At 42.8% G+C, this 60,948-nt stretch overlaps 1 protein-coding gene and 1 long non-coding RNA gene across 2 annotated transcripts; one reads left to right on the forward strand and one right to left on the reverse strand.

Annotated features, from left to right (window-relative positions):
* The first annotated feature begins 9,663 nt into the window (after positions 1-9,663).
* Positions 9,664-42,877, forward strand: syndig1l (synapse differentiation inducing 1-like). Its single transcript, XM_058057401.2, has 4 exons — positions 9,664-9,988; positions 15,864-16,517; positions 34,389-34,526; positions 38,846-42,877. Exons 2-4 carry the CDS (start codon positions 15,987-15,989, stop codon positions 39,002-39,004), a joined length of 828 nt encoding a protein of 275 aa, XP_057913384.2. The 5' UTR covers positions 9,664-9,988; positions 15,864-15,986; the 3' UTR covers positions 39,005-42,877.
* LOC144902123 (uncharacterized) lies at positions 38,683-60,257 on the reverse strand. The gene is made up of 3 exons (XR_013630397.1): positions 60,128-60,257; positions 59,415-59,468; positions 38,683-39,080 (listed from the first exon to the last, which is right to left on the reverse strand). It is a non-coding gene; the product is annotated as an uncharacterized LOC144902123 (long non-coding RNA).
* Positions 60,258-60,948: the final 691 nt, after the last annotated feature.

Consider the following 60,948-nt stretch of genomic DNA (forward strand, 5'->3'; position numbering starts at 1 on the left):
TCCCCTCCTCCGCTGCAGTCGCCTGGCGGCCATTCAAATGATCTCCCGCTTCCCTACGGATTGCTCTACATTGCATATCGATACATGCGATCGGTAGAAAGTTGGGGGTACCATTCGTCACTCATACACCTGCACCCTCTAATGAGCCCCAATACAAGTTGGCTTCTTAGTCACCCAACAGCTACACTGTTATTAAACCCCGTATGTTACATTGACTTGTGTAGTTTTACCAAACAGCTACTATAAATAACTTCATGCTAAATTTGAAACACTTCTATGCTAGGACTACGTTATGCTAGCCATAGCATTTCAGTATGTGGAATCAAACTATGGAATGGATTGAGTAAGGAAGTCAAACAATGCACAACGATGAGCCAATTCAAGAAACAATACAAGCAGTTGATGTTTGCTAAATACAAGGATGAAGAGTCTTGAACCAGTCATGATGTGCTATATATATCACTATATTGACACTTACTATGGTACCCATTATGGCATGTTCGTGATAAAATTAAATTAAATTAAATTAAATTAAATTAAATTAAATTAAATTAAATTAAATTAAATTAAATTAAATTAAATTAAATTAAGGAAAGCAGGAAGTGAATCCTACTGTGTTCAGTGTTTACATTTCACTAAATATTTGTTTAAACATGAGACATGTAATATTTGTTATCATGGTCATTTTTTCATGTAAATTGAGGGATGAAAAGCAGTATCGGCCACAAATATCGGCCCAAGCAAAATCGGCCATCGGCTGAGGGTAATGGAAAAAAATCGGTATCGGATCCAAAAAAAACATATCAGTCGATCCCTAGTACCCATTATGTCATTGGATGGTCATATCACCTCGTACTTTGGTATGTGACAAAAATAAAAAAATAAAAAAAAAAACTTAAAAACAAACAAACCTTAAACTATATTAGGAAAGCAGGAAGTGAACAAATGTAACAGTTACTGATTGTAAAAGTACCAGATGGAGGGGTAGGATTTAATAAGCTTTGCTTCTTCCTACTCCTTTCGGACATGTGAACTGATTATGCGATGCATTCAATTGTAGCATGTTCAAATGAAATTAAACCATTACCATTACCATGTTGTTTAGTCAAATGTGTGCAAAATTTTTGTAAGTTTGGTTTAAAAATATGGCCGCCATCCAGCTGTAAATCGATGATGATTTGTCTACATTTCAGGATATGTGTATTACATGTATGTTAGCATTTCCTCCGAAGAATGCTGGGCACACATGTTAAAATTGATCACTAATGAAAACAAAAATCTATAGATGCAAACAAACCAAAAGTAGGAAAAAGCATAAAACCCTAAGAAAAAGTCAACGGGAGGAGAAGGAGGACATCTGCTGCTTTGCTCTGACTCGTTGTTTTACTCATTTAGGTTCAGGTTCTACTACGTAGACGCTGTCCTAGTTGTCCACTGAAGCGTTCATGCTCTGAAGCGTTCCCGGATGGTGTCATTGATGGCGGCAAGAAGGATGGAACCCAGAGAAACCAAATTGATTCTGATTAGAGCCGGCCTCGTGTATCCGCATTAAATATCGATGGTGCCCTTTGACTGGCATTTGGATAGGATACGCTGCTGTACTGATTGCTGAGAGTGCAGAGATGATCTTTCCCGCTAATAAGGCCAAAGTGACACCGGGTTCGTTAGCGGGGGTCGACTAATCAACGGCACACCGGCCCTCATTAAAAACTTGCCAATCACATATCTTGGTGTCTGGAATCAGGAACATTGGTAGTCTGAGCTGAGTGACAGAAGGAGATCATTGCGTTGTTCCACGTCAGTCTGCAGAGGAAAGTAGGTCCACGGCATAAAATCAACACCGCTGAGACTATGTTGGCTCTTCAGCGGCGGTCTTGGGTTCAATCTGGTGCACGCATACCGAGTTCTGACGGCGCTTTGGTGCTTGGGGGGTTAAGGCCGAGTACGCCACAACAAGCGCAGGCAGGTGGTCGAATCAAAGACACAGACTGCCGCTCGGCGGGAGACCCAAAGATGCTGGTAATGAGAAGGGCTCAGTGGGACATTTTTTTAAATTGCATTTTCATGTCTCTGAACACAAGATCAGACTGGACCATTTTGGCACCAGGTTCAAGCGGGATGGTTGGGATGGTTGGGACCGCCACGGTGAGCTCTACGTGCATGCATGTCAACATTCACTGTTTTCTTTTACCTGATGTACTTTCAATATTCACTTTTCGCTCCTTCTCACACCTGCAATATACACCCACTCACTCTCTCCCATACACCCACTCACTCTCTCCCATACACCCACTCACTCACCCACTCACTCTCTCCTCCCCGCATTCGCTGCACAGCAATCGGAGATGGGGGTTGGGGTGGGGTGGAGTTTGCACATTGGGAGGTGTGGGCTGTTTGCATATCTTTAGATTATTATTTTTAACAAGTTAAACCATTTATAACATTTAGTTACATATTTAGGATTTGTATTTAACATTTATATTTAGGATTTGTATTTAACATTTATATTTAATATTTACATTTATGTATATTGAACATTCATATTTATATTTTGGATTTATATTTAAAATTTACATTTATGTCTGTTGAATATTTATATTTTAGATTTTTATTTTACATTTATATTTAATATTTACATTTATGTCTATTGAACATTTATATTATATTTTGGATTTATGTTTAACATTTACATTCATGTCTGTTGAATATTTATATTCTGAATTTATATTTTACATTTATATTTAATATTTACATTTATGTCTGTTGAACATTTATATTATATTTTGGATTTATATTTAACATTCACATTTATGTTTGTTGAATATTTATATTTTGGATTTATATTTTACATTTATATTTACATTTATGTCTATTGAACATTTGTATTATATTTTGGATTTATATTTTACATTTACATTTATGTCTGTTGAATATTTATATTTTGGATTTATATTTACATTTATGACTATTGAACATTTATATTATATTTTGGATTTACATTTATGTAATCTATATTTGCAGTTACTTTTGTATTCAACATTTATATTTTATAGAGCATTTATCTATATTTAACATATAGATTCAATATTTAAATCCCTCCTAAAATGTGAGAAAATAAAATAAAAAATATATTAGCTAAAAGCGTGAGTGAAGTTTGACCTTGGGAAGCCCGTCCACTGTCAGTCACTCACACAAGAGAAGGCCTGAAGGTACGCCTCAAGCTTCTCAAGTTCACGCACAGGCCAAAACCCCAACCCCGGTTTGTCCCATCGCCTCCCGACCGTCCGAGGGAATCCTCCAGAGCAGCTAAATTTATCAGCCTCCTCCTATTCACTACAATTTGATGCTGCCATTCGTCCTTCCCTCACGTGCTGACTTTGATGCTGCTGACAGAACCAAAAGAAGAAAAAAACAACAACGAGAAAGAACTGCGGCTGCAGCTTGTAACCGCCAGTCTGACTGATATTTTGGTGTGTTTTTGTGAAGCCAAAACATTTCCAAATCTGCAGTTAATTGACGGATGAGCTTTAATAGCACATGCAGCAGAAGAGGTTAGAAAGACGCCATTCACAAGGTTGCCAGCCAGCAGTGACGTATTGTCCTGGTCACATTCAGCTTTACACACGCAAAGACGCCGTTTGTCCTTCACGCAGCCAAGGACACGCAGAAGAGCTCTTTTTTTTCCCCATTAAAGAAGGACAAAGATTAAACATGATAAGTTGCAGCTTCCAGCAGTAGCGTAGCAATAAAGCGTGCAGATCTGTCGAGGGAACATTGTCGGATGGCTTCTGCCGGCACTAAGTAGAAATAAGAACGTCAACGTCAACAAAGGCGTGATGATGCAAAAAAGGCTCGGCAGATTCCCTGTGAAGCTTATTAGGCGAAGGCGCCAAACGGAACAGACCGTATGAGGGGAACAACAATTCTTGTTTGACACCGAGGTGGTGGAAAGAGCATCCGAGGCGTGTGATGAAATATGAATCTCACAACTTAAAAGCGAGGAGACGGTAGATTTGTGTTTTTAAAGCCGTCCTATTATGCAAAATGGACTTTTAATGATGCTCTAACAGTAATATGTGTCCTGGGGGCCTGTTTATGAACACCTCCCCTACTTGTTTCCTCCAAATGGAAGAGAAGAGGCTCTCAAATGCTAACTTTTGAAGTTGCCTCAGGCTTTGCTACACATCTTAAAATAAAGCCCGGAGTGCTGCCAACTATTAACTAAATATAGGTTAGCCGCACATGTGGGAGCTGTAAGTCTGACTGTTTTGTTTTTCTTCAGCACACAAGCTAACCTAGCTAAAATGTTACGTGTAGCTCACGTAGCTATGCTAGCGTGTCCTCCTGTTGCATGCGCTACAAGGCCTCTATTACATTGGACAGTTACGATGTCACCTTTAGCTCAGGGCATTTTGGGCATTCAAGGCCTTCTGGATACGCACACTCACATAGCACAATCAGAGTTGCGCAACACTGCACAAACACATTTGCACCACTCCGGTGTCAAAATATGGAGGCGCTGCAGCCATGGACTGTTAATGACACCATTTAGGTAGTAGGCACAATAACAAACATGCCAAAAAATTACCACTTCCACATTTACTGGGAGGTGAACATTTTGCCATGGCTGACATACCAGCAAACATTCATTCATTCATCCATTTTCTACCGCTTTTCCTCACGAGAGTCGTGGGGGGGCTGGAGCCTATCCCAGCTGTCTTCGGGTGAGAGGCGGGGTACACCCTGGACTGGTGGCCAGCCAATCACAGGGCACATATAGACAAACAACCATTCACACTCACAAGCATACCTATGGACAATTTGGAGTGGCTAATTAATCTAGCATAGCCATCATTTATTCATTCAAATACATAGCAAGGAAACGATAATCAAACCGCCATATTGTGAAACACGTCTGTACTTTGTCCTTACTTTTAATACATTCTGAAAAAGTTTTCAATTGTGGGATCATTGACTACTTCTTTGATCGCAGTGTTGGGAAGAAAAGCTTTTACAAGCGTAGAAGTAAATAGTGGATAAAGTACACAATAGCGCTTCTTGGAGACACACACTACAACACAGCATTAGCATTAAAGCTAACAGTGTCTTACCAGTGAGGCTTGACAAAAGCACTTTTAAGCCATCTAAACTCTGACAAATAGAATGTGGGACCTTTTAAGGAAGACATCAAACTAGTTTGCCTCTTGAGGAAGAAAGCGGTACTGCAAGTCAAGTCAGTCCTGAATGGCGTAGAGTAGTAAATGGTACACGTTTGTAGCCACTTCCTGGATAAGCCGGGGTTTTGTTATGAAGATTAGCTCGAAATGTCGAAATGTCAACATCCTGACCCAACGTTTTGTAGAAATCAGTTAGGCATTTTAATATAATCCCGCTCTGCTGCAACGTAGACGAAAACATGACCTAGTGGGCAGAGTAATTAACCCCGACAAAAACAAAAGGCGTGGCCGTCCATGATCACGTTCAGGCTGTTCTCTGAGAGGAGGTCAACCAAGTTCTTCAAAACTTTACTTTCTCACGACGGCTCATTTGTATGTGGTCCCTTCTCGAGGAGTCTAGTGGCTGTTGGAACTCTAAGCACGACAGCAACACAGACACGGCCTCCGCCGTCTAAACTCATTTAGGCGCCGCTTCCTGAAGGCGGCGAGCAGATTAAGCCAGGAGGGGATTGGAAAGTCAAAAGATTGGGGCGAGTGGAGTAGACAAAGATACCTCAGGGGTGGGTAAAGAATTGTCTATTTGCATCCTTCATTATCCTCAGCTGTCTGCTGTCTGGAGGCTGCTGCGGGATATCAGGCTCGTGGTCGTAATGACGCGTGGCCAAGGAATCATCTCAACAACCGTGGCGGAAACGTGGAAGGTGAGCCCGCAGCTCATTGACCACCAAGCAGAGATATTAAGGCGGTATAATGGATGTCGACATGGAAGGGAATAGGGTGGTCTACACTGTCCACCATCACCCCTCCTCAGGGCTGTTTACGTCACACCGTTTCAGCCTGTTTAGATCATGTCCCCGGAATCAAGAGCGAGTGAGATCCACAATAACTATCGGACCAATATGAGGGAAATATGATGTCCTGATAAATCCAATAAGGTTAAAAATAGCTAATAGCTAATAGCCTTCCTGGCGTCATACTGACTGCTCGGAGCGTGTGCCCGAATACAGTACACCCACCTGGGCCACATCAGGTGGCTCCTCCCGTTCTATACTCTGTTTCTCCTGACCTCCGTAGCCGCACACCAGCTGCTCAGAGCGTGTACCCGAATACAGTGCACCTTCCTGGGCCACTCTATTCTCTATACTCTCCTTCTCCTGGTAGTATTCATGTGCTCATAATAATATCATAATTTATATTTCATTCATTCATTTTCTACCGCTTATCCTCACAAGGGTCGTGGATGGTGCTGGAGCCTATCCCAGCTGTCTTCTGGCGAGAGGCGAGGTACACCCTGGACTGGACACCATATAGACAAACAACCATTCACACTCACATTCATACCTATGGACAATTTGGAGAAGCCAATTAACCTAGCATGTTTTTGGAATGGGTGAAAATCCACGTATGCATGGGGAGAACATGCAAACTCCACACAGAGATGGCCGAGGGTGGTATTGAACTCAGGTCTCCTAGCTGTGAGGTCTGCGTGCTAACCACTTGACCACCGTGCAGCTGATTGATATTTCATTAGGACAAATCAACAGGTACAGTTGGTCAAATCCAAATTTGCACCTTCCTACCTACATTACATTTAGAAAAAGGAACTATAAAAAAGGTATTGGTACGATATTGATCTTGTGAAACAGAAAGTCAAAAAAAAAAAAATCTCGATAATTATAATGGCTTCCAATGATAGCAAATACTGGATATAATGAATGGTTCAGGTTCCACTGAGTCAAAATTTCAGTCATATCAGCCACATTAATTACAAATTGGTGCGCCTGCATTCCTTAGACAACAGAAGGTATCATCCACTATTTTCAATCATCCACGTAATACATTGGAATTTCTATTAAAAAGAACAAGCAGCAATAATAGCCTTTTGGTGTGCAGACTGTTGGAGCAAACATCGCCTTTAGGGGCTTCAGTTTCCGTTTGTTTACATGACGTTTTGGGGGAATCTTGCCCAAATCCTGCCCGATATGAGTGAGTCTATTCTCGGTCTGACCCGACATTGTATCCTACTTGAAAAGCGAGGAAACGTCAATACTGCAAAATCCCTGAGCTGCAGACGCTTTAAAGATCACGACAAGAAGATTGTGGTCAGGACTCCACTTACAGCACGTGCTGTTCCGGGAGATGTAGATCCAAGATAATGAGGCGGGATTTTGGCGGGGCCTGCATTTGAAGTCACTTTGAACTTACTGCTGAAGTTGCATTAAACGCTCACAAAGCCTGCATCGCACTCAAAGACATAAAGGCCTTGTTCGTTCCAGTTCTACTCAATCGCAGTCGTACTCATATTGTACTGTCATCAAAATTAGGGGTGCACAATAATTATCAATTGGGCTGAGATGAGGGAATTATGACGTCATACCGACAAATCCGATCACATTAAATATAACATAACTCATCATTTAAATAACAACATTGAGGCAAGGTTACCTGTACTGTTTGGGTGAGTAAATCAAGTGCTCCTTTTTTCTCCTGCCTGTGCTCACTTGTAAACAAGAAAAGAGCCACAAAAACCTTCTCATCCACCTGAAACGCCAGCGCCGCGGGATTTCCACAGTGCAAAAAGGTTTGCCAGAGACCTCCATGGCGTCACACCGGCTGCTTGGAGTGTGTGCCCGAATCCAGTGCACCTGCTGTGCCACGCCAGGTGTCACATTTGAGCAGAATTAGTTGAAAAACATGGCCGCCATTGATCAAATACAGAAGCCTGGGCGGGACTTTGCAACAAAATGCTCCATAAGTTTGTTGATGTTTTGACATGCATGCTAGCATGGCTTAACAAAGCCTTTTGACCACAAGGGGGTGCTACACATATAATTTGTTAAAGTGTTTGCCCACAAAAAAAAGCACCAAAACCTAACCAAGTTTTCTCCAACGTGGAAATGCAAGGTGACACCATTGTTCTCAAGCAAGCAAGCGCCCAAAATGAGCTTCAGCAAAATGCACAACAGCATAATTTAGCTCCCATTGCAAAGCCGGTCATAAAACATGAGTCACATATTTCTGCAAAATTGCTGCAAACAAACAGGCGCTAATGCATCATCAGCATCAGCTCGCCATGCTTTAAGTTGTTGTGCTGGGGAAAAAAAATGACCTTTCATAAATAACAAATCAGCGAAATAATACAGTAGCGAGGAAAGGGGGGGGGCACAATCAGCACACAATTTATGAGCGAAAGAAAGATAAACAACTGGGCGGTAAGAGATGGCGTCATGACCCAACGCTAGCGCCCAATATAATGACTGCTTATTCACCACATACCAGCAAATAAACACACTCAGAGGCTTGCTTCATGAGGGGTCTCAAACCTGCAGCCTGTGGGCCATTTTCGGCCCGTCACATCATATTTTGCAGCACACGGCTTGACATGGAAGAGTACTGCAAATCTGAGCTGCGCTGAGCCGATGTTAAAAACTCATAAAAAGCAAGTACAGTGGTGCCTTGGTTAACATCATGAAGCCATTCCAGAAGGTCAGACTCAAACCAAAACAGACTCTAATCAAAGCAAATATTCCAGTAGAAAATAATCTAAATTAAATGTTTCTGTTTCAGTTTTTGTAAAACTACCGTTTTACAAAATAATGACAAATGAATGGGCAATTGAACATTTATCATCACTTTTATCTACTTTAGCCAAGAGATGGGAGGTATGGGTGGATGGATGGATGAATGGATGGATGGATGGATGATAGATGGGTGGATGGATGGATGGATGGATGGATGAATGGATGATAGATGGATGGATGATGATGGATGGATTATAGATGGATAGATTGATGGATGATAGATGAGTGGATAGATGATAGATGGATGGATGAATGGATGGTAGATGGATGGATGGATGATAGATGGATGGATGATAGATAGATAGACAGATGGATGAATGACAGATGGATGGGACTTTTCTGGAAGATAAAATCCGACTTGATGCTTTCCAATAGGAAGATAAAGACAACTTGCTAAAACATAACAGATCTTTCACATAATGCAAATATGCTGGAGCCTATCCCAGCGGGGGGCACCCTGTACCTAATGTTTTACCTACATAGGGTGGTGCTAAATATTCCAAACACCCCCGTGCGTTACAGTGCAGTATCACACACACTGTTTAGGATTGCCGCGGTGCACTGCAGAGCTGTTTCTAATATTTTGACCTCCTCTTGGGTGATTGAAATATTAGGAACAGCTCCCAATCATAATATGTGACTAATAAGTGACTTAAAAAAACCTGTGACAATGTCCATCCAAAGTGATCATGATTGTGTAAGGTATACCTAGTATTCCTATACACCTATTCCTATATACCTATTCCTATATACCTATTCCTATATACCTATTCCTATATACCTATTCCTATATACCTATTCCAGTCCGCTCACCTGCCGCGGCAACAGTTTCGGTAAAAATATCCAATATATTGCAGTGCAGGAGGAGCATCAGCCAGCCCACTCCCACACATGATTAACCTCGTCCAAGCATCCAAATAGTCCAAGTGAAGGCGCGCACACGCAAAAGGGAGGGGAAGGACGCTGCCTGCACAACAAGGATTCGGGACTCTGCACCCCGTCATCCTATCGCACCTAAACATGATGCTTTCACTTTAAAGACGCCAGGGAGGAGTTGGATGGGGGAAAGGAGCGCTTTTTTGAGAGCTTTACGCGGAGGAGGGAGCGCAGCTTCTCGGCCGAGCGCAGCGCACACCAGCTCGGCCGGAGACCATCGCCTGTTCCCCCCCCGGCATGGGAAAGTCCGCGACATGCCTCCACAGCGTCATGCACAGCCTGCGAACAGGCAAGGTAGGACACCATATTGTTATCTTGATGACATTTAAAGTCACAAAGCCACGCGGACTGTTTTTTTTGTGGGGTGGGGGGACCAGGCACCACGCGTGTGATGGCTGGAATCAGCTTTGTAATGTGTCCGTCATCATCTTCATGAGTGAGGTGGATGGATGCTGGTCCACAACTTCCACCTGCATCCTCTTGTGTGTGTGTGAGTCACGATGGAGATGTTGAGTGGATTTGAACATGAGAAATATGCTTGGAGATATTTGTACTACACGTTGTTTCCATCACTTAGTTTGCAAGATTACACAAAAAAACTACACTGCCTGTTTCTAAAAACTTTGGAGTTGGTGAGGAAGATTTTGGGAAGAATGCAGGAATGGCGTATCATGCAATTCATTCCAGAAGGTCCGACTGGAACCGAATCAATTTCACCTATAGGAAATCATTTAAATCCAATCAATACCTTCCAGAAAGCCAAAAATGTTAACATAAAATGTGCTTTTATCGTTTTACAATAATGGTTTAACATGCGGAAGACAATCTGAGATGCATAAATGATATATGAAAAGGGGTTAGCGAACATTTAAGGTTGCTTCTACCTTCACGGAAGACGTCATTCCTGAAAACATCTCGCTGCCACATCGCATCTTTGGGAACAATCCCGTCTCAGATGAAGGTGACAATCAGCTTCAATGTTCATGTCATCCCTTTCATTTATTTGACGTCTTTTATTCTAACATTTTTCACAATCCACCGCAAACCCAGGCAATAACTTCAATAAAATGCTAACCGGGACGTACGCTAACCAAGGTTCCACTGTATGAATTTCTGCAAAACAGGATTCATTGTCAATAAATGGAATATTTTCATACAGCATAGAAACCGTTCTAAATACAGTTTTTTTTATTAGAGCCCTGTAGTCATGAAATAGCAGCCCTATAGTCACCTTTACACATGTTCACATTTTCATTATCACATGTTGCAACCCTTATGCTGCAAGATGGCCGCTGGCTAGCAGGCTAACGAGCGAATCAGCTAGCCCCGAATTTAAGAAGACAAAAACTTACCACTGCCACACAGGATGGGAGGAGAACTGTTTTTCACTCTATGTTGATGACATGCCACGGCTGACTTCATGCAGTCTCAAGCTAATGTCATGTAAGCTAATTGTCAAGACGTAGACAAACATGCAACAATGCTTCAACCAGCTGAACTAAATGAAAAAAAAATAAATGCAAAAAAATAGGCCAGACAAAAAAGGAAGTACTACAAAATAAGAGCAAAACAACAGAAGCTGAGAAATAAACAAAGCAGGGCATGACGCTATAATCTCTCAATGTTTTGTGGCATTACTGCTCCCTAGTGGCCACAATACTAAATACATGCCACTGATTATTGACTAATAATCCACCATCATTTATTCACACATTCTTTTCTGAGAAAACGCAATATAGCGATGGATGACTGCACAAGAGATTTGTATAAAATTCATATTCATGTATTGTTTATGGCAAATTCTTTTTAAATGTTTTTCCCGGGTACTCGGTTTCCTCCCACATTCCAAAAACATGCATGTTGGCCAATTGTCCATAGGTATGAATGTTTGTCCATATGTCCCCTACCATCAGGGTGCACCCCTCCTCTCGCCCCAAGTCAGCTGGGATAGGCTCCAGCATACCCCCGCCACCCTAATGACGATAAGCGGCATAGAAAATAGACAAATGGGTTATTTTGAGAGCTTTTTTCATAAATGTAATGCTAACATATGCAGTATAATGCCAGGACACTGTATGAAAAGCACTAAACTTTCATTTCCGCTTGACTCTGTGGTTCTTTGCTTTTTAGCACCGGTCCACCACAAGTCTCTGCTTTACTTGAATTGTGTATGGCTGCAAAATAAGCCATCATGGGGCCAAAGAACGTTGAGACACAATTTAAGGCAAAAAATCATGTTAAACATTCATTTATTATTATTATTTTCCTCGTTTCTATTGTTGTCTGCATGTAAACTTAATTTATATCACAGCATCTGAATGCCTCATATTTGTATTTGACTACATTTTGTCATTTTCAGGCTTCCTTTAGGCACAAAATACAGAAATTGGCTTAAATATGCATATTTATGGACTAATATTAAGATGGCGGCTTACGTACACAGAAGCGGAAGGGAGGAGGCCCGGAAAAGCGTAACTGTTGTTGACCCTTTTGTTACGTATTCTTATTTGGCATCGTCACATTGTCCTTACACTGCTGCACGGCCATTATTATCACATGCAAATCATTTGTCAGTATACCACAGTCAGTATTGTTCAGCTTCTGTGAAAGCGTGTCATCAAGCACGGAGGACCCATTCCGACCCTCTCAGAGGCAAAACGGTCCAAGGAGGCCACAATAACACGGTTTTGTTGTTTCTTACATTTCCAATTTCCAAACTGGCCTAAGTGTTGTCATTTTTTGTTGCTCCTGGGAAAAGAAATGAATTAGCCTGCTTGAGAGAAAAAGACAAAAGCAGCAAAGCAAAAAACAAACGGCAGATATAATGGCAGCAGACAAAACAACCTCAATCAATTGGCCGTGAAGACAGGTCGCCCCCCCATCCCCCCCCCCCCCCCCACCGCTGGCAGCAGCCTGTTATATTGACAGCAAGCTCCCAATGAATTATTCATTATTGCAGCACAGGATTTACACATCAAGGAACACTTAAAATCACCCAATGGGGTGTTGGGGTGACATCGAGGAGGGGGGGGTTTGTTTGGGGGGGGGGCATTTTGTTCATTCCAAAAGTGGATTAGGACATTTTATTCTTGCTAATAGTTCCTAAAAAGCTCCATAAGTGACTTATTATTTCCTGATGGCGTTCCCATGATGCATGCGCATTCTCCACTACGTTGGCTCTCGTGCGTGCGTCGAACCCCGGCGCTCATCAATAAGGAGCCAGACGCCGGATTTTATTATGCGTGGCGCATGACGCAGCGCTCCAAATGAAATCACAGAGAGATGAATTTGCTGTTGTCGAAGCGCCCGCAGCAGAGCGGGATGGAGTGGCTTGATAAACATGGCCGACAGATAAGGCGTATTGGTATTCGGGTGCGTCTCGCCACGGCGGATGATAATACGTGCTCTTGGCACTGGGGTCAAAGGTCGGAGAATGATTGGCGGCGGGCTGACACAGGCGGACGGAGCGTCTCGGACGGGACTGAAGTGTGCTGACCAATCGTACTTGGATGCCAACAGGTCGCTCGCTAATCTGCCAGCGTCGTGTCCGACACCTCTAGCTCCACGTGTTCGACCTCGCTGACGCCTTTTTTCTGCTCCCGACACGTCAAAATGCAAGGCAAGCAGAGAATGCCTGCATGTTTACTACAGCCGCAGGCCGGGGAAACACCACAAGCAATGGCGTCTTACAGAAAAGTGTATCATGTTGTGTTGTTCATGTTGTGTATCAACCAGCTTTCCAAGCAAAAAATTGCTGCAAACTAAAAAATAGGATTGTATATAAAAGTGATTATTATTCCTAAAAGATATGCAGTGAAAGTACAACTTTCCATTTCATATTGTTAGAATAACTTAGAATAACGTGCAAAGTTGATAACGCCGGGAGCCTGGATCCCGGGTCAGCAGTCACCAGGGGGAGGGGCCAGGGCGGCATGCTAACTAGACAACAGCAACCGCGGGGATGCCTTTTATTTATAGTTCCTGTGCATAATCACATCCACTTTTACCGAAGAACTGCATGAGTTTTCATCCCCCGAGCTATTTGTGGACCTGTGGGAGAGCGCTGGAACTGCAGTGTCAGAATACTGCAAGGAGGCAAGGAGGAGGTCTGACCGGGAGGCGGGACCGGAACTGTTTTTCTAGGAAAACAGCGAACGTGGGAATTGAATTTTATTCATGAAGGCAGAGAGAGGAAAAATGGAAAAAGTGTACCCTTCAGAAAGCTAAAAAGTTTAATCATTTCTAAATGGATGCATGAATGACGTAATGTATGATGCAATTTCTCATGCAACTTTAAGCTTTCTAAAAAGACGTACTAACGCAGCCATCGAGCGTTTGTTCGAGCCTTGTTTATACTCGTACCTCTTTAAGCACTTTCCATACCACACATCCGCCGCACGATTGGGGTCGGGACCCCCGGAATTCATCTGCATTTGCCATTTCTATTTCCGAAGCACATTAATCAGATGAAGGTCAAGGGGTGGCGTCATAGAAAAAGGAGGCTCCGTGCGCGGAGGGGAAAACAGCTGGAAGGGCGAAGGCGTGGGCGTGATTGTGTTTTGATGTTTTCCTGACGACTAAATGGGATTTTGATGTCTCGTCTGTCGCACGCATTTAAGCGGGGTAAAAAAAACCTGGTGGGGAGAACTTGACCGTCATGGCGACTCGAAAATGACATTGAAGCACACTGATTGATAACGGAGGGCGGCACGGTGGTCTAGTGGTTAGCGCGCAGACTTCACAGCTAGGAGACCAGGGTTCAATTCCACCCTCGGCCATCTCTGTGTGGAGTTTGCATGGAGTTTACTCCCACATTCCAAAAACATGCTAGGTTAATTGGCGACTCCAAATTGTCCATAGGTATGAATGTGAGTGTGAATGGTTGTTTGTCTATATGTGCCCTGTGATTGGCTGGCCACCAGTCCAGGGTGTACCCCGCCTCTCGCCCGAAGACAGCTGGGATAGGCTCTAGCCACCCCGCGTCCCTCGTGAGGAAAAGCGGTAGAAAATGAATGAATGAATGAATAATTGCATATATATATAATTATGGGCTGCTTGGTGGTAGAGTGGTTAGCGCACAGGCCACACAGCTAGGAAACCTGAATTCAATTCCACCCTCGGCCATCTCTGTGTGGAGTTTGCATGTTCTCCCCGTGCATGCGTGGGTTTTCTCCGGGTACTCCGGTTTCCTCCCACATTCCAAAAACATGCTAGGTTAATTGGCCACTCCAAATTGTCCATAGGTATGAATGTGAGTGTGAATGGTTGTTTGTCTATATGTGCCCTGTGATTGGCTGGCGACCAGTCCAGGGTGTACCCCGCCTCTCGCCCAAAGACAACTGGGATAGGCTCCAGCAACCCTTGTGAGGATAAGCAGTAGAAAATGAATGAATGAATGAATATAGAATGTTAGAATGTTACCCACAAAAAAAACAGAAAACTTTGTTGGAGGTGTTTCATTAGCACCTTTGTTGGCGGAATAGGTGTCTCCCATTAATTAATCTTTTTTTTTTTTTACCTGTTTTTATATCTTTAGAACGCTCATGTCTCACAGAAGGATCGTGGACGATGATCAAAATTCCAAAACTATAAAGTTTCACTGTCCTGTTTTTATTTTATTTACTATGCTAGCCAAGCTTTAAAGCACAAACCAAATAATGTAGCTTAAATGTTATAACCTGAAACCAGTATGGCCACTATTTACCAATGTTTTGATCTTTTTAACCAAAATAAACAATCACCACCTAGCTTGTGTAGCGTCTATGACTTACTCGGGGGAAAATACGCCACCAATGTCAAGGCGATTCAGAGATGAGATGGATAGCAGCGTTTCTGAGCCTTTACAGCCTCTGACGTACGTCACCTTACTGCTAGCTAATCTAAAAGGACCCGAGCACTGGAGCGAAAAACAATCACACAAGGGTGAACAAAACAAACACAGCCACCATCCTCGCGGTCTTTGATAGATGGCTGCTGCTATTCTGGGTTGTGCGTCAAGGCGCGTTGGTGTCTCTGAAACAAGCAGCCAAATTGAACCTAATTGAGTCGTCCTGCAAGCTGCGGATCTCGACAACTTTGATGTGTCACGAGTAAACTCTTCAAAATGTCTGCTTGTTACCTCCACTCTAAAGACTCCCCTCCTTTCTATTACTGTCTCCTTTCTCCGCAGATCTCTGAGTGGTGGAGTGCCTTTACAGTCCTCCGTGCGCACTAAGGAAGCACAGATCATTATTCCGATTCTTTGCTAGATAAGAAGTAGTGATTGGCACCTCACCTTTTGACTTTTGTTGCTATGGAGAATCTCAGCGAGCTCCAGAACCCTTTGTTGGACAAAAATAGCAAGCACATGGTCAACGGTTACGGAGGAGACTTCCCTAACAACCAGTACCAGGAAAACATTATTAATTATTTTGCCGGAGGTGGTGGCGAGAGCGGCGGCGGCGGTGGCGGCGGTGGCGGCGGCGGCGGCGGTGGAGGCAAGGCGAGCAATGTCGTGAGCGGAGGTGGTTACAGTAGCAACGCCAAGATCAAGTCGCAGCAGCTCTTGGACGCCACCTCACTGCATTTGGCCGTGGAGGCCTTCTACAGACCCAACTTCATCCTGTACAAGGAGGACAATGGCAGCATCAAGGCCAAGGAATACAAAAGTGAGTGCTGCGAGACCACCTTCACGGAGAAGAAGGCCAAGGAGGCGTCCAACACGGCTGGAGGGGATGGCACCGGCCCTGAGGACCCGCAGGCCAAGATGATGGAGGACGGCGAGCATGTCAAGATCCAGACGGTTTCATACGAGGTGGAGGAGGAAGAGTACGTGGAATATGAGGTAGGATACTGTTTGATGTTATTATTCCATCTTTAGGTTACCCATAGTAGTCTATGTGCTACGTCATCCGGCTCCTCCTGCCAGCATTCCCAGGCCAGTTGAGAGACATAGTCTCGCCCACGTGCCCTGGGTCTTCCCCGAGGCCCCCTACCAGCACTAAGCACCTCCCCAAGGAGTCATCCCGAATGTAAACTCAACATGTAAAATCCCATTGATCATTGAACGAATTGGGGCTGCATGGCAGACAAGTGGTTAGCGCATTGACCTCACAGCTAGGAGACCCGGGTTCAATCCCACCCTCGGCCATCTCAGTGTGGAGTTTGCATGCGTGGGCTTTCTCCGGGTACTCCGGTTTCCTCCCACATTCCAAAAAAAAAACATGCTAGGTTAATTAGCGACTCCAAATTGTCCATAGGTATGAATGTGAGTGTGAATGGTTGTTTGTCTATATGTGCCCTGTGATTGGCTGGCCACCAGTCCAGCCCGAAGACAGCTGGGATAGGCTCCAGCACCCCTCGTGAGGATAAGCGGTAGAAATGGAATGGCCTTTATTGTCATTATACAAGATGTACAACGAGATCGGAGAGCTTCTCCTTTCAGTGCAGTAGTCAAGTTAAAAAAAAAGCATACAAAAGTAGAGTAAAAAAAGACAATTTAACAAGATATATACAAGATATCCAAAATATACACATAGTATTGCACAGGAGCATATGCAGGAGCAGACATATTAATTTTAGTGCAATGATAAATGGGCCATAGTGCAAATAATGGTGCAAGGTGGAAACAGTCATTATTGGAAAATGAATGAATGAATATATAATTGTTATAATTGCAAATTTCCCCACAAAACTACAAAAACCATAAAATGAATGAATGAATGAACGAACAAATTGGGCACAAACTACCACCAAAGATGCTCAGATCTTGCGTAAAGATCTCTCACCCCTACAAAGAAACAATGTGCGGGTTTGACAGACGACTCCATCATCTGTGAAGAGCATATTCAGTGATATTGTTTGTCAGCTCCATCCATCTCACACCAGCTGCTCTGTGTTGATACTGACAGACACCGACGTGCCTCAGGTTTGTATTCCTGCAGAGGGGCACGCTTGTAGGAAAAAAAAAAATAATAAAATCACACCAAAAGGATCGGGTGTCTTACCAGCCCACAAATCCCACTCCATCCACTGACCCTTGTCATCAATTTCCCACTGCAGTAAATTCCCATCACGATACAGTAAGTCCCCGATGCCGGCTCTACCCTGGGATATTAAGCAAAAATGCTGCATTAGCCGCACTATTTTGGCTCTCAACTGGCACGGCCAACAGTGCAAAATACTCCAAAGGATTTAGGGGGGATTGCCAAAGCAGGACTAGGGCATCCAACTTTGACCGGTTGCCCTGCACCGCTGCCACACACGGCTGTAAGTCGGCTAGATTTACGCTGCATTCCGCTGATAAACAAGCTGGAAATGCAACGTGACAGGCAGGAAAGACCATTAAAATGAAAAAAAAAAGGGAAATATAACATGCGTTGTTTTGCTTGCAAATGCATTCCAAAGAAAGTTGACCGGAGACTCCTCCCAGGTGATCAAACAAATTAGCCTCTTGCTCATGATTTCTTAACACGCCTGCCTTTTACAAATGAATAAGCACATCAAAATATTATCAACGGGGCTCCACAAGACAGTTTTCCGGATATAAAGAGAGAGGAAAGATACACAGTGGGACTCATTATGTAGCCTGCTGCTCGGAGTCGACTACTGACTCCGCCGACCACACCAGCCTCCAGTCTGACATGAAATCCCACAAATACTTAACAACATTCTTCTTTACAGTTTGGAAAAATATCCGTATTTAGCAGGGCTTGTTTTATTCTTATTTTGACCTGATGCCGACAATGTTTCTCACTCAGCCGCCCTCCGAGAAAACTCACTTGTACCTGCGCTTTTGTCCCGTCGGCCATTATTCAAAGTTCACGACTATAGGTGACGGTTGTAACATAGATTCGCCGATAAGTTGAGAGCTTTGCATTTTGGTTCAGCTCGCTCTTCAACACAACGGGCCGATGCAGCGTCTGCGTCAGTGCAGATGCCGCACCAATCTGCCTGTCCACAAATATGATGATAACAAAAATAGTGTCATTTAAGAGATGACATCCAGCAGCTTCTATGGTTTTATTGATAACCAAAATCCAATTGAGTTCTTACATGAATAATTATATCATTGTACTGCCAAAAAAGTACAAAAAAAATTACAAAAAACTACTTTGTTGTCATGAGCTGCAAACCTCATATTACAAATATACAACATAAGGTGAACAAATATTGAACAAAGCAAATTTTGTTCTCAATCAGAAATCACTCCACACTCTTTATTGCTCTCTGGTTCTACCATATCTTACTTATTGTGTGGAAATATGGGCTAATAACTATAAAAGCAATTTTCACTCGCTAAATGTACTGCAAAAAAGGTCAGTAAGGATAATTCATCATGCCGCCTACAGAGAACATACTAACTCCTTATTTCTAAAATGACAAATACTTCAACTTGCTGATATAGTTCATCTTCAAACAGCTAAAATAATGCATAAGGCTAAAAATAACCAATTAGCTAAAAATGTCATCCAATACTTCTCTACAAGAGAGGAGAAATATGATCTCAGGGAAGAAGTACATTTGAAACACTTATATGCTAGGACTATGTTAAAAAGCCATAGCATTTCAAACTTACACTATATTAGGAAAGCAGGAAGTGAACAAATGTAACAGTTACTGATTGTAAAAGTACCATCACAAAAACGGTTCCAACAATCCTGCACCATAACCGGCCAAAAACTGTGCAATAAACCATGCAATAAACCTGTGGCATGATCAACATGTCCATACCTGTAAAAAATGTATCGAACTTATTGATTTATGCTTATTGATTGTTTAAATACAAGGATGAAGAGTCTTGAACCAGTCATGATGTGCTATATATATCACTATATTGACACTTACTATGGTACCCATTATGTCATTGGAGGCTCATATCACCTCCTACTTTGGTACATGACAAAAAAAATTAATTTAAATTAAAATAAATTAAATAATTATTTATTATTATTACATATTATTTTATTTTTTTTACTTATAATAAAATAAATAAATAAACTATATTAGGGAAGCAGGAAGTGAACAAATGTAAGAGTTAGTGATTGTAAAAGTACCAGATGGAGGAGTAGGATTTAATAAGCTTTGCTTCTTCCTACTCCTTTTGGGCATGTGGAACTGTGAACTGATTACGTGATGCATTCAATTGTAATCTGATGCATGTTCAAATGAAATAAAACCATTACCATTACCATTATATTTATGCAAACAAAGGTTTACAAAACCATTAGTTGTACCAGGCATTAAAACGAAGAAGAAACTGAAGAAACAAGGCTAGTCTAATCATTTTTCCATGACATCCCTAAAATATAATGACAAAACTAAGCAACGACTCGTTCCATCTGATCCAAACAACAGCAATCAACTGCAGTTTGGACAGGCCGAGTAAAAGAGACTCCAGTCGAAGTGACGTTGAACAGCAGTAGGTCTTCAAGGCCGATGCCTCCAGCACTATTACATAATACGGCTATCATACTCACAATGAAATAATTCCACTATTACAACCCAACCCACGGGCCGCTTCAATTAAGGCCGCCAACTAATGTGAGGAAAAGCATTTAACGTGAAGAACAGGCTATACGATCAGGTTATGACGGCTGCGTTTGTTACACGCTTGTTAGACATTCCACCTTCCCGGTCGATGTGCACCTCACCTGTGATCAACCGGCCAGCCTGTTTGATCCCCCATTAAAATGTTCCGCTGTTTTCGCCTGAATATAAAACAGCACTCGCGCAAAAGCAAGAAGCACCCGTTTCTATTTGTCCGCCATCTGTTCCGCCACCTCTGTTGCATGAAATTTGCATTTATCTTCACATTTTATATGCACGTGATGCCACGAGCATGTGGTCGGATCGCCCCTGCGTAATTTCAATGAAAAACGCTTGTCTCGGATTTGACGAGCGTGGTGTTCACAGAGAGAAACGTGTCAATCAATAGTGATCCGTTTTTAGAATAAATGTATTTCCAAGCGCAGCACCTCTTCAGCGCCGGGGATAATGGTGGGTCTGATTGGAAGGGCTATCCATATTCACTGGGGGAGAAAAGCGCTTATACCGTCATTAAATCGAAAATGTGGTCACGTCTCAGTTCAGCGCACACATATTGAAGGGCCAAGCAGCAGCAGCCTGAGTCATAAATTCTTCCACAGGTATCCATTCTCTCATTTGGTAGTAAACGACAATAACGATTGGATCCTTTCCAATGCGGCAGTAAGCGAGTCTTACGCCATTGATTTGAGCACCGGCTGTCCACCGCGAACGGACGATATTTATCCCGCCGGGTTGCGTGTCTCCCCCGCCTATAAAAACCATAAGCGGCCCTCTGTGAATATGGGAATGTAATGGCCTCGTGTCAAAATATATGGCTGAAAAAAGGTCCTTATAATCAGCCAGCACACACTTGCAGTGGCGGTTCCGGCTTGGATGACACCGATTTAAAACAACAGTTGAAGGACAAGCAACTCCAGAGGAATTGACACTCGCTATTCTGTGTTGTAAGGCCGACCAATCTTCATCTCCATGTCTTAAGGCTTAAGTTCTCCATTTCTGAAACAGTGCTCAAATGGCTAGAACCACCATGAACATCCTGCATCTCGTACACGCTGTGTGGCTAGCTCAGTCATAGCACTCCGATACCGGTACTTCGGGAAATGAGACTGAACAGCAAGAGCTAGCTCGTCGAATATAACTACAAAGAATCTATAACATATTTAAGCAAAGCGGAGAAGACATGTCAGTTACCTTGAGGGGGGGCAGATCTGCCACATCCAAACGTATCGCTGCAACGGGAGGCACTAGTTGGAGGCCCCCGCCTTGATATGAAAGTTTAATGTTAGTTTATATGGATGCTGTATGGTATCATGTACCCGGAAAAAATTATTACGTTTGATTAATGTTCATGTTAAAAGTTAAATAACTGTTAATAGTTATCCTCCTTATCCGTGTGGAAGTGGTATGTTTTTGGCTATTTAAGTTGAAAGGAAATAACTTGAAGGCTACCGTTGAGGTCGCTAGCTCTCTAGTTTGCGAGTTAGCATGTGTCTCAAGACCCTGCTGTTGCGCAATATGTTGTAAATAAAAACAGTATAAATGTGACTATAGTCGTGTTTTGTCATGTCTACAGGGCTCTAATAATGCTTTGTTCATTTTAATCTGACAACCATCACCTCTATGAGGTGTTTACATCCGTATCTATGGGTGTCTCCGCATTAGGTTTTTTTATGACACCCGACTATGACCCAGAAAAACCACAGTCTGTAAAAGGAATCAAGTTGCATATCACAAGTATACTATAATAGCAATCTTCACTCGCTAAATGTACTGCAAAAAAGGTCAGTAAGGATAATTCATAATGCCGCCTACAGAGAACATACTAACTCCTTATTTCTAAAATCACAAATACTTCAACTTGCTGATATAGTTCATCTTCAAACAGCTAAAATAATGCATAAGGCTAAAAATAACCAATTAGCTAAAAATGTCATCCAATACTTCTCTACAAGAGAGGAGAAATATGATCTCAGGGAAGAAGTACATTTGAAACACTTCTATGCTAGGACTACGTTATGCTAGCCATAGCATTTCAGTATGTGGAATCAAACTATGGAATGGATTGAGTAAGGAAGTCAAACAATGCACAACGATGAGCCAATTCAAGAAACAATACAAGCAGTTGATGTTTGCTAAATACAAGGATGAAGAGTCTTGAACCAGTCATGATGTGCTATATATATCACTATATTGACACTTACTATGGTACCCATTATGGCATTGGATGCTCATATCACCTCCTACTTCGGTACATGACAAAAATTAAAAAAATAAAAACTTAATCTATATTAGGAAAGCAGGAAGTGAACAAATGTAACAGTTACTGATTGTAAAAGTACCAGATGGAGGGGTAGGATTTAATAAGCTTTGCTTCTTCCTACACCTTTTGGACACATGGAACTCTGAACTGATTATGTGATGCATTCAATTGTAATCTGATGCATGTTCAAATGAAATAAAACCATTACCATGACAAGTAAGTATGTCAAAGTATACCACATAATGTGATCCCAGCCATGAATAGTATGTTTTCCTCCACCTTCTGGGTGTGTTTTTCCAAATATGTTCAGTGATTGCCAATGTCCAGTGCTAGGAAGGAAGATCTAGGCAGGGGAAGTAACTCTTATGACATGGTTTCTTCCTGCCATAGAGCCCTTCTAAAGAGGGCCATTCAGGCTGATGTAGCACAGCTCAATAATCATTAGCCGTGCCCTCTTCACTTCCCCTTGGCACGTGGCATCACATGGCCGCATACGTCACACAAATGGTTTCCCGGGGAGGGGGAAAAAAAGCATGAGTTCAAGGGAAGGAGAAAATGAAAAGACGTGCCCTTGAGGAGGTCTGATTATGGAGAATGAATGAATGCTGATTAAAACGTGCGGAATTTGTTACAGCAGATCTCTGGAAGATTCTTGAAGGCACCCGAAATAACAGCAGACACATCATGTGATGACATCTCGGAGTTCAAAAACAAGGCTAGTGGAGGGGTCGTCAACAAACCCGACATGACAAAGCGCTTTCTCGGGCAACTTAACCGCTTTGCTGTCCAAAGAAGGAAAACACGGCGGCAGGAAGTTGAGCTACAGACACACAGACATCCATTTTGGGCTCTGTGTTGATGTTTGCGATATTCAACCACGTCATTCAAGAGATAAACTCATTTGACTTAATTCCCCTAATAGTAAAAATGTGTAGTGTCTTGTGCTCTTCTTTCCCATAAACCAGGGGTCTCAAACTCAATTTACCTGGGGGCCAAAAGAACTAGGTTCTGGGTGAAGCCGGGCCGCATCAGGTTTTCAAAAAAAAAAAAACCCAAAACGCATTTATTAAAAACTGGAAAAAAAATCAATAAAAATCTTCAATGCTTTTGCTTCTGCTTTACCCTACACTTTTTCAGTACTTTGGTTCCGGTTTTCCACACCAAAATATCTGATAAAACATTCCACTGTTCTCAAATATCTTAATTTTTATTTTTCTATACACAAAATAAGATAAAAAATAAACAAATTAAGAATAAAAACAATCAATCAATCAATCAGTAATAAATAAGTAAAATAATAAAACAGCAAATAAGAAAAACGTAAGAAACCACATACAGTTGGTAGAGAAATTATTTTTTTCAGATTAAAATGTACAGTATTAACAGTTATTTAACCTTTAACATGAACATTAATGAAACTTAATAATTTTATCCAATTAGCAATTTTTTGCAGGGCTCTAATAATGCTTTGTTAATTTTAATCTGAAAAACATAATTTGTTAAAACTATATGTGGTTTCTTAAGTTTTTATTATTTGCCGTTTTATTGTTATTATTATATTTATTTATTTATTTATTACTGATTGATTGATTTTCTTTATTCTTGATTTGTTTATTTATTTTTCATCTTATTTTGTGTAGAAAAATAAAAAGTAAGATATTTGAGAACAGTGGAATGTTTTATCAGAGCTTTTCTTGTAGAAAATCGAAACCAAAGCAAAGTTTATTCATTTTTCTGTTTTTAATAAATGCGTTTTTTTGTTTGTTTTTTTTGGAAAACCTGATGCGGCCCAGTCTCGCCCAGACCCTAGCTCCAGTGGCCCCCAAGTAAATTGAGTTTGAGACCCCTGGTCTAAATGGTTTGATTAAATCAACAATAAAAAGGTTCAAACTGGAGAGTTTTAATCAACGCGTCAATTAGGTCCACTGTCGGATGCAATCAGTCAATATTAGGTGCTAAAAATCTCCACCTTAATGAGACAGATATGGCGTGAAATAGCAATCTGTTGGTAAATTTATGATCATTCTTTGAGCGGATGTGAACGAATGTGAATCACCTCTAATCTCGCCTTTTCTAAACAGGAACTATCAGCATTGGTGAAACAAATCATCCACAGTGTCAGGTTGGCAAGCTGCTACATTTTTCATTTACCGGCTGATACAGCTGAGGTTTTTTTTTTTTTTTTTTGCAATTAGCCAACAGCAAATCCCCACCCCCTCGGGGCCTTGGGTCTTTTACGCCTTCAATGTAGCTAATTATATCCCTTATTACGGCCGATAGGCAGCATCTAATCACATTTTTCTTACAAATTACAGAAGCTTCACTCTCCGTCATCCAGGCGGCCACAATCACTGAGCTCTGATCTCCCAACAAGAAAAGCGAGTGGATTGTTTTTTTGTTTTTGATTGTGCCGCTTGGGGGTATGATTGCATGATGAAAATGATGTCAACACTGCAGATTACTTCCACTTTCTGACTACTACTACTACTACACGAGCACTATAGGTCGTTTTATGGGGCATGTTACTTGATGCTTTGTTGTTATCGTTATCACCGTTTTTTTGCCTAGTCAGCAGTCTTTTCGTTTATCAGTTAGCAGAATCAGAGTCAAAAGGCCTTTCTTATTGTCATCCGTTAAGCAGAGTCACTCAATTTAAACATTAAGAACAGATCCCTGTCAATAAATACCGTGACAGTAGTGACATAGTGCAATAATAGAGTATAACACTAGCTCCTTTTATATGAACATCCAGCAAAACCCCTCCACCCCAAGGTGGAAGAAGTGTCGGTTACTGCACTGCTACCACAACCAAAGGTGGAACATTTGTCCCTCCATTTCATGTTGGTGTCGTTTATACAGAACCGGGATTGGGGGGAAAAATGCCAGCTTTTACAGGCAGTCTAAAGGAGGCTATTACAGTCGGGGCACTTTATGGCGGCTCACTGGTTCCAGATCCCCCCCTGCCATAAATACATTTCCACTATATAGGATTCAATAAAGTTGTTTATGATTTTCTAAATATGGTTTTTAACATTATTAGAGCCCCGCAGACATGAAATAACACCCCTATAGTCATCATTATACTCCGATGAGTCAGTTTGCACCAAATTGAGCAACTCTAATGCCGCAGGGACTTGTAATGGACGCTAGCCGGTGAGCCAGTTAGGCTGGAATTTATTTCTTATAAAGTTAAGAAGCCAAAAACTTCCACATGGAATAGAAGAACTTGTTTTCCGTCCCATCATGTGGGACATGCCGTGTATGACTTCATGCAGTGTTAAGGTAATGTCATGTAAGGCAATTTTATCACTTGTATGCAACAGCCATCATTTATTCATGATCTCATTTGTGAAAGTCTGGAGCAATTTCACCTTTTTGCTTATAGTGTAGCCTTGGCAGAGGTCATGGCTTCACTGAGTGACATTCCAGTTCTACTGTACCTGGCAACACATCTAAGACTTCTTCTCGAGAAGAGGAAAGTGCCTCAGAAGGAAACCTATACAGTAGCTATGGCAGTAATGAATGCCTCCAAGTGTCTGTGTAATGCAATCGACAGTGACCTCTCGGCGTGCACATCTCAAGGACCGATTAGCGTCCCAACAAAACCCCTCCCCCTTTCGGAAGCGGGCCTGTCACTGTACCTTAGAATGATTAAGTCTTAAGACAACAGCCTGCCCGCCTCTGGGACCTTGGGCTCCGGCCCCAGCATAACTTAACCTGACCATCTGGAGCAGGAGCTTAGACCAGGTGCACGATGGATGTCGGGACCGGCGATGGCGAAACCCCCCCCCCACCCCGCCCCCGGGAGGGCCGACCGCCCGCCGGCAGCATGTTATGCAAAGTGGAACACACGGCGCCATTTGTTGAGGTGTAATTACTTGACTACATGAATGGTGGACTCCCCGTGTGAAAGCCCCCCCGTCTGACGCGACTGTGGTCATTTTTCAGAAGCCGCAGATAAAGGACGTAATTGTTGTCGCTTCCCGCGAAGACGCATCGCACATCAGGTTTGAGAAATGTGCTTAAATTTTTTACCCTGCTGCATTTTTAATCAATTGCTCATTAATCTTACATGGCAATTTCTCATTAACTTTGCTTTTTCATTCAGCCAAGTAATTGAATTCCTTTTGGCAGAGAGTCCGTTTCTTTCTTTTCTTTTCTTCTTTCTTTCTTTATTCCCTATGCTTCCGCTCGCCACGTGTGAAGCGATTCATTTGTGTCATTTCCAAATGCGGACTTTTGAGTCATGAGACAATTTAAAAGCCTGCGTTGGTTTCTGTTGGAGCTCTAATTGCATTCCGATTTGTCTCCGTCTTTTCGCTATGGTTGTTCCCCCGTGGTTCTGTGTGCCAGATGATGCAGAGCGACAATTTTTTGGGGGTTTTCCTGAATAGCCTAGCTTAGAAACGCGGACAGAGAAGACGGCCCGTTTGTCTCTCATGGCTTGGTTGAAGATTGATGCTGATCGACTTTGACCAATCGTTCTTTGGCACGTGTTTGTAAACCTTCATAGATACCGGATTCTAACCTGCTGCAAAGCGCATTTTGCCTCGGGATTGTCCCACAATTTTCCAAGGCAATAAGTAAAGCGTGAAAATTAGTTTGTTTATTCTCTGTGTGATTTACAGTAACATCCGGACTAGATAGAGTACACCGGTGTATATTTGCCTTCTGTTTACGTATAATCTACGGTAGCTCGCGATCGACATAACGTGATCGATGATCCTGGCACACTTCTTTTCTTAAATCGAGTTCATGCAGGCGGCGGCACGGCAGACGAGTGGTTAGCGCGCAGACCTCACAGCTAGGAGACCAGGGTTCAATTCCACCCTCGGCCATCTCTGTGTGGAGTTTGCATGTTCTCCCCGTGCATGCGTGGGTTTTCTCCGGGTACTCCGGTTTCCTCCCACATTCCAAAAACATGCTAGGTTAATTGGCGACTCCAAATTGTCCATAGGTATGAATGTGAGTGTGAATGGTTGTTTGTCTATATGTGCCCTGTGATTGGCTGGCCACCAGTCCAGGGTGTACCTTGCCTGTCTCGCCCCACGACAGCTGGGATAGACTCCCCCGCGACCGTCGTGAGGAAAAAGCGGTAGAAAATGAATGAATGAATGAATGAATGAAGGTTAGCCACACATGTGGGAGCTGTAAGTCTGACCGTTTTGTTTTTCTTCAGCACACAAGCTAACCTAGCTAAAATTACGTGTAGCTCACGTAGCTATGCTAGTGTGTCCTCCTGTTGCATGCGATACAAGGCCACCATTACATTGGACAGTTACTATGTCACCTTTAGCTCAGGGCATTTTCAGTCGAACAGCTTCCTGTGGAAGGCCTTCTGGATACGCACACTTACATAGCACAATCAGAGTTGCGCAACACCACACAAACACATTTGCACCACTCGGTACGAATGTGAATCTGAATGGTTGTTTGTCTATATGTGCCCTGTGATTGGCTGGCAACCAGTCCAGGGTGTATTCCACCTCTCGCCCGAAGACAGCTGGGATAGGCTCCAGCAACCCCCGTGACCCTCGTGAGGAAAAGTGGTAAAAAATGAATAAATGAATGAATGAGTTCATGCAGGATGGCTACCAAAAACAAACAAAAATCAATTCCAGATCTTGACAGATATTTGACGGGTTCTTTCTTCAATGCACGCCACTAATTATTGCGTAACACGACTGCATAGCTTTAGTTTCATCTTGCTAACTGAGCAATAATTCTTGGAAAAATAATGCTCCCAACTATCCAATTGAAACCTTTGCTCGTTCACACTCCTGACATTGTCACATAATGACCTGCCATGTGCAACTGCCAAGCAATTAAAGCAAAAAGTAAGAAAAAAAATCATGGATATAGACATTGAGCAACAAATAAATCCCGCCAAGCGCCTGCTCTGTAAAAGTGTCTAGGGAGGATTGTGAAATCATCCATTAGCTGGTTGTTACCTGTCAGGACGCCGCCTTGTGTTGACAGGATTTACAGCCCGCGTGATGTATCGGAGCTCAGCCTGCACTGCATGCATGCATGCATACGGCCATTACTTCGGTGACGCCGTGACAACGCATGGTCGCACGCTCGTTAAACATCTGGCCCATGACATTGCGGTTAAAGCCAGAGATCGGAGGGATGTTTTTCTGGAGTGATCACGCTGGTAATTGGCCCATGGGAAGGAGTTTTTTTCCAGGGGGGATTGGATTGGCAGCCTGCTGCGACGTGTTCCATGGGAAAATGAGCATCCGGTTACTTTCTTTGCGTGATGTGTGACTTTTCACACTTCAAACTTCATATCACAACTTTATATCAAATACGTTAAAGCTCCCATTTTAAAAGGTGCTATATTATATCATTATACAACAATGAAAAATAGCTTTGAATAGTGTATTGGAAGTGTGTTAGCAAGTGGGAATGTTGCTCCAGGTGGTAAAGACGGCTTCATGGAGAGCATCCATGGTCCATTTTTAAATGTTCTCCATTGGATTTAGATGAGCGGAAGACACAGGATAGTCCAAAAGAGTCCGCTTATTCCTCTTGAAAGAAGTCCTTTCAGAAGTGCAGCCCGTCATTACCACCCAGACCAGACCCCTGCATAATCTCCACCTAGCTGTTTGACGCCCCTGCACAACCCAGTAACATTGGAAGCCATAATGGCCATCAAGGTGAAACTTTCTTCCACCTTTCAATGTCCCATGTTTGGTGCTCTCTTGCAAATTCAAAATCCCTGATAAACATCAGAACTTTTACAAACAATGGGCACTACTCGGTCTCCTTTGGGCCGAGGATGGTCACATGTCTTGTCAGACAGCCAATGGGACCGCCCGAAGCTCAGGGCTGGTGACATTTTGGTGGGTCTACCACTTGACTTTCTTGTTCCAGATGTTTGGAGAAGTTTGAAATGACTGTCTTCCTGCGTCCAACCTCAGCAGCAATGATGCACTGCGAGAGGCCTTGGATCATGACAACCATGATGTGTCATGTGGAAAACATCTCATGTGGGCTCTCCTTGTCATGCCAGTAATGTTGGAAGCCATCAGGTCCGTCATGGGAAAAATAAAACTTCCTTCCACCTTTCATTGTCCCATGTTTGTCGCTCTCCTGCTAATTCCCAACAGCCAACCTTGTGGCGCTGAAGGAGACACTTTTGAATGTTTTTTTTTATTTATTCTTGTTTGCAATATCCCATTTCTTCTTTGTGCAATTTGAAGCCCAACCTTCAAACCTCCTTAAGATCCAACATGTAATATGTCAATTCTGGACATTTTTCTACTGGTCTTAAAATGTTGATGTCTGCACCAACATAACAGATGTGATATATAGCATGTAGCAACCTAACAGTATGGAGTGGGACAGGAGGACACAAATGTTAGCAACACTAGCCTAACTCTGCAAGCTAAGCTAAGCTACAAGACATTTTAACAGCAACATTATGCTAGATTAGGTGATTGGCTGAGAAAAACAAAATGACCAAACTTACCGCTCCCAGATGACTGACAGACAGTTGGCAGTCCTCCAGGCTGCATTTGAAGACGTGTAGCAAAGCCTGAGAAATATTTTTTTTTTCCCCCTTCAGAACCTCACCAAAAAGCGAGCCTGTGAGTGCTTCTTCTCTCAAAAGTGATGAAAGATGATGGATTTTCTTCATGTTTGGTGCTGGTGAGCAGACCCAGGGGACGCATATTACTGTTAGAACATCATTAAGAAGTACATTTTGCATAACAGGGGACCTTTACACTTATCAAGGTAATTGATGATTTGATGAACTTACCCACAAAATAATCAGAAGCGCAGCAGGGTGTTCCTATTTGCATTTGCTGTTTCTTTTTTCAAATTAACCCCCCCACACACACACACACCTCCTTCTCCTAGGCTCTATTTTAGGAGTCTATTAATACGCTGTTCACGCGAGCATTAAGCGGGCAGGTGGGTAGATCTTGACCACCCACCTGGCTAACTCCAACATCAATCAAGGAAGTTGCAAAGGACATTAGAATGAAACCATTTCACTCCCACAAAGTCTGGCTGGGCGGATACTTTGTTGAGGACAATTAGCTTTGAATACAAAGTGGCTGGCTGGAGGTAATGAGCTTCCTTGAGAACATAGAGCTGCTTATTTTCTTTGATTATTCATGGAAAGTATAACTGCTCTCTCAAGTCATTAGGTACTTTGAAAAGAAATTGGCTGAAAACAGAAACGTCTTGTTGATAAATTGCATGTGGAGGCAAAGTGGAGGCATGCAATACTTGGCTGCAACCAGTAGAGGCGCTGCTGATTCAAGTTTACAAGATAAAGAACTCTCTTATGCAGTAATCCTGCAATAAGTAATTCATTATTTAGAACTGGAATCATTTCATAGTTAGCGCATAGAAAACCTGTTCATGCCCTTCCTAATATGGTTGTTAACATTATTAGAGTCTTCCAGAAATTAAATAACACCCCTATAGTCATTACTAATATCCATCCATTTTCGATACCGCTTATGCTCATTAGGGTCGTGGGGGGATGCTGGAGCCTATCCCAGCTGGGTAGACCCCGGACTGGTGGCCAGCCAATCACAGGGCACATATAGACAAACAACCATTCACACTCACATTCATACCTATGGACAATTTGGTGAAGCTAACATGTTTTTGGAATGGGGGAGGAAAGTGAAGTACCCGGCAAAACCCCACACATGCACGGGGAGAACATGCCTATCGCAGCTGGGTAGACCCCGGACTGGTGGCCAGCCAATCACAGGCACATATAGACAAACAACCATTCACACTCACATTCATACCTATGGACAATTTGGAGAAGCTAACATGTTTTTGGAATGGGGGAGGAAAGCGGAGTACCCGGCAAAAACCCACACATGTACGGGGAGAACATGCAAACCACTTCGAACCCAGGTCTTCCCCAACTCCTGACTGTGTGGCCAACATGCTAACCACTCGACCACCGTGCGGCCTTGTTTCCAAAATGCTAATAAATATTCATTTATTCATTTTCTACCGCTTATCCTCACGAGGGTCGCTCGGGCGAGAGGTGGGGTACACCCTGGACTGGTCGCCAGCCAATCACAGGGCACATATAGACAAACAACCATTCACACTCACATTCATACCTATGGACAATTTGGAGTGGTCAATTAACCTAGCATGTTTTTTTTTGGAATGTGGGAGGAAACCGGAGTACCCGGAGAACATGCAAACTCCACACAGAGATGGCTGAGGGTGGAATTGAACCCTGGTCTCCTAGCTGTGAGGTCTGCGCGCTAACCACTCGACCGCCGTGCCGCCCCAAACAAATATTCTTAAATAAATAAATAATAAAATGGAACATGTGCTCTACAACCAGTGTCCCCAGGGGGACAATAACCTGTGGCACGCCAGAATCATATGTTGTGTTCTGCTTTGGAAAATTCTCGACACGTCTGAGTGAGGGGGTCCTGATGGTATGACAAAGACAAAGACACCGATCGACTAGACATCTATTTTTTAGTGAGCTTGGGTTGTTTTGAGTTGTCTAACCCTTTTTTTTTAGCAGAGAAGGCAAAGACAAATAAGAGTAGGATGTTCTCTCATTGGCTCCAGAAGGTGAAACCAATATTCAAACTCATTAGACACACCGCAAATAACATGTCAGGATTAAAGGTAATAAACCCACGCCCCAAAACCAAGGATTACGTGGATTCATATTACTGCTTGCAATGATGTTCTCGCCACCGCAGCTGAAAATACCATTCTCTTTTAGCATGAAACCATATTGTGAGCCCTGGATTTTTTTTTTTTTGTTGTTGTCATTCATTTCTTACATTGCGGCGTGGTGCTGGATGATCCTTCAAAGGGGATGATGTGTGAAGGATGCAGCTTAATGGCTCGCACACAAAATGTGGCCTTAATCTCCCATGTCTTTTCATTACACAACACGTCTTTGTCCGTCCCTTGGCTGTCTCGAGGGGAAGGTTTTTTGGGTAGTTTCAATGTGTACTTATATATACGTGGAGCATGCTTTAACAATATGCAGAAACACTTCACATCGGACATGAAGCGTACATTCAAGCGTGACTCCCTTTTTTGTGATGTTTGGAGGACATGTTCATCAAAAGACTAATGAAAAACCAATGGACCGTGACAAAAAGCCCATGAATACCAGCCTTGATGATGGCAACAAGCAGTCTGTCTTTTCCCATTGTCTTTTTTCTCACTGAATACATATTATTTCCACACCCACTCAACCTGAAAACCTCCTCTCAGTGTTGCCGCGCTTCCTTTTGACAAGGCTTCAATCAAATCCATGCATAGGGAAAAAAAAAAAAGTCTCACCAGTGATGGATCTCCTACAGAAAGGCGTTAGCTGATGAGCACACTTGTCGACGATCTGCACAAAGGAACGTGTAACAAAAGCCTAAACAAGGAATTGATCAGGCTGGCAGACAAGTAACGGGGGGTTGCAAGAATACGACAATCTAGAAAAGTGTAGGGGGACAACAAGTCTTTTAATCTGCTAATAAAGGCGTATCTTATCCTTGCTTATCTTATTTTAAGCAGTTTCTGCTAAGTAAGGATGCACAATATCTTTTTTTTCAAACCAATGCTTTCTGCTTCAATATGATACTATAACCAAAAAATTTTTTAGATCGACTTTTTTAAAATGAAAACCAGGATTTGACCAACTGTACCTTTCATTCATTCATTCATTCATTTTCTACCGCTTTTCCTCACGATAAGTCACAGAGCTGTCTTTGGGCGAGAGGCGGGGTACACCCTGGACTGGTGGCCAGCCAATCACAGGGCACATATAGACAAACAACCATTCACACTCACATTCACATGCTGCCCCCCTGGACATTTACACTTTTACCACTCCCTGAGGTGTCCACGAACACAACACCGGAGTTGACTTGCTCCAAATAAGGACACAGGGAGTGATTACCATTATTATCTCTATTAGAGACCTCTATACATGAAATAACACCCCTATAGTCACATTTATATTTCCTATTACTCAATATAGTAGACATAATAACAGATAATAACACATATTACACATAGAAAACCTGTTTATGACCTTCTAAATATGGATTTTTAATATTATTAGAGATCTCTAGATATGAAATTACAACCCTATAGTGACTTTTACATTAGTAAACTTTCATTCATTCATTCATTTTTTACCACTTATCCTCACAAGGGTTGCGGGGGGTGCTGGAGCCTATTCCAGCTGTCTTTGGACTGGTGGCCAGCCAATCACAGGGCACATATAGACAAACAACCATTCACACTCACATTCATACCTATGGACAATTTGGAGTGGCCAATTAACCTAGCATGTTTTTGGAATGTGGGAGGAAACCGGAGTACCCGGAGAAAACCCACGCATGCACGGGGAGAACATGCAAACTCCACACAGAGATGGCCGAGGGTGGAATTGAACCCTGGTCTGCGCGCTAACCACTCAACCGCCGTGCAGTCTAACTGTACACGACTACTACAAGAAGTGTAGATCGGGGGGAGCCACTGCTCAACTTCTTCTGACTTTAGAAGGCACATTTTCCCCAAATATTGGTTACGTCTAAAAAAAAAAAAACAAACATTTGACCCCAAGGTCCTGCATAAAGAATCATCTCCTGAGTGTCCTGGTTTTTGAAAATGAAAATTTAATCACACTCAGTTACCACGCCTTAAAATGCAACACCATATGAAGCCTACCGTATTAAAATGAATTCCTTAGATGAATGATGCAGTGCAGCACATACAGGTGCTCCTCGGCTTACCAATGAGTCCCCTTCCGAGACTGTGATGTAAGTAAGAACGTATACCTAAAAAAAAAAAAAACAGGTCAGCATTATGAGTAACATGTTTTCAGACTTTTGTGCCATGTAATAAAATATATATTTGTATATCCATGTGTTTCCTGTGTAGACGGACTGCTCCAGCGACAGCGAGAGCGAGGATAATTTTATTGTGGTGCCTCCGCGGGACCACCTTGGCTTGGCCATCTTCTCCATGCTGTGCTGCTTCTGGCCTCTGGGAATTGCAGCGTTTTACTTCTCGCAAGGGGTGAGAGACTACACACTACATTACACTCCCTTCCTGAAGATGCCTACAAATACTGTATGGACCGAGAACATCACCAGGAACTAGTCTTTCACGTAAAATGCTAACATGCATAACACAACTGGGAGTTACCACACATACGTAAATAATGGCCTTTTTACAGGTCTAAACACACACAAATGAAATATACCGGTGGACCTCAGGTTACGGTACCGTTATGGAGGCACCCTCATGAATTAATTAAAAACGGAGTTTTGGTCCCTAAGCTCGAGACTCGTTTAAAAAACTAGAAACATTATGTGAGGTTCATCCACGGCCACACAAGTAAACAAGTATACGTAAACGGGTTATACCAAACATGACAGCCAGCGGAAACACACCAATTGAAAGACATTGAAAGATTTCTGGGGATCAAAGTAGATGAAAATATGAGCTGGATACCTCATATTACAAACATACAACATAAGGTGGCCAGAAATATATCAATATTAAACAAAGCAAAATTCTTTCTCAATCAGAAATCACTCCACACTCTTTATTGCTCTCTGGTTCTACCATATCTTACTCGTACTGCAAAAAAGGTCAGTAAGGATAATTCATAATGCCGCCTACAGAGAACATACTAACTCCTTATTTCTAAAATCACAAATACTTCAACTTGCTGATATAGTTCATCTTCAAACAGCTAAAATAATGCATAAGGCTAAAAATAACCAATTCCCTAAAAATGACATCCAATACTTCTCTACAAGAGAGGAGAAATATGATCTAGGAGAAATATGAAGAAGTAAATTTGGAACACTTATATGCTAGGACTACGTTAAAAAGCCATAGCATTTCAAACTTAAATTATATTAGGAAAGCAGGAAGTGAACAAATGTAACAGTTACTGATTGTAAAAGTACCAGATGGAGGGGTAGGATTTAATAAGCTTTGCTTCTTCCTACTCCTTTTGGACATGTGGAACTGTGAACTGATTATGTGATGCATTCAATTGTAATCTGATGCATGTTCAAATGAAATTAAACCATTACCATTACCAAACATCAGCAAACTCAACTGTCCTTTCGGGATGCAGCATCTTCAGCCAGAGTACCATGGGGCCTGGCAGGAATGGTGGAGACCTGGCAGCCATATTGAGCTCTTGATTGGTGTTGTGTTTGGAAAATGTAGGACTTAAGCCGACAGTGTCAATCCTGCCAGGAATAGTTTGAACCACGTGTCGCCTCCTGCTTCAGCGCTGATCGATAACCATCACTCCCTTGAAGCGTTGTTGTTTGAAGGCAAAAAGCAAAAAAAAAAGTCTGTAAGAGCACCTAAAGGCATGTAGATTCCCGTTGAAGTGAGCGCTACTGGAGCTAAGATGAAAGCACTCAGTGAATTATCTTGTCAGCAGCTAATTCCATCCTTCTGAGCTAATTATGTGGAAGTGATGGCTGGTCTTTTAGCCACGGTCGCCCTTACTTAAGATTCCAGATTAGCGGGCGTGGGGTGGGCTTTGATTTTATAGCTCAATAACACACCTGGCTGCTCTTCAGACAAAGTAAACTCATTTATTCTGTCGTCGTACTGCGTTTGGGATTAGATGATATGATCTGAAACGATTAGGTGAAAACCCAGATCATTCGAAAAAAGATCCATGATGGCTGAGGTCAAAGCTCAAATTTTTCCAGGTTCTTGAGTTCATGCCGAAATGAGGGCCGGCACATTGACTGCAAAGACAAAAAAAGACAAACAAGTTTGCGGCTGTAACGAGCTTTGCGGATGGCAGATCAATGGCGTCTTTGGAAGGTCACTGCACTGAGAGACACTAGCTAGCTCGCCACTAAATCACTGTCACAAATCCATTCGCTTACTTCCTGGTACATTTTTTTTAATTGTCTGCTCAATTAAGCTGCATGATTCACGGCGAGAACTAAACTACCTGAAGTGTTTTGGGCGATTGCGGAATCAAGTTGCCGCTAATCGCATGACAGCGTGTCGTTTGGAGATGCTGATTAATGTTTCTCGGCGCAAGTCGAGAGAAGCAATGATTGTTTTCATGATTATGCAAATGAGCCACCCTTACTCCCCTTCCTCAAAGTTACGATCATACGGCATGCCGTGGTATCAGGATAATAGATGACAATGAATGAGTTAATTATTATGAAATGGTGTGTGTGTCAGTGTTTACATGATGAAGGGGGTTGTTTATCTGGAGCTGAAGTGTGTTGTGTGTTGACTGTGTATTCATGTTTTATGCTAAGACACGTAGCAATAGCAATATTAGCATTTTCCCATAGTTTATGTTGCGTTCAAAGATAGTAGCCACATTTACATGAGGAGTTTTTCTGTTTTTGAATGACCTTTCCGAAAGCAATGGTATACATGGAAAGGAATATTCCAATGGCGTGTCTACATGCGCCGCTATAATCAACCAGAATAGTCAATGGGGCATGCGCAGTAAAACGTAAACATCAACATCACGTGATACCGACTTCCTCAAGTTTTTCTTTCACTTGTTGGAATAACTCCGTATTGTTAGTTTTTCCTTCGTCCAGTCTTGAAATTTAGTTTGAATCAAAAACAAACTTTCCGCAGCAGTCCAGTGCCGATTGCTCGCCGCCATTTTTTTTTAATCGAAAAACATCTCGAGCTGCGTGTTACGTCATATCTCAGCATTCGCTGAAAGAACGCACCCGGGAACAGGAAAAGATAAAGTTCAATCTTGCTAATATTTTATAATTAAGCTCGGCACATGTTTTATATAGATACGTATTTTCTTTTTTAATAAAACTGGACTTGTGAATGGCGTATAGAAGGGTTTAGATTCTGTTCCACAGATGGCGCTAATGCACACGAAAGCTGCTTGCCAACCGCCAATAAACGACAGAAGAAGAAAAACACCACGAAGAAGAACGCAGTCTGACAACTTTCCGATTGAGCGGGTACAAGATACCTCAATCGGATTGGGGAAAGGAATATTCCACCCCTGTGAATCCGATTATATATTCATTCGGATTGGCACTTGTCTTTCGGAATGAGGTGTATACAAAGGTTAGATTCAAATAACCCGAATGGATTTGGAATATTTGGGTCCATGTAAACGTGGCTAGTGATAATTGGCCCTTTGCTGAGGTCTCCCTTCCGTCTCCTTACTGTGGCTCATCCATCCATCTTCCTTTGCTTATCCGAGATCGGGTCGCAGGGGCAGCAGACGACTTCCCTCTCCTTGGCTACTTTGTCGGTAGATCCCGATCCATTCCCAGGCCAGTTTAGCAACATAGTGTTCTGGGTCTCCTACCGGTCCGACGTCCAGGAGGCATCCTGATCTGAGCCAACTCATCCGACTCCCATCAATGCATTTTTTCCCGGTTGACGTTGCTTCTTACCTTATCTCTAAGGAAACGCCCAGCCACCCTACGGATCTTATCCTTTGGGCCAATACACTCTGGAAGCCGTTTTCAAAAGATACCGTTTCAGGGCAGCCAGAACGTTGTTGCCTAGTGATTGAAAGGCTGAAATGATAAAAAGCATTACCATTTGTACCTGAAAACATTCCCGTGTGGCCAAGCCCTCAGTTTGGCTGCGACAGCACTCGGTTGCTGCTGCCTCTTGAATAAGATGTCTCCTTACTGTGGTTAGTAGTTCAATAAAGAGAAGTAAATACAGGAGACACTTGTCATACTCTATTGCTGCTTTCAGAGGAGCAGACTGGGCCTGAGTCCAGTGCTAGTCCTAAAACACAAACGTTTTGTGGTGGTGAAAATGGTCCTATTTCTAGCTTTTGGTGATGTTGTTGATGAGGATTCTGCATTAAGTGATCCATCCATCCATCCATTTTCCTTCGCTTATCCGGGTCCGGGTCGCGGGGGCAGCAGTCTTAGTAGGGAAGCCCAGACTTCCCGGTCCCCGGCCACCTCCTCCAGCTCCACCAGGAGGACACCAAGGCGTTCCCAGGCCAGCTGTGAGACATAGTCCCTCCAGCGTGTCCTAGGTCTGCGCCGGGGCCTTTTCCCGGCTGGGCATGCCCGGAACACCTCACCAGGGAGGCGTCCGGGAGGCATCCGGACTAGATGCCCGAGCCACCTCAACATTAAGTGATGATGATGAATTTTGTTGTTTGTCAACCGCCGATAGCACAACCTCCGGTCCTTGACATTTTCATACTAATGGTTGCGTCTCTCGGCGGCCGCCATGCGTGAAAGGCTTCTTCTGGCTCATCTGTCAAGAAGCCCGCTCTCCGACTTTCTTCAACCGAGACATTTTGTGTAATTGCAAAGTTGAAAAAATGTAGACACTCAGGCAGATCTCAGAGCTGTGTCTTGACTTTCTTCTTGCAGACCACCAAGGCGGTGCACAAAGGCGACTTCCCGTTGGCCAACATCGCCTCCCGACGCGCTCTCTTCCTGGCCGCTCTGTCCATCACCATCGGCACTGGCGTCTACGTGGGGGTGGTGGTGGCGCTCATCGCCTACCTTTCAAAACCGGGACACATATAGCGGCTGCTCGCATCCACCCTGGGGAGAGCCGCAGAAGGAGAAGAGTCCCCTCGGGGGGAAACCAGCAGTGCTGTTGCTGCAAATTTGGAGAAAAGTTTTTTGAGGGGTGGGTTGGTTCAGTTTTCCTTTCCACCTTCCTTTTTTTCCCTGCAGACTCCCTGTCAGCCAGAATTAGCACAGCGACAGGAAAAGGGGGTCAAGCTGGAAGGATTTGGGCGGCTTTCATGTTGTTGAGGCCAGGAAAAGTTTTGAGGAATGGATGGGAACCCAGTTTGCATTCTATTGACCTCGCCCCCCCTTTGGACTTGACCTCTTGTTGGTTTTTCTAAACTTCCAAGAGGTGAAAGGAGACAAACAAGCCTGTGAGCACCATCACAAGGAGAAGAACCCCAAAAAATCCAACCGCATCTTTGTTGTCTTCAATTGCCACCCGGGATCCTAATGTTAATAAACAGGCAAAGGACTTCTGGAGACACCAGAACTGATAACGGCATTCTTAGCGGAGCTTTTTACTTCACCTTAGGGAAGATGTGACTACCCATCTGTCAAAGTCTTTCTCGAAAATCTAACACCATCCTCTCATGCCAGATGTTGTTTGCTTACAACCCAAGTGTGCTTTCTTTGTGTTCGTCCCCCCCGCAGTCTAATGACACCTCCGTACATCTGCCTTTACCTGAGTTGTAGCGAGCGTTGCCAGGGGACGGGGATGTCAAAAAAATGCCCTCAGCATTCCGTCTATCCGCCCACCTAGTAACCATTCCAAACAATAAACACTGAAGGATTTATTCATACTCTGATTCATATCCACTTTTATCTCATTCTCATCAAAACAAGCCCTACCCTTTACCAGCCACCATTCACCGCCACTCTAAGGACCTTACCGACCCCCATGCAAAGTTCAACAATGACCATAAACGGTCCCATTCGTTTACGCACATTCCTTGGGGTTCTGTGGCCGCTATGAAACTAGGTGTTTTTATTTAGGACCACTACTATTATACTGTATATTTGCCAATTTTTCCAAATTGTGCAAACCCACAAAATTATCCACCACCCCACACTACAGCGCCCTAATGAGCTCCACCCACGGGAGGCCACGTCGCCTCTAGTCCATTCATTTGCAATGGAAGCAGCGCAATTTGTGAAATTTGTGTCAATTTGTGCGCACGCTGGCTTTGCGACACAAACCCAAAAATATGAAAAATGAAAAACTTTTCAACGCTGATACCAAGACGAGGACCAATCCACGATAGTTTCATTAACTGACCAACAAGTGGACGGATGCCAGTCGGTCCTCTCTCGAAGGTAAACATGTCACTATTTCCTGTCACTATTTAACCTTTTTATAAAAGAATATGGAGATTAAAAAATGAGCGGCATGGGAACTTGTTAGCGTCAGAGTAAACATATGAGGTAAGTTTACACCAACATTTATGTAAGTTTATTCTGGATACTAAAAAGATCCTGTACAAGCAAGACTACATGAGCATCATTGGCCGCTTTTCCTCCTCTGAACTACTCCGATACCCCCGAATTCGAGGGTTTGCTACACCTTGGCGATGAGTTTCACCAATCGTGGTCATTTGTCGCCATAACGCCCTACCCCCATGAGAAGGTCAACTTAACACAATTCACCATAATCCACAATACGTTTCTACACAAGGAGGTCCCTTTTGGGGGTGATGAAAGACAAAGGTATCTGTAGTGGGTCATCATCCATTAGTTGGGGTTCCGTGGCAACTAAGAAACTTTTTTCCTTTTAATTATGACTACACATGTTGAATATTTTTCCATCATTTGGACTTGTGGATTTTTTGATCAAAATTTTGTACACCCCGACCCGTCCCCGGCCCCGTCCACACCTCACGCTACATCACAGCCCAGAACGTTCCTTCACTGGCCAGATTGTCTATAAAAAGTTCAGTGGCAACTAAGAAACTTTTTTCCTTTTAATTATGACTACACATGTTGAATATTTTTCCATCATTTGGACTTGTGGATTTTTTTATCAAAATTTTGTACACCCCGACCCGTCCCCGGCCCCGTCCACACCTCACGCTACATCACAGCCCAGAACGTTCCTTCACTGGCCAGATTGTCTATAAAAAGTCCCAAAGTTTGTTGGGAAACAAAGGTCCTAAATCAAATGAATGTTGTCATTAAGAGGCGTGTAGCGGTCTACTCCGACACTGCGTCGGATTTAGCGGCAATAAATTTGGCTTTTTGTCAGGCGTGTTCAATCAACAGCGCGCTGACATGCATGATTGATACATTTTTTGTCCTCGGTTATATGAAACAAAAAAGGTAAATTGAAATTGATTGTGTTTGGAAAGAGAAAATCAACTGAGCGCAAGGATTTGAGCCGTGTTCCAAAACAAGCAACATTGAGTGAGACTTGAATAAATGACACAACTTGGGAACATTCGATATGAAAAGGCTTATTAATTACCGAGGTTATTTTATTTGTGATTATAAGCAGGCGGGGTGCGGGGTTCAAGACGCAAAACCATAAGAAGTAACATTCTACTTAGCTTCCCGGCATCCGTCATACCTGACATTTATGGAGCAAAATTAGCTCAGTGTAATGGCCTCTTTCTTTTTGTTCCGAGGGAATGTGCGTACTCTCTGGAGCGTGGCCCTAAAATAGCACAAGCACATTAATTTCAATAATAGGCATGGCGTCAGTGGCGTGGAGTAAACGATCCACTAAAGAAGTCTCCACGAGGGAACACGCTAATTCCAAGGCGGACATTTTTTTCTTTTTGGGAATTTTGCCCATCATCCACAATCCTTATGTGAGACATGAACATGAACGCTTCTTTGTCTCTTCTGCTAACATTTATGTTCTCCTGTCTACTCCATAATATTGTTGTACAATACAATACGTTATATGTATATCATATATATTACCTTGGACAAGTGCCGAGTGTGCATCCCGATTTTAAGACGAGTTTAAAAATAATTAAAATTTGTTGATCTATCATCCACAACTCTTGTGTGACATGTGACATATCTTTCTATTTTCTGTTTGTTCTACAGATATAAAACTAATTTAAAAAAAAAAGTCGGCTAAGAATGCACATAATGTGACACATCTTTTCCGCCTTTATAGAGTCCTGAAAACACCTCCAGAAACGGCCAACAAGGCTCCATACATATATTAACTGCATATTAACAAAGCTACGTCAACATTGTTATTGTTGTTATTAACGTGGTTACACCCAAGAACTACGTTCCTGGCGTAGTGACACCTTGCCACACCACAGCCAGCTAGCGACTAGCTCCACCACACTGGCTCCCAATGCCTCAAGCCACATTGGAGTGTTTTGTTTTGGAGGCTAGGTGTAGCTACGCTGTCTATGTTGCTATGTGAAAAGTATGATATGTTATCATGAATGTACCTATTACTACATGAAAAACCAGAAAACCATGTTGGAGCCTTTTGGAGGTGTTGTATATGTGGAATAGGTGTGTCCCATTGTGGCCTCTTTTTTATCTGTTTGTGTATCTTTAGAAAACACATGTGTGGTCATGTCCCACAGACTGTAAGGATTAAGGATGATGGGCAAAAATACAAAAAAGTCCACTTTTCCTTTTGTATTGCAAACTTGTGCTCTTTTTTTCAGGATTCAAAATGGAGTTAACGTGTGGTTAACGACCTTTCACCCCATGCTTTATGTTATATTGCGTACAGGCAACCTGCTGTTGTGTTTGTTTTTGTGTGTGATTATGTTTTGATTCTCCTCTGTCACCCTAATAAGCACATGAATGAAAGACGGGGTTTTCTTTGGTTTTCATGTTTTAGGATTCGTGTGTGCCGGCAAGCGTGTACATAGTGGACATTTAATGGCAAATAAATCCAAAAATAAGGGCCTTTCCTTCTTGGAAGCTTGCATCTGTGTTTCTTTGGTGGATCACATTCAAACAAGGCGAGGTGAGAAGTGGCTCGGTCAGTCATTGAGATGCATGTGTTGTCCTTAAAGCAACAGCACACTGACTCACCAGCGGGGGCGGGTTTCGTCGAGCAGGCGGGCGCACTCAGTGTCGCTACTACATCAGGGATGCTCGCATGAAGCTAACAAGCCTACAACAACAACAACTATCCTCAGCGGACGCTCACATGATGGAGACGGGTGTCGGGTGCGCATGCAGTGGGTGGGAGGAGGTCCCATAATGGACTGAAGGGGTGGCTGAGTGGGTGGGGTGGCAGTGAGTCACCCACTGCTGCGTCTGGCGGTGTGCTGCAAATGTAGAAGCAACAGCCTATTCATATAAAGTGTATTTAATTCACTTCATTTTAGGTCTATCGTTTTCTGTGGGTTTTTTACAGTATAATTTAATAATTCATTCTTTCATTTTCTACTGCTTATCCTCACGAGGGTCGTGGGGTGCTGGAGCCTATCCCAGCTGTCTTCGGGCGAGAGGCGGGGTACACCCTGGACTGGTGGCCAGCCAATCACAGGGCACATATAGACAAACAACCATTCACACTCACATTCATACCTATGGACAATTTGGAGTGGCTAATTAACCTAGCATGTTTTTGGAATGTGGGAGGAAGCCGGAGTACCCGGAGAAAACCCACGCATGCATGGGGAGAACATGCAAACTCCACACAGAGATGGCCGAGGGTGGAATTGAAACCTGGTCTCCTAGCTGTGAGGTGCTGCGCGCTAACCACTAGACCACCGTGCTAATTTAATAATATATAATCTAATTATTTGCCCTATTTTTTCCACTTTTGCTGGGATTTTTGTTGATTCTGCAATGAGCCACGTTCCACAAATGCAACACTTTGGACACCCAGCGGGTTTTGCAGGGGGATGACATCGGATTATGTCCAAACTCTACTTTCTTGGCTCAGTTTGTCAGGGATGGGTTGCATTGTGAAGCGTTTTTTACAGCAACAATGTTGCTAGACTGTCTCTTCTATGTATGACGTGCCGCAACCCTGATGAGGATAAGACGTGTAGAAAATGGATGGCTGGATGAATGGATGAGGTGTGTTATGAAACGGAACCTGTGATCCCTGGTGCTTGAAAGTGGGTGCTGAGTCAAATGCTAGTCCCGGTCCACACAGGCCCAAACGTCTACGTGGGTTGATCTGACAAACCTTAACTTAAATGTGATCAAATGTAGAATTACTACAGCTTCCTATTGGACATCAACAAGTAGCAAGCGGCTGTTTTAACTCCAGTGGAAAAGACAGCCAGACGCCACTCGCTGATGCTGTGAACATTGGGGGGGGCAGGTTGGAATGCAAGGTGTACATTAAGAATTCAGTGTGCGCTTCCTATAATGCCTTGCACACTGCCACGGCCATATTACATTTATTATCTTTCATAATAGCAATGCCATAGTTCACAGTCTTAATTGGCTTATGGCTGCCCTCTTCCCGCCCACACGGGAAATCTGGAATTATTTTACTTCTGGTACCATTTTGCAATGTTTTTTTCAACATTGTCTATTTATTATTTTCTGTGAAAATGTAATTCTAATTAGATTTCTATTCATTTATTTGTTTTTAATAAAATACAATAAAATAAATAATAATAATAAATACAAATGGCTGTATAAATATAATAAAAGTAAACAAAGAAAATGTATGAAAATCATTTTTATTTTTCAATAAGTGTATAAGAAATAATCTACAGTATATGTTCACAGTAGCTATCGTCATGGTTTATTTGTTTGGCTTCTACTTTTTTGACATATCTTATTCTGGTTTGTCTGCAAGCCCACAGAAGCGAGAAATGGAAAAGGCGGGAGTGATATAACTGAATTTTATGGATTTGTTGGAGGGGGTTGGGGGTGCCCCGCGGAGCACGCCAGATGCTTGTGTAAAGATTTATCAATTCCAATGCAAGCAGAGTGAGAGACATGAGATGTTTTCATGTACTGATATTTGCACATGGTCGCTGGAGAACGCCGGCTTCCTTCGAGGAAGCGTTCTACATTTTTGGGGGGAGTAAAATAAGCCAGTAGTGTTTTATACATGGTATCTTTTCATCTACAGTAGATCCTAACTAATGTTTGAAAAGGTGGTGGCTAATGTATGAAAACGCAGAGAACATTACATAAAAACTCACTCAGAGACTTACCGACTGTTATGCAGAAACTACATTATTGTTAGCAGGCTAACACTAGCTTAGCCGCTAGGTCACCAATCATGTGCTTAGGCCTGCTCCGTGTCACATTTGGACAATTTGACATTTAAAAAAAAAAACATTTGACATTCTAGGAAGCCTTTGCTTGACACATTTAATGATTTAGACGTGTAAATCGATATCCAGCTGTCATTTTTACAGGAAGCTAGCTAGCGTGACATGGAATAACGGAATTATCGGGCTTAGTTCCATCTAAATAATGACACAAACAGACAAACCACCGCTAAGACTACTTCTAGTTGACACTAGAACTTATAATATTTATCTTTATAATAATGATTGGCTATTACTGTACACAAACTATCACATTAGCCTAACTGCTAGCATAGGGTCAAAAACAGAGCATAAAGTGGAATCAGTTTTATTAATTAATATTTATTATCACCAAAAAAACAACCTTCCAGCTAGCAAACAACGCAAAGTAACACTATTTATTGCACTTTTAACCTTTATGTCCTGAGTATTGGTTAGCATCAACATTCAGCTATGCTACATGAAACACATTCAACTGATTACCATTCTGACAATGTTACACACACACACACAATAGTTTCACTTAGCCTCTGGCAAAAACATTTCATTTGGAAGAAAACTCATTTTGTTGTCTTCCCATTTCATTGTGTGTGTGTGTGTGTGTGTGTGTTCCATTTGCCTAATAACCCTGCTAGAATAGTGCCAAAAACAACAACAAAAAGTTGTGTGGACGTGACCTGCTTCCTATTTTTTTAGACTTACAATGCTTAGCATAGCATCGTATGCAAAGAGGGGTGCTGTGTCACCAATGGGATGAAATTGTTGTTTCATTAGCGCTAACATTAAAAGAGGAAATGCTGAAAAAGTCACCATTGTGACCCTGCAAAGCGACGCCGGCGTCCACTTCTGTGTCTGTACCATTCCCCGAGGTAAACCTCTAACCTCCGCGCCGTCGTTGTCGTCACGGTTGCCTGAGTTAGCGGCGGTGATGCGATGGCACTTTCTCCTAGCGAACATGAAACGGCGAGCGAGAGCGACACTTTGAATAATGCGCCCGCCCTCCCACACGCTGGCTGCCGTCATTATCTTTAACAATGCACCCGGCCCGCTGAGAACATCGCCTGCGGCCGCCATCGTAGACCTTCCTCAGTGTGTATGTGTGTGTGTGTCAGTAAACAGTGAGTCTGCTAGCAGCTTCAGCATTGTGTTCTGTGTTTGTCGCCGCTCATAAACAAGTCATTGTTTCCTCTAGCTAGTTAGCTAATGAGCCCAGAAAGTTGATTCCGCTTTGGAGTCCCGACTAAAAACAACCCCAACCACCTCTCGTCTGCAAAAAAAGAACTTTTGTTGCCTTCTTCAGGGTGTCAAAAAGTTGTGAGTCATGTGACTTCCCAGGCGAAAATCCCTGGAAGCCCAGAAAAGCTTACAAAAGAAACTCTCATTGATTTTAAAGATGCACCATTACACGTAGGAAGCCGGTAATCAGTTACACCCAAATTGATTTAAACAATTTATCTGCTAAACGTGCTGCAGGATCGAGCAGAAGGCTCTGTCACACTCAACATTTTCCAGCAGAATGATGCTTTGACAAAACGTGATGCTGTTTAACTTCACCTTTTTGGAAGTACAATTACTATGTGCCTATGATTGTTTCTTAATGTGCAACACTGAATATAAACATGTTTAGTAACTGTCAGAAGCGTACTGTAGGGTTTAAAGCAGGAGTCTAGAAACCATCTTACCTGGGGGCTGCTGGAGGTAAAGTCTGCTTGAGGTTGATTTGCAGCAAGTATTCCACTGGGAGTGCTTCTGCTATTTATTTGTAACAAGTTACGCATTTAAAGTTAACACAGTTGTTCATTATTCCTCATAGTAGTACTACTTGTCCCATGTGTGTTTACTTTCCTGTTACACCTTGTGCTGTCATTTTTGTGATTGGACCATGGCTATATTTAATGTTTTACCTTGTAAGCCCCCAGTATTATTACTAATGCTGTACAGTACTATTCCTTGCCTAATCACAGAGCTGCTTCCTTTAAATATTCATTCATTTTCTTTCAGAGGCGGGGTACACCCTGGACTGGTGGCCAGCCAATCACAGGGCACATATAGACAAACAACCATTCACACTCACATTCATAACTATGGACAATTTGGAGTTGCTAATTAACCTAGCATGTTTTTGGAATGTGTACCCGGGGAAAACCCACGCATGCACGGGGAGAACATACAAACTCCACACAGAGATGGCTGAGGGTGAAATTGAACCCGGGTTTCCTAGCTGTGAGGTCTGCGCGCTAACCACTCGACCACTGTGCAGCTTCCTTCAAATATCTTATATGTAAAATGACGTTTGTAACCGTTTCGCAGCTTGTGGCGGCATAGCAAGCAATGAACGCAGACAAGAACGCGAGGTGTATTCATGGACATCGGGTCATGGCATTATTATTTTTTTTGCCAGGGCATAGTCATGCGGAAAACGCCTCCACAAACCAACCAGTTGAGAATCCCTGCCCTAGACAATCAAAACCACACATTCCTAATGAATAGTTCCATTATTTGGGGTCTTGGCAAGGATGTACTGTATCCATAAATAATGATTCGGTAAATGATGTACCTTCCAGGACACAGCCAGAGAACTAGACGTGTTAGAGTCCAGGCATATTAACAGCTCCATTTAAATGCCTTTTAAAGCGCGCTGAGTGCATTGTGTTTGCACATACAAAAGCCGGCACTCTCAATTGAGCTCGCCGGGGATAAATGGCGCTCCAACGACGCTCCGACCTTCCGCTTTGCCGCAACAAGATAACGGTCGATGAGTAGAAAGGGTGGAGAATGTCGCGGCGGCTGTTGTCGTGGCCTTTTAATCAAAGGAAGACATGAGCGGCAATGAGCGAGTGGCCTTTAGAGCTCGCCGGGTACCATCGACCTGAATGGTTCTCCTGAATGAAGGAGGAGAGGAGGAGGAGAAGAACGGCCTTGGGAGGGGTCGTAAATACCGCCGCCAAGAGTGACAACAAGAGAAGGAAAGAAAGCGGATTGTTGGTGAGTGAGCTGTCCATAAAGCAGAAAGAGACGGCCATTCGGGCGAGTGGAGCGAATTAAGACAAACCTCTCCTGCAGCCAAGGTCACCTGACTGACTGACTGCCTGGTGTTGTTCCCTCTAATTGACACTTAATTATCTTCTTCCCTGTCCAGTGGCCACCCAGTCTTTGTGGAAGCTCTGTTGACATCCCCGAGGTGAGGCCCATACTGCTGTGAGGGATCGATCATTCTGGTCGGTATGCAAGAAAGACCCATTGTTATGTTCTGTTGTCCCTTTATATTTTGACTTCCCTGTGGCTTCCTTTTAGATTTCCTGGGTAGGAGGTGCCACGACGTGCACCTTCACAATTCGGGGTATTTAGGCTACCTCACTACAGGAAAAGGCGTATTGTGCTGTGTACTGTATTCTATCCATGCGTTTTTCCCAACTCGACACCTGACAGCACTCTTGTCTCTCATTCTGTGGACTTTGCTTCCAGCCCAGGGCGGAACGAGGGGCTGGCCGGATCAGTCAGGTTACATTGATGCCGTGACCCGATAAGAGTGAGGTTTAAGGGTTTGAGAAGTGAGAGTAACAGGTGCCGGCCAATGTGGCCGTGCGGAAGTGCACTGGTAAACCTCACTCCCTGACACTTTAAGAGTCGCACTTGACATCAAGCTGACAGATCGACGGCCTGCACTCTTGTTTCTCATTCTACAGACCTTGGCTCGAACCCAGGGTGAACACAGGGCTGACTGAACCAGGCGGGTAAACATGAGCACGTCTGCAACCCTGCCCCTCATCAACAATGAATGTTGCACTTTAGTGATAGAGTTAAGGAAAAACTCCCTCAAAGGTTCAAACAGAAGCAATGCGATTAATGTAAATGATCATTCTAAAAAAAATAAATACATTTGCATGGAGTGGTCCTGTTGTAGGTACAGGCAGACCTCACAGCTAGGAGACCCGGGTTCAATTCCACCCTCGGCCATCTCTGTGTGGAGTTTCTCCGGTTTACTCCGGTTTCCTCCCACATTCCAAAAACATGCTAGCTTAATAAATTGTCCATAGGATATGAATGTGAGTGTGAATGGTTGTCTATATGAGCCCCGTGATTGGCTGGCCACCAGTCCAGGGTGTACCCCGCCTCTCGCCCGAAGACAGCTGGGATAGGCTCCAGCACCCCCTGCGAGGAAAAAGCAGTAGAAAATGAATGAATGAATGAATCAGGCTGGAGCCTATCAATGAATGAATCATTCATTCATTTTCGACCGCTTATCCTCATGAGGGTCGCGGGTGAATGCAGCACGTTTTTGGAATGTGGGAGTAAACCGCAGTACCCGGAAAAAACCCACGCATGCACGGGGAGAACAGGGTGGAATTGAAGGGTACACAAGTCTCTTCAATATTTACAAAAACACTGATGTTCAAAATAACATATTAAATATATATCTGGTTAGCGTTTGCATGATGTTAGCAACAGTATGAACATGCATTACCCGCTGAATTTATTCTACAACCGATTTGCGGGAATTAGTCGGGTTTAACTACCCGATTACGCAATGATACAATGTGCTTTAGATGTTTTGTAAGACATGCTGGCATACACGTAATACAGATATCCTTTATTTATACTCATGAGACCAATAGTGAATGACCATCGACAATTAATTGGCCAAATTCTCACCCGTGCCCCTGAAAAGATATTGTGCTTGACGGCAGCCATGTTTTGCAACCAACCTTGCTCAGATTTTACCCACATGCGCTTATCAGTCCTCATATGGTGCGTAGCAAATGTCATTATGATTCAGCTAACCACTCTAAAGTTACAGTGGGTGCATTCTGGGAGCGCAATGAGCTGTCGGGGGATATTTCAGTCCCACTTATGGGTTTCATGATAACACCATGATGCGGTGTATTTGTCAGACAAATAATAGCACAGACAAAAGCGTGTTTAGACACCCTTTTGTATGCAGCGGTTCAGGAGTGGGAGAGTTAGCTTCCACAAACAAGATGCACATCCTGTATCTGTAGCTGTAGCACAACATGAAAGTATATCCTGAACACGCAGATAAGGCTGATTGCTGTGTGGGTAATTGCACTCGACGATGTCACTTCACCACGGTGAACAGTAATGGAAAAAATGGAAGCTTTTGCTCATGCTGGTTCCTTCCAAAAACTCTCTGAAATGCGCTACAAAGCACAGTTGGAGTCAAGGCTAAAAAGCTTCCGACTGCCTCGTTTTGAATGAGACTGCCGCTCTGCCGTGAATCAATCCAGAATTATTCTGCGAGTTGAAGCCTCCAGCTGTTTTGGCTGCCGGGGGGAAAAATAACAAAAAAAAACTTGCCACCAGGTCAAAGGGTGTCAGTGAAGCATGGTGGCTGAAGAATCAGTGGATGGCGCAATATGAAGCGGGTGAGATCACAGGCTGCCTATAGCTACAAACAGTTAGCATGGACATCTCCAGGTGTATCTAAGTTTTGGATCATGCACGGGAACATCTTGTTCAGGGTCCGGTGAAAACAATCTGTGTAATCAGAAGCAGCCTGACACGGATCCACGACTGGTGAGTTCACACGGAGACGCCCCATAATTGGCTTGTGTTTGTTTGGGCCCTTATCAGCGTATTACTTTCACGGCTAACTTGGAACTAATTAATCAGGGGAATGGAGGGATGGGATTTGCTTCCCTCTCTCTCTCTCACTCTTTCATTTTCAGTGTACAGGAAGAGGTCAAAGAAACAGCAGGGGGAGGTTCTTTTGAGTATTTCTGGACTTAAGAGGCTCTATCTATCGTACATGCGTAATCTGTTTTGTTTGAATGATTAGGGATGCTCGGCGGGATCTCATTTGAATGCAAAATACCCACATTTCATTTCGGGAAGAAAAAAAAATCTCCCTGTGTTCAAATAATTGCTTTGATGTAATCTGGCCATTTCATCTATGAACCCCCTGCGGGGGTTCTCCGATGGAAACTGCCGCTGTACAATGATCAGACATTTGTTCTTTTCCAACAACTCACATAAGAGAAATGGGGAAGTCATGTGGTATGCCGGCGTTTGAGCCCCTCAATTATCAGCATTTTCAATTATAAATCATTAGGTATTTGCAAATCTACTATGAAATAAAGTGATGGCTAGAGCAATCATTCAGGAGTGAAATGAGGTTTATTGGATTAGCAGAAGATGTGCAATATGCGTCACCGCAGCACTTTATTCCAAAATGAAGCTCGCTTTTGTATGCTTCATTCGACAAACTACAATTTGATGTTCTTTGGATGTGGTCTGTGGGCTGTCTTTGACCATTCTCACCATCCTTCACCTTTGCCTCGGATATTTTTCTGGCTTACCACGTCTGGCCTTAACAGTAATTGTTTTGGTGCTCTTCCATTTCCTCATTATGTTCCACACTTTGGAAAGCTCACAGCTTTTTGCAGCCTTTGGGTAAACTGTGATGTTGAACAATTTTCATTTTCAGGTCATTTGACAGCTCTTTTGTGGACCCCATGTTGCTCGTCTTCATTGGTTATTCAAAGGGAAACGGCAACCTTAAATACCTTTGATTAGATGTGTGGATGTATCTATCTATCTATCTATGCAATTCCAGGCCTAAATAGCTAACAAAGCCAATTTTTTGGAGGATGGAGCTATTCAAATCAACAAAATGACAGGGGTGGCCAGGTTTCTGCACCTGCCTAATTTTGTTTTGATGAATATTATATATGTTGTGTTAATCCAATAAACCTCATTTCATTAAAAAAATAAAAATAAAAAAAACCAAACTGTATTATGGAAAGCAGGAACTGAACAAATGTAACAGTTACTGATTGTAAAAGTACCAGATGGAGGGGTAGGATTTAATAAGCTTTGCTTCTTCCTACTCCTTTTGGACATGTGGAACTGTGAACTGATTATGTGATGCATTCAATGGTAAATGGTAAAACCATTACCATTACTATATATCAGAATTAAATAATAGATCCAAATATCCATTGATTTATTCATAAAAATGATGGAAAACTTTACATACAACTATACACATTGTATAAAACTTGGTCTAGAAATGACTTGAAAATCTGCCTTTCATTTGTATTTCATTTGTAAAGAAGAGCCTTGCTAAATTTCAGAAGTAACACATTCTTCATGCCCCAGCGGGATGTTAAATGGAGCGAAACAGAAGCCTCGCAGGAGAAGATTGACTCCCACCCACGCAAAAAAAAACCCCACCGAGAGGGAGTGTGCGCCCAAAGCTGGGAATTAAGTCACATCACCACCAGAAATAGTCAGACAGACATTTTTGCATATTGGCTGTCATGTGGGTTATACACCAGCGTCCTCTGTGAGAGACCTCTGTTCCAACTCACTGCACACAAACTGGAAATAGAAGGTTTTTTTTTTCCCTGGCAGAGCTCAGTAGATGTTTCCAGTAATAAATACAGAGAATGTGCAATCTCACCGCAACACAATTCTATTAGATTCTACTAGACGAAACATAATGGACCTTCTTATCCAGCACTCTCAAAAGTCCAACATTGTAATTTCGGCCTAGAAAAGGTATGAACAGTTCAATAATTAACCTCAAATGATACATTAGTGTAGGTTGCACTATGGGTGAAAGGAATGTGGGCTTTTTATATGGAGAAAAAAATACTGCTAGATACTATCCACCGTGTTTACTCCCAGTTCTTCTTCCTGCTGAAATAATTTAGTAGCTGAGATAACAAAAGTTCAACACTTCTTCTTTTCCCTTGTTGCTAAGCAGAATTTGCAGGGAATTGAATTGAAAAGATAGGAAGAACCGGCAAGGATGAAGTCAGAAAAGGCGTCAAACATTAATTACAATCAAAAACATCCCCGCATGATTCATGTCATACCTGAATCCCAAGCTGTCTTAAATATTTAAAATATGTACATTAATCTCTGGCAACTTTATTCATCAAATACGGTTTTACAAAAATATAATTAAAATATAATAAATCATGCTTTTCCGTTTCTTTTTGCCTACATTAATTTCCAAACATAAAAATGGCTAAATGAGGTAAAACACAAATATCAGTGACACACAAGCATGTGACAATGACAACAGGCATGTAACGGTGACTGTAGGGGTGCTAGTTCATGTCTAGAGGGCTCTAATAATCTTAAAAAAAACCTTAAGAAGGTTTTTCTTAGCTCTAACTATGAAAATATTTATAAATACAGTAAATCCTACTTTACAGTAAATTCACTTATCATGGGCAGGTGTGGAACCAATTAAGTTGCTTCACACGTTTCTACAAGCGCACTACAATTAAAATCAAGATCCCATCTCATGAGCCAGAACCAAGCACACAGCACGGGTTCTGTTTTGAAAATTGTAGGCCCCTCTGACATAATTAAAGGTTTGAGTCAGTCTCTGGCGAACGAATGCTAATTGCAGGTGCAGACTGTGCGATGCAAACACAAACAGCAGATGGTTCACGCTGGGAGATTATTTATAACGCTGTTGTTTACACGGGGCACCATAGCAGCTGTATGCACAGCAATGTTCACAATCAAACCCGAGCGCCCGACTAGTGGTAAGCCGAAAACTTGGATAAAAGTGGCGAACGTTTGCCCGTGTAGTCTGTCTCTGCCCAGCACGATTCAGACGATATCACGCCCATGCGTCCATATAGTTTGAACGCCCACAGGGACAATTACTGGGGGACATTGACAGGAAAATGTAATTATAATGTCATTAAATGCTAATTAAAAACACGACTGTCGTAATCCCAGCGGGGCCACCAACTCCACACTTTTGCCATTTGCCAGCTCAGTAGGTCCACAAGGCTTAGAAGATTTGAAACGCTCCTGGTGGACGTGGTCATTGGGAAAGAGTGTCCGTTTTTCCGGAATTATGCTAAGAAATTGAAATCAGCATGGCATGGCACGGTATAGTATGGCATTGTATGGAATGTCATGCTATGCTACGATAAGGCATGGTGGGCTGTGCCAACTTACCGTATGGTATAAAGTAGGGATGGATGATTTGATACGCATCAAGATACACAAATTTAGCCACACATTTAGCCAAAAACGATATAACGATCAGATATAGTGAACAAACAATTCCATTCAATATGATTTTAGGGTTACATTTGTTGATGTAAACATGAATCTTACACTATGGAGTCTTGATCCAAATGTATAAAGTGGCATTCTTACAATATTTTAAAATGTGTAAGAGAGCACATCATATCCCCCAGCATGCTGTCAGGCAGGCGTCCCTCGCGGGAAATAGTCAGGCCGAATTCTTCAGTAAAATAATTACATAATCAAATTTTATGTAAATGCTTATCATGGTCATTCATTTATTTAAAAAATAATATAGAATTGGAAATCACAGTTTTTGCATGTTTAGGGCTTAAAGTAAAAAAAAATCCTGAGCCTGAACTGTTTTTCCGGCCAAAAAAACATATATATATTTTTTTAAATATATATATTTTTTTTATATATATAATATTATTTTTATTAATTTTATATAACATTAAAATATTGTAATTTTTTTTATAATATTGTAATATAATATACGTCGTTCCAAAAAAAAATTCATCCACTGAAACGTTTTTGCACATATCCACAAGCGGTTGAGCAATTGTGAAAGATGTACATGTGTTACGTGTTTGCCCGTTTTGAGTCTTTTGCCACATTTCAGTCCAACGTATCAAAGTCACCCAAGCGGTTTCAGAAACCAAACTCCCCTGCTAAATGCAAATCCAGGTTAATGCGTAGGGCCAAAGGACTGGAGGTATCCATGGTGTGCAGCATTTGTGGGGAATATGTGGAGGACTAAAGTCATGCAAACGGCCAAGTAAACAGCCGTGGGTGGTGAGAGTATTAGCAGAGATTATACAGGTGGCGCCCTGCAGGGCTGGCTGGCAGCCATTAGCATCGATACCCTCCTGGCTTTGGAGCACAGGCGGCGTGATGATCCTAAGCCCCCCCCGCGCTCCTGGGGGCCCACCCCGAAATTCCACTCCAGATGTGCGCCCCAGTTAAGACCGCCGACATCCGACAAACACTGGAGTAAAAAGGCTTAGCGCCCTTATTTGCATGCTGGGTGTGCGTCGGCTGGATTGGGAGGAGGTTATTCCGCTACTCGTCGTGTGAGCCCCCGCGGGCAGAAATGCACAAAGTATCTTGTTAAAAGCCGAGTCAATTAAACTCGCTGCGCCGTCTTCTCAACCCTGTGCTTAATTTCACATTTGCATCAGATTAAACAGCAAATGTCAGTCGAGGAACATCCGAAAACAAGCCACTGTTGTGATGAATTGCTTCAGCTTAGAGCATTGGCTTGTTTGTGTCAAAACAGTGGGACATTAATTATTTTGGCATCAGACGCTTTAATATCATCCTCATTTGTTGTGCCTGGTGTAGTAATAGGAGCTCACAAAGGAAAAAAAAAGATAAAGCTTTATGTGAGAATGCATTGATTGCCAATTAGAGCGGCCTTGTTTCAGGTTTTGAAACGACTATCGATCATTGCTGTCAACTCGGGGTGCAACGGTACAGGTCTTTCACATTATTTGGCTAAGGTTTCGATATGGTTTTTTCTGACTTTATCTCCAATGCCTCTAACATGTAATGTCCCTCTGATGTACTCGTTCCTGATCCTATCCATCCTGGTCACTCTCAATGAGAACCTCTGCATCCTCTCTCATCTCTGCTACCTCCAAAGACCAAAATCCACAATTCCCTTATTTTATTTCATTTTCTCTTTTTCCTGAAAATATGCTCTTGAAGCCCTGGGGGGGTGTCTTGCTGTGCCTTTGTGCGGTGGTACTTGACAGAGCGCATATGTGGTGCGACTGGGTGAGGGGTGCGTGGAAACACACCCTTCTCCGGATTGCACTTGTCTTCTTTTCTAGCACAGAGCTACTTTTTGAATGCAAATTGCCTCAAAAAGCGACAGCATTGATCCCCCCTGAGCATCCAAGAACTCCTCTATCAAATCTGGGATCAATTTGCGGAGCCACACTCATCAAATCCTCCACAGCACCCCAAGACTTGTTGGAATCATGAAGACGTTCTCTTATAGATCGGCGACGTCTGTAGAATAAATGTGGGCTTGTGTCAGTGCTTTCCTCTGGCTGACGATGATGAAATATTCAAGAGTCTTTTATCAAGTGTGTCTTACAGAACGCTTCTGTTTAGCCTGCGTGTGCACCCGCATTTGGCATCGCCGGAATATGAAATGTGCAATTAGCGATACGCTTTGGGCCTCAGGGCGACTTACAGTTTCTACACTGCATGCAAAATATTAATACATCTATACATGCCATTGGACTAATTAAGTGTCAAATATTGCAGCAGAACAAACAACGTCCACCATGCTATGCTATGCTATGCTATGCTATGCTATGCTATGCTATGCTATGCTATGCTATGCTATGCTATGCTATGCTATGGTGTGGTATAGAACAGTATATTGTATGCTGAGGACAAGTCTGGTATTACATGGTAAAATATGCTATGCTATGCTATGCTATGCTATGCTATGCTGTATGGTATGGTGTGGTCGAGTATGATATGCTATACGTACCAGGCTATAATAAGGCAAGGATAATGTATGCTATGCCATGGTATAGCATTGCATATTGTGTAAGTACATGCATAAATAAGGTGTGCTATTTTCTGGAGTGGTATGCTAGGCTATGCTATGATGATGTATGCTATGCTGCACTATGGGATGGTGCAGTATTGTATTGCGTTGCTATCTTCAGTGATGCTTGGCGGATACGACCCACTGTTAAAAAGCCAATCATGTCACAATATCTCTAAAGTGATTATTGTCTTACTTTTGAAAAACCTTCAAATGTGCAACTGAATTGGCGACATATTGGGGGCTAGAAGCGACATGTGCCATTGAAAGATGTTCCATGAGAGGCAAAACTTGAGGGAAACAGATGCGTACACAAGGAAATATACCGAGGCTGGCCAACTTATCCACTTCATTTTCATTAATTGATGAATTCATTAAAATATTCCATTACCGTCGCAGGCCGAGTGCCCATGAGGCCAAGAGATTTTGTCATGTTTTAATCTCGAGAGATCTTGTTGCACGAGATCTTGTGACAGCGCTAGCGGTAGTGATAGATATCAGTGCATATTGACACGCCATATTTCACAGTGTAGTTTGTTAATTTGATTACCTGTTACTGGATTAGTATCACTGTTATTTTTATCACTGCTAATCTTCCATGCAAAGTTATTAGCAGAACTCTTCGGGGATCTCCTGGCAGTGCTTTTGTTCCTTCAACGCTGCCTCCAGGGACACGCGGCGCAAACACATCACACGTTCGCGGTGTAAACATAGACTGGAATAGTCATGAGACAGAAAACAAATTCAATGACAGGAAAGTTGTGCTTGATGGCGAACGTCCAGGAATGCAAGGACGAACAGGAAGGTGATTTTTAGTGATTTCTACATGGAAATGGAAGCTGGTTTGGGAAATTGGCTTTACTTCATGAACAAGGGATGACTGTAATTATACCAAAAGTCTATTTTTTCTGTTTTTGGCGCCCCTTGGAGGCCATGGCCGATATTGCCTAAAGGGCCAGCCGGCTCTGCAACACTTGTAATCGTCTAGTACATGATTATACCCCAAATACAATCCTTTTGCGGGCAAGCTTGCACGCCACGTGTAAGTGTACCTAATGAAGTGACCCGTGCTAGGAACTAAGAGGAAAAATACAAGGACAAGTCGCTTTGTTTCCATTAACTGTAAATTAAATGGAACTTCCCCCTCTCCCTGTGGGCCGAAGCTTCAATCCGTCTTGATTTATTAGCTTTGGAAAAACAGCACGGGAGTTGCGCAACAGATGACCGTCCAAATCCCGTGAGTCGGCTTCTTCGAGTGCGATCTGGGCCGCACGTCCGATTTGAAACAAGCCTTATCCGTCTGGAGAATATTAGGCGCATTACTCATTATCGGCCAAGAGTGTCTCCGCTGGCAAACTGACGCCGGATGAAGCCGAGCCATCAAAAGAGACGCTCTGGGGGAACGCATGGCGAGGATCTCCATGCAATCATACATCGCTCCCGACTGGCTCTTAAAGCATCCATCTCTCATTCGCTGCCTTTATAGCTTTTTAATCAAGTCCGCTCACCACCCGCGCTCAGGAAGGGAACGAGATCGGGACATCAGAGCGGTGAGATGTGGGATGGAGAACCACTCTATCCTCTTAACGGCGAGAAAAACGGGAGGCGAGCCAATAAGCGTGATATCGCACTTCAACAGCGACAGGCCGGATGATATAAATAAAGATAACTGGGGGATATCATTCGGGAAAGAGGATCTTCCTCTTACTATGTCTAGCGATGCCCAGATAACGCAACAATATCGTATGTGCCCCCTAGTGGCTGAGAACAGCACAGGCATGACACCAGAAACATCTAATTTGGTTTTTCATTGGTTTTCTTGTTTTGTGGGGGTGTCACAAGATCTTGCGATATTAAAATGTGACAAGAAAAAAAACTGTCTAATTAATTAATCAATAAATCACCAATCACCACGAGATTGGGTCTACGAGACGAGACAAGATTTTAACATTACTTTTGTGAAAAGTAGAATTAAAAATTAGACTGCAATAAACCGCCTCCACCCACTGAGTCAAAAACACTACAAGACAGACAAAGGACCCACTCCATTCGCGCCGTTGTTCTATGGAACAAACACACCAAGGTGCTTAATGAATTAATAAATTGAGTTATTATTGCCCCGGCCCACAAATGAATGAGAATCCTTGTCCCCTTTTAATCTCACAAGATCTGGTGAGACGAGATCTGGTGACACCCCCATTAGTCACTCGATATTTATTTCCATGGGGTTGCGCGGCGGTCGAGTGGTTAGCGTGCAGACCTCACAGCTAGGAGACCAGGGTTCAATTGTGGAGTTTGCATGTTCTCCCCGTGCATGCGTGGATTTTCTCTGGGTACTCTGGTTTCCTCCCACATTCCAAAAACATGCTAGGTTAATTGGCCACTCCAAATTGTCTATTGTCCATGGTTGTTTGTCTATATGTGCCCTGTGATTGGCTGGCCACCAGTCCAGGGTGTACAGGAGCCCACTTGAGCCAGCACCAAGTGCTTTCGTCACCATACACGTCCTCCATGTTTGCAATCCCTATAAGAGATTCTACATTCTAATTTAGATTGCTTCCACGTGAGCTGAGTGTGCTACTATTACCATAAAATGTTTTCATACATGTGAGGGACTTACTCTCTTTTCGCAGAAAGCCATCCAACGGTCTCTAGACAGTAGCAAGGCATCGCCCTGGATGTACAAATACAATCAGACAGACAAGTTTAGGACTCCCCTGGCTTTCTGTGTGAAACGTTATACACTTGATTGGATGTGACAATGCTGTGATTCAGTCCTCTGAGACACACAAACACACTACGTACAATGTTGGTGTGTGTTGTTCGGCTGTATTACTTTTTATTACCATTACCAATACACTAAATGGTATCATTAATCCCTCCCTGGGGAAGCAAATTAGAAGAACAGCAGCAATGTGTCTCATTGCCAAACATGTGCACTTGAACGCAGCACACAGACAACACAAGTATGGTCAGATGGCAGATATGTTCTACCTGGCGACGGCAGGGGGCGCTACAATGCTTTTGTGCTTGCAAATCAGTAACCAAGAAGGCACAGTGTCAATTGAGTGTAAAACGTTGTCATTCCTTGTTTTTAATTGAATAAAAAGGTACCTTTTACACATATAAGTATCCTCGAAAATGCCATTGTGTTACCAGACAAGAAAGTTAGCAAAGTTAGCTGTTGTGTCGCTAGTTAGCAAACGGCTACATCGATAGTAATGCAAATAAATACAGACGCCCGGATGTTACCACACCACCACCACCTTCCCTGTAGTTATTAAAGGTTAAACAGCTTATTAGTACATATTTACAATTGTAAAAGGTACAAACCTCCAAGATGGGTCAATTCAAACATTTACCAAGGCTGTTACTGACGCTATGGTATCATAGCAGCACCTTATGCATTGCCCAAGGGTCCTCACGCTCGAGCTCATTAACATAGGAGCATGGCTGACTTTCTTCAGGGTCCTAGTGCCTGGTGGTACAGTATGAATGAAAACAAGCAGTCAAGAGCACAGGGAGACAAAAATACAAAAAAAACAGATGTATATGTTACAAAAATGAGCACGAGAGTCCATGAAAAGTTGTACTTAAAAACAAAAATGTCGGCTGCAGAAACCTTCCATAACATAAATGGTGCATTGCAGAGACAAGAAGATGCTCCCCTTTATTTTGGGCATCATTGCAAGGAATCCAAAATGTGGGAGACTGCACCAGAAGGAGCGGTGCATCATAATGATGAACGCAAACATAGACTCAGCTCGTGTTTGCTTGACCTTTGACCCGTCTACCGACATCTATCTGTTGATTTGTGCCAGTGCAGCGTGTTTGGCGGCCGCCTGCATATTGAGCATCCATCACATCCTTCACTGACACACTTCAGCTTCTAGAGCATGTTTGTTTAATGCAAAACAGGAAGTGTGGGATTCCTCATTATGATTTCATGGAAACATGAGGCAGCGGTGTGAGACTAATTCTTCTTTTATGGAATTATGCCTAATTGCTAGCGTTGTGCAGCATAAACGATTAGTGCTGATGGAAAATGAAGCTCAGCCGCAAAAGAAAGTGGCCTAAATTAATGTAAGGTATATTAAAGTGCACTGGTGGAAGAGTATGAGAGCGGGTTTAAATGTGACTACTTTTCCTTCAAG

Source organism: Doryrhamphus excisus, linkage group LG19 (assembly GCF_037039965.1).
Source record: "Doryrhamphus excisus strain RoL-2023G ecotype Guam linkage group LG19, RoL_Dexc_Guam_v1.1, whole genome shotgun sequence".
NCBI classification, from domain to species: Eukaryota; Metazoa; Chordata; class Actinopteri; order Syngnathiformes; family Syngnathidae; genus Doryrhamphus; species Doryrhamphus excisus.

Coding starts and splice junctions, on each gene's coding strand:
- syndig1l (XM_058057401.2), top strand. CDS start 15,987: ATGGAGAATCTCAGCGAGCTCCAGAACCCTTTGTTGGACAAAAATAGC. Junction 16,518..34,388: donor AAGAGTACGTGGAATATGAG/GTAGGATACTGT, acceptor TTTCCTGTGTAG/ACGGACTGCTCCAGCGACAG. Junction 34,527..38,845: donor CGTTTTACTTCTCGCAAGGG/GTGAGAGACTAC, acceptor TTCTTCTTGCAG/ACCACCAAGGCGGTGCACAA.